This window comes from Zeus faber (genome assembly GCF_960531495.2).
Source record: "Zeus faber genome assembly, chromosome: 2".
Taxonomy (NCBI): domain Eukaryota; kingdom Metazoa; phylum Chordata; class Actinopteri; order Zeiformes; family Zeidae; genus Zeus; species Zeus faber.
Window position 1 is genome coordinate 39,043,877 of NC_137189.1, and position 62,740 is coordinate 39,106,616.

A 62,740-nucleotide genomic window follows, 5' to 3' on the forward strand; every position below is an offset into this window, starting at 1 on the left:
CAAGGATGGAGAGGATTAGAATGAGTACATTACGGGGACAGCTCAGGTTGAACAGTTTGGTGAAAAAGTGAGAGAGAGGCCAGATTGAGATGGTTTGGACATGTGTGTAGGAGAGATGAGAGTTACATTGGGAGAAGGATGCTGAGGATGGAGCTGTCAGGCAAGAGGAAGAGAGGAAGGCCAAAGAGAAGGTTTATGGATGTGGTGATGGAGGACGTGCAGGTGGTTGGTGTAAGGTAGGAAGATGTGCAGAACAGAAGGTATTGGAGGCAGATAATCCAATGTGGCGACCCCTAACGGGAGCAGCTGAAAGTAGAAGTCATATACCATGTTTACATCAAAATATTGAAGTTTGAATAAGAATTTTTTTTTTTTGGAAAGAAACGCTCTACTAACCAATTTTGTCTGTTGAGTTTAGTTCAAAACCATGCAAACCTTAGGAAGATGTAATGCTTCGCAACGTATCCATATATTTTTCTGCTCTAAAAGTTCTGCTCTAAAAACCGCTGGAACACCACACGTGCAGATCCTGTGCTCCAAGCTAAGGTCCTCTACAGTTTTGCAGTGTAGGATTTAAAGGAATATAGAACGAGGGAAAATAATTATAGGATTTGATACATTTTTGGCCAAGCTCAACCAGGACTGCAACAATCTGGCGACAAGAAATAAGGCAGACTAAGCTACCGATACTGATGATCTTATTGATCTAACTCCCAGGGCAGTAGAGGTTAGTGTATTGGATGATATTAACAAGAAGCTGGACATGCTCGGTCCACTCCTCCAAGACATTTACCAGATCAATGACAGCCTTTATTTCCTGCACCGCACGGTCTGCAAGATTCAAAAGAAACAACGCAGATCTTAAAACCTCCATGAAGCATCTCACAACAGAGGTGGAGGTTGTAAAATATAAAAGAAAATAAAGAAAGAGACTATCCTCGATATCCAATCCAGAAGAATGCGGGACAACCTCATATTTTCCGGGATCCCAGAGAACAACACCGACACCCCCGAAAACATGGTGAAAGACTTCCGCAACACCGCCCTGAAACTCCCCACATATCACCTTTCAGACCACCAGACACCGATCGGTTCACCAACTGAGACACCGAGTGGATAACCATCCATGCTCCGTTGTTGCTAAGTTTGAACACTTCAAGCACATATCCATCACCCCTCAACTAACCTGAATGAACCCATTTAGTTTGTTAGTTGGAATGTGAGAGGTTTGGGCTCACCAGCTAAACGTAGCAAAATCTTAAGTTACCTCACCAGGATGAACCCCAGCTTCTGTCGACTGCAAGAAACTCACCTCACTGCATCCGAGCACCTCAAACCCAAATTTAAATGGGTTAATCAGATGTTTTCCCACATGGTCAGTGTGGGTTTAAATTTCCTAGTTTTCTTCATAGTCATCGTCCAAGAACCCATGTTTTCTGTGAAAACCACTACATTAGCAGTTCCTTAAGTAGGATTTGGGGACCATCATTGGTCCTTAAAGTGAGTTCCTTTGGGTCCACAGCTAAATCTAACTGTTAAATCACTGACTAGATTTGACTAGCACTCTGCGATAATATTTGACCATTTTCCCATTATAGGGTTCACTCTCTCCACTTTTATATTGTGGGGATGGAGCAGTTGACTGGTTGGTAGGAGATCCAACAACTGCCAATGAATGCTTTGTAAAACTCAGTGAACAAGTATTTTGCACATTTTCACCAACCATTATATAAGTTGAACGCCACCAGGACAGCTGGATTGGCGATTATCACATTTACATTTGCTGGGCATACACCACAGAGTATTGCATGCCATTGCATCTTGGTCAGAGATAGTCTGCAAGTGGAGTTCAATTCTCAACCTGCAATGCAACTCTTAATTTATTCTTAAATCATCAATAACTGCTGCAATAACTCTGTCCCGTGGATGACCTATAGGATGGCGCCCTAGCACGCCCACCTCCCATACCTGGTGGCAGCGACCAGCCACGGGTGCAGAGCCGCCCTCCATGCACCCCTGCCATGCCGGGTAGCCCCGTGCCCCCATCAGGCCCCTGTTCACCACCCGGCCACTGAGCATGCGGACCAAAGAACAGAGGGCGGTCCCACCACCCACAATCTGACCCCCCAGCGCCAAGCACCCCGCGCACCGAGAGCGCCAGAGGACAGGTACCCTGGCAGCCCAGTGTGATGACAGGAGTCTGCCCCCCACCATAGGAGGCCACATGGTGATCCCTGTGCCGAGCACACCTGGCCAGGTACAAGGCCCCGGGTCACAACCAGCCCTGGCATGACGGGCCAACCCTCCCCCCACAGGACGCAGAAGCACACGCAAGCCCCCCCAACCTGGTCCGTGGGACGGGCGACCGCACCGACCCGCCGACCACAGGGCCAAGACCCGAACTGGCAACCCGCACCCCCGCCCCCAACCCAAGCCCCAAACCCGCAACCACGCCCCACCTGCAGGTACTCCCTAGGACCCCCACCCCCAGAGACAGGCCAGCACAACTCAGGAGCCCCCTTGGGGCTCCGGGAGGGCTCCCGCACAGTCCCCAAAACACCACAACATTGCCCTGACTTAGGAAGACTCAATAATTTAATGATGGAGTTATGTCAGTGATAAAAGCAGCCCATATTTCATTAAATGAATCAACTTTGTTTTTGGATATTGCCAATAGTTTTTCCATTGAGATGTATTCTATTAATAAATGTAACCATTGGAATGTGGTGAGATTATCTCTGTTTTTCCAATTGAGTAATATTATTTCTTGGCATTTGTTTGGGCGATCAAAATGGGTTGGTGGTGTTTAAGTGGTGGGTCAACTGAGAAGAGGTCACAGAGGAGACCTATAGGCGGAGAGACTGGAATGCTGCGACAAGGGTTGATAACTTCTTGATCATGTTGGTCCAGAATGCTAGTATAGATGGGCAGAGCCAGAAGGCATGAAAGTAGTCATCTTTGGTATTAAGGTAACAGTGAGGGCAAACATCTTTATCCACAAAACCCATTTTGAACATGTTGTGTTCTGTGATATGAGCTCTGTGCAGAATCTTATATTGGATGAGTTGCATTTTGGAGTTGCGGGTCATAGAAAAGGTGTTGCGAATAAGCTTCCACAGGTTGACATCGATGGGAACAGCAAGGTCTCTTTCCCATACCATTGTAATTAAAGATAAAGTGTCATCTGTTTGTATATTCTGGAAAAGGGATTTTTTTTCAATTACCGATGCGAATGAGATGTTCAATCATTGGAGGTGGTTATAGGATGTTGTACGTCAATTTGATTAAAATCTTTAGCGACTGCTGTAGTTGTAGGAATTGAAGGATGTCGTAGCCACCGATATTATACCTCTGGGTTAAGGTTGTGAAGGATATAAGCAAATTGTTTTTCAAAATGTGTTCTAGAAGAAATTAGTAATTCCTTGTCTTTTCCAAGACCTGAAGATCATTGGTCTGTTTTTAAACAGAAAATCTGAGTTGTGCCAAATTGGGGTCATTTGTTGGAAGATAGTGTGACTACTGAGTTTGAGGAATCTCCACCAGACTGACAGAGTTGTTGCGATTAATGGGCTTTTAAAGGAATTAGGTTTCCTTTTTGATTCAGTAAGAAATGGTAGATCAGATAATGATAACTCCTGACTTTCTATTTGTTCACTGTCTCACCATCCATTGCCCAGATGTTGCTGTGGTTGTATCCTTTTAATTATAAATAGAAGATGGTTCGCTAGATAGTAGTATGGTAGATCTGATGTTTGGGGCTGCGAGGCCTCCACAGTCTTTGTTTTTCTGTAGTGTTGCTAGTTTCATTCTCGGTTTCATATATTTCCAATAAAATGTATCGACTATTGAGTATTAAACCAATGTACTGTTGGTTGCACTGGGGTCATTGAAAATATATATTTTATTTTCGGTAGTATATTCATTTTCACTGCTGCTATTCTACCAATTTGGTAGATGGGTAGGTTGTTCAATCGAATTAGGTCCTCTTCAATGGATTTCAGCAATGGAGTAAAGTTGTCCACCAGTCTGTCAAAGACAGATTGCTTTTATTTAACAGTGAGAATATACATGTTTTATAAAGTGGAATTATTTCGGAATTTACAGTACAAGTACAACACAACAAAATGAAGAGTCCATCAATATTATGAGTCTCGGAAAATCTGAAATCAAGCTGTCACCAACCTCAAAGGATTTAATCACGTCATCTACTTCTTCCGTTGTAACAACGGAATCGTCGGTCTCCTCCAGTGGTTCTTGCAAATATTTTGTTTCATAGTCACATTAAGTTTGAAATCCGCTGTTTGAAATGTTCTCCAAAACCGGAGTAATATCACTTTCAGCAGCGCTGTCGTTCTCCGCGTCGCCATCGGAGAACTATCATCGCGGAAAATGAAGTCCAGAACGTGCTGCTAACACTGACTTGGATCTATCGCACTGGTCAGATTAAGGTCCGAAATATGATTCAGAGCTTCCGCCACCCGCTTCTTGTAATCCATAACGATAGAGGGAAGAGGGAAGAAAGTTTTCACGGACAAGTGAGATCGAAACACCCCCGTGCTGCGCTTTAACTGTCTGTTTATGGAAGTGACCTAGGTGCGTGACGCGAAGGGTTTTTGTTCTTCGCCGTTTCACAACCGTTGCTCCGTGTTTAATTTACAGGTTGAACTCTATTAAAATGGTTTCACATTGTGACTTCACATCACATGGAATATGGAGGAATGATCTTCACCTGGACTCCCTCTTTAAAGGAAACGATCGATCGGCGTTGTTCACTGCTGTTCCGCATCTTGGTTAGTGAACTGCGTTTCCCCATGTAATCTAACGAGAATATTTAACTCCACGGTTTAACATTTTTCTACTATTTATAAATCAAACTCGGTTTTGAAAATACGTTGAGAGATAAAAAAAAAAACAAAGGAACACAAATCTGGAAAAATCTAATTTTCCTTCAAGAAAGGTTTTTTCCAACTTATTCGGCTGATCCTGGCGATTTTAGAAAAATGACATCCTTGTCTTGTGCTGCATTGTAGAGTGAAATGCTGTGAAGTGTAACTATTTGTGATGACAGAAGCAGATAGGGAGTTGTAGAGGATTCTGATCCACGGAATGAGTGACTCTCCAAAGCCAAATTTGTTGAGGGTTGGAAAGAGATATGTCCAATAAACTCTACCAAATGCTTTTTTGGCATCTAAAGAAGCAATAACAGTATTTAAGTTGTTTCTTTGAGATATGCTGATCAGACTGAATAAACGGCACATATTGCTGGAGTGTCTGCCTTTGACAAGCCTGTTTGGTCTGGGTGAATTATAAATGGAATTACTTTTTCAATTCTGTTGGTTAGTGTTTAAGAAGTAATCTTTAGATAGCAATTAATAAGGCCTATGGGTCTATAACTGGAGGTTAGGGTCGGGTACTTATCAGGTTTTAGCAAAACCGAAATGAGGGCGGTGTGCGATGTGTGCGGAGGCATGGTGGAGGTTGACTTAATCTCTGTAACCATTCTGGTTTTTGGCCTCATTGGCCTGCAGTGTGAATGTAGCCTTAGTCATCCAAATCTCCTCTGCTGAGGCTGAAATAGGTTTCAGCGCTCTCAGGAGACTGAAAACACTGTTCAGAACAACAATGACACAAGTGAGACTGAACAATGCTGTATCTGCTGACCTCTTTTATGTCCCCACCACTGTCAAGATCAAACCTACTCCCTTGCTTTGGGTACACTTTTATGAACTTTAGTACAGATGTCTTTGTGTCATTTGTGTCAATCCGAGCTTCGCATTCTCGCCTGTAAGGTGGACTCTGCCACCAATGATGGAAACAGCATATAGAGGAGCACATATGTAACCAGAAATGCATTGAATGTCCTTTTTTTATACTGTAGTGCCAGTGAAATAAAGTTACATATTGTTGATCGCTTGAACAAAATACTTTTACGGATGACCACTTAAATTAAACAGCATTGCTGAATGTATTCTGCTGCCACTCATTTCTGTGAGCCACTTCTCCTGAAATCCTTTACATAGCCATTATATTGAAAACGCAAGTTTAAACTGCAATGTTTTTGTTTCACAGGATTGTTTAGAAAACGTACACCCTGTTATTCCAAACAAAGAAGCGTTGTTTGACCCCAGACTCCACTCTATTGGCGCTTATATCAAGATCTGCTCTGATTCAGCACCATGAAATCCACTTGCATCGCTTCATAACGATGTTTCCAGCCTTACTGTACACAGATTACTTTTTTCCTTTCCTTTTGTTTCCTCTCCTTTGTTTCCACCATTATCATCAGTGTGTCATCCAAAAAAAAGTGCAGTTTCTTCACCTTGAAATGTACTTCCACAGTGTCTGCAGCGATGCTGGCGCCTCCGATCCGGCAATAATTCCATTAACCGTACACACCACCATTCCTTCTGCCTCAAAAAGCATGCAGGCTCTCTTCCGGAGTGAGATGTTGCCTTGTTTTTTTGTTACTTTCTAGGTTGTTTTTCATCACTGACAACAAAAATCCCCTTTATTTTATTTGTATTTCCTCTGTTAAATGATATAAAGCAGGATAGAACGACAAAGGCAACAACCCAAAGCATCCCAAATTTCCAGCGGTGGCAAGTAACAAAGTGAAATTACTTTTCTTAGGTTACTGTACTTAGGTTAGTGTAGGTCCTGTACTTAGGTTAGTGTAAGTCTTGTACTTTGGTTAGTGGACGTCCTGTACTTAGGTTAGTGTAAGTCTTGTACTTTGGTTAGTGGAGGTCCTGTACTTAGGATAGTGTAGGTCCTGTACTTAGGTTATTGTAAGTCATGTGCTTAGATCCTGTACCTAGATTGGTGTAGGTCCTGTACATATTCAATTTTCCATCTTTTAATTAGTTTGACTCATTTGGTGTAACCAGAGTCAGAAGACTTGGTTGGCTATGACTCTGAGTCAGTTTGGTTAGTGTAGGTCCTGTACTTAGGTTAGTGTAGGGCCTGTACTTAGGTTAGTGTAGGTCCTGTATTTAGGTTAGTGTAGGTCTTGTACTTAGGTTAGTGTAGGTCCTGTACTTCAGTTAGTGTCGGTCCTGTACTTAGGTTAGTGTATGGCCTGTGCCTATGTAAGTGTGTGTCCTGTACTAAGGTCAGTGCAAGTCCTGTACTTAGGTTAGTGTAGGTCCTGTACTTCAGTTAGTGTAGGTCCTGTACTTAGGTTAGTGTAAGTCCTGTACTTAGGTTAGTGTAGGGCCTGAACTTAGGTTAGTGTAGGTCCTGTACCGGTTGGCTCTGGCTCTGAATCAGTTTGGCTCTGAGATTTGAATGGAATTCTCACAAGAATCATTTAATTTCATTCGAAAGGACAAACGAACAAATCCTTTGCGAGTTGTGCATCACTAATCATCAGATTTCTTGCACACAAACACCCAAGTATCATCAATAAGTGCTAAAAATATCACCAAATTATTGCAATCTAAGTAATTGTCCAAAGATATTGTGACATTTGGTCAGATACGCCAGATCTTATAAGGGTGTCACACGCTCTACACACGGAGGTATGTATCTTAACATATGCATGGAGACGATCTGGTGAAAGGGATGCCCCGGGAAGACAGCTTCTTTCAAGGTGTTGACATCAAATATTCACTGCCCTTCCTCAAGTATTCAGTTGACCCATAAAAATAAGGAGCCAAATGGCTGTTTGACTCAAACACCACCCCCACAATGTTAAAACGGCGCTGCAAAAAAGGCACACAGCCACGCTTTCAAATTGCAGTTCAGCCCTTTCGCCAAAATGATTATTTTTTAAAGGTCCCCCTTTTTTCAAAACACATTTCAGGATTTGAGGGGAGGGGGGTTGGATATTTAGTCCTCTTTTTTGTTTTATGTGTAACGCCTGGAGTTGAGGTGGAGGGAAATGGGGACTATGTTGGTTATATAAATCCGCACCTTGGGCAATGTCTCACGCCGGCGCTAAAAAGACATTTTTAAAAAATGAAGAGAAAAAAAAAAATTGTGGGTGTAAAGGAGGAAAAGCTCTTGCTAGCTGTTGCATGCTGGGACAGGGAAGTGATCCCAGACTCCTTGTTTGCATTGTCTTCTGTAGCTATTGTCTATGAATGCCATGCGGCAGCTTCCAGCGCTCATTGTGTCGGAGGGGGCTGAGGAGAGAAGCTTAGTACCATGGCAAGTGTCCACACTCGCACGCACACACACACACACACACACACACACACACACACACACACACACACACACACACACACACACACACACACACACACACACACACACACACACACACACACACACACAGCGCGATACACGTGCATGGTCATACACACGTGTGCATGCACACAAAGCACAACGATCCAGCTCCTTTAACATGTTGCAGAGGTTTAGAGAGCGGCTTAGACAGTTTGTTCCCCAAAGCTGCAGCGTGATGAACGGGGCTCCTTTGCGTTGTCTTTATTACCCTCTGCTGGCCAGCCACGCCAACTGCATCCATGTCAAGTTCTTCAGTAACGTTTTGGTTTCCAAAAATACATGTGCATCATACTCCATCCTTTCTGTCACCTCATCACACCTCATTGAATATTTCAAAAAGAAGAGCGATTTTGGAAGAAGACAGAAAACAGGAGAGATGTTGAATGAAATGAAATTCTGACATCACCATTGTGTTGAGAGATGCAGTGCAACCTCCTGGGACCGTGACGTTCGCGTTGTTGATATTGTTTTTTTTATCCTTTAAATTAATTGTATTAATTTTGATGCATTATTATATTTATTTATTATTGTTTTTAGTGCTTGTGCACATACACTTGGGTTTCCGATGGACCTATTAACACACAGACTGTGAAATAAGACAAGCCAGAACGTTTTTGTGAGCTGTCTATCTCATAAAACATGTCGCGAAACAACCCGTTCAGATTTGCAGCCCTTATCTACGTCATTCAAGGCTTCAACAGAATTAGAACCGCCCTCTATCGGAGTCCCCCCAGCACCGCCAGGAACGGCTCTGTTGGCTTCCAGACCAGCACAAATCTTCGTAAAGAAAGAGGAATTAAAAGCAGCTGTCCCTGAATAAACCGCAGATGAAGGAAATGTACGCATTTAAAATGTAATTCTGCTGTGTGTAACCGATTTGGAATACCAATTGTTGCTAGAGCTGTTCCCCTGCACTGAGAATTCCTTTTATTTAATAATGATCACATTCTTTATTTTATTCCATATTTAATTTGTTTAATTGAATTTATCGTTTCATTTTAACTCAGAGGTCTAGTTTTGCATCGGTAAGTGTTTTATCGGTTTAAAACAACCCCAAGGGAAGACGCCGTCTAGTGTGTGGGGGGAAAAAAAACGAAGTATAGCGAGAGCAGAAAAATAGAAGTTACAGAGTGATATTTTCTTGTACTTGACATATAGAAAAAATATGGGACCCTGAGAACTCTGATCTTCATTTTATTCCTTTCCTTTCCCGGTGAGTACTGAATATCAAAGCACCTGCCACGCGCTGCAGGAGCACATTGCTCTGTGAGTTAGCGTCGCATCCGTGGTGTTTTAGCCACTGAGTTGTAGCAGGAGGTTATGGTATTAGGTATTTCTCCAATGATAGAGACGAACAGGAATATTTGTGTAAAATATGAGTAGGTGTGTATGTTGTTTACATGGTTTGAACAGAGGTCTTTCAGAGTAATTATTTAGTTGTTTCCTGGGTTATTGAATTACCCTGGTTCTGTACATTATTGTGTGGTTGGTGTGTATAAATACAAGTGTCGGTATTATAACAAGGACATTTATTTTTGCATTCTTCAGTCTTACTTAATTTATGAAAAAGTAGTGAGTATTTAATGTTCAAACTGTGAATGGTTTTCTTCATCACCTGCAGCTCAAATGGTTCTATAATAATAGTGAAGTTGACATTTCATATGTCAACATTGCAATGCAACATTTATCCCACTGTGCATTCATGGGTTGAGCAGTGGAAGGCTGTGTTGTGCGTTAATATTGACTAAATTAAACTGTACAATTAGAAGAGTTTGGATCGATTTACATCTGCTATATAAGCCGTATTATGTTGGGCTGTTTTTGATCGATACCCTTGGATCCTGGATTGGATTCTCTCCCTGACGAGGGGGATGGCGAGCTGGCCATATTGAGCACCTGGATGGAGGAGTCCTTCCAAGTCTTCATCTGCCAACTATCAGCGTGGCAGGATGGTGGGGTAGGACCTCAATTGACAATTGAAACTGAACATTTCAATTGCTAGATATATATAACTTTATTTATTTATTTATTTATTTATTTATTTTAACAATATTTTTGGGTGCACTCCCTTCAAAAGACATTTCAAAGGGGAACAAGGTTGACTGCCGGCAGTGTTTGTAAAATAATTCTGAATGTGGAATAAATGCTTAATACAATTAATTAGCTTCAAACTTACGCCTGTGTTCCGTTTACTCATTGTGGTGTCTGGATAATTAACTCTCTCTACGAATCTAGATTATACTGGCCCGATGTGCACTTACCTCGCAGGTTATGTGTTTTTATTTCTAAAAAAAATGTTTTTTTTTAAGTATGCGGTCGATAGATTGTAAGCTGTGGCACAGAATCTGCTTCTCCAGCTTTCTCCAAATAAAACTGTTAAAAATAGTGTTTTTATTGTATATTAATTTATTTCACTTATTTTATATTATTTTCCTACGTTTGAAACAAAAAATCCCTGGTGTGGTGTTGGCAACGAAAGCCAGAACAAACTTTTGAATGAGGCCTTGTAGATCTAATATGAGTGGGTATTCAGCAACTGCATTGCTTATTTCTCACCTCAAATTTTCTCAGAAACCGATTTTAATGGACCGATGAGGTGAAGTTTATGAAACTTTATGGCTAAATGCAACGGAACCTGGAAGTAATAGTCAAACCCCATTGGCTCACAGAACTAGGGGCCTTAGGAGGGTGGCTCCACTCACAAAAAGCAACACCTCCTGGAACAGGATGGTTTAGAGGCATGTTAGAATGGCTAGAATGCAAACTGAGTGGAGCCAAGACAAATTTCAAAAACATCTTTTGGGGACCTTCAAGACCTAGACTTGATGAAAAGGAGCATAATAGGTCCACCTTAACAGATGTTAGCACCGTTAGTGTAATCTACAATAACTACTGTTTTTTACACTGATTTGACTGTTATTTCCTTAACTACAATTTATCTATCAATACAAATCTTCTCAGACCGGGGTCACAGGAACCAAATCTTACCAAATCGGGTCCGTGGACTAATATCAAATTGATGGAATCACTGCTTGAGGGACCCATATAATATAAGGATAAGTTGACAGGATAGTTGACAAAAAGCTTATTTAAGATTGTGTGTGTGTGTGTGTGTATGTGTGTATGTGTGTACGTGTGTGTGTGTGTGTGTGTGTGTGTGTGTGTGTGTGTGTGTGTGTGTGTGTGTGTGTGTGTGCTCACGCATACGTGCATGTGACTACAGGTGTGAAAATAAACAACCCGCCAGTGGCGTCGTTGACATTATGTCCGAGTGAATCAAACAAAAATGAGATAACATATCCCTTCAATCAGCACACACACACACACACACACACACACACACACACACACACACACTTTCACAGACACACTTACACACTCACACAGACACTCACACACACACACACACACACACACACACACACACACGTCCAAAAAATAAACTGAGGGGTCGGATATGGAGCCATTTTCAGGACTCACCTGGGTGTGCTAAGTGTCCCCAAGAAGACTCGCCCCAGGAAATCCATAAAAAATTTTCGGTGAAGACAACAGCGCTGTCATGATCGCTTTGCAACACACACACACACACACACACACGCACGCACACACACTCGTCAACAGTTACTTTTCCTGTCTTCTGCCACACACACACAAAAACACACACACACACACACACACACACACACACACACACACATATGGGTAGACAGGTATGCTTAAAGACAAACTGACAGCAACACACACAAATGTATGTCATGCAGTCACTTATCTTATGCCACCCACACATTCAAACAAACACACACACACACACACACACACACACACACACACACACACACACACTATCAGACTGAGATGCACACATACACTCACACACATTTATGTTGTCCGCAGCCACCTTTTGTCTTTGGCCACACACAAACATGCATACACGTGCACACAGAGAGACAGATTGAGATACACACATTTATCTCAGGCGCAGTCATTCTACCTGTCTCCTACCGCACACACACACACACACACACACACACACACACACACACACACAGCTTGTTTGTTCCCACCTTGCCAGGTCAGAGAGCCTCTCTGATCGCTTCCGTCTAAAAATGAGAGGCGATGTGTTGCTGATACAGGCAGTGCTCCCCTGCATGCCAAAACGCTGGAGATGAAACGAGCAACCAGTCCTTGGGTGGCCCGCGCTGTGAGCGGCCCCCACTGGGACTCGCTTCAAAAAAAGAAAAGGAAAGAAAGAACAAGTACAAAAAAATAGACGACTTTGGACTTAGTCAAGGGAAAAATGAGAAGAAACGGCGGCGAGTCACATGTCGCCAGCGCTCGACGCATTTTAATTTATGCTTTTATCGTTCCTGGACGCTTGGTTGCTCCCCGCTCTCCATTCTCCTCTATACATATATACCCCCCCCCCTTCCCGCCAATTACTCGCGCGCACAAAAGTCCTCACCCATTTGGAGTGCAATAAATTATCGGCGCTTAATTAGGCGGTGGGGCGGCGAAAAAGCACCGCCTGTCCAAGTTTGTTTCGAGCCGACTGAAGATTTTTATGATGGAGGAGCGCAAACTAATTGGATTCTTGACTGACTGTCGGCGGCGAACTGTGCGACTATCAAAGGAGGGGGACCGGTGGAGAGAGTGATGAAGGAGGGGAAGAGAGGGGGAGTGTTAAGGAAGAAAAACAAAAGAATAAAGCACGGCCGAGGTGAAAAGGTTGCCGGGAATTGTGGGTAAAAAAAAATACAAAAACAAGACGCTGAAGCGAAGAGCCTGCGAGAGTTTTGAGACAGTTTGAGACGGAGACGCCGTGCGACGTACATGTCCCATCTCTGCTATGACTCGATGTCATATGCCTCCATTTTGCTCTACCTCCCTCGACCCTACCTCTACTATATCTCTACTCTACCTCTTCTCTTCCTTTATTCTTTAACTCTACCCTAATCAACGCCCTCTACCTCTACTATACTGTATCTCTACTCTACCTCTACCCTTCCTGTACTCTGCTCTAAATCAACCCTAATCACTACCCCCTACTTCTACTATCACTACTCTATCTCTACCCTACCTGTACTCTGCTCTAACTCTACCCTAATCATCCCCCTCTACCTCTGCTATATCTCTGCTTTACCTGTACTCTGCTCTAACTCAACCCTAATCACTGCCCTCTCCCGCTACTATCTCTTTTCTACCTCTAACCTACCTGTACTCTGCTCTAACTCTACTCTAATCATCGCCCTCTACCCCTGCCATATCTCTACTCTACCTCTACCCTACCTGTACTCTGCTCTAAGTCTACCCTAATCACTGCCCTCTACCTCTACTGTCACTACTCTACCTCTACCCTACCTGTACTCTATTCTAACTCTACCGTAATCACCGCCTTCTACCTCTACTATACTGTATCTCTACTTTACCTCTACCCTACCTGTACTGTGCTCTAACTCTACTCTAATCATCGCCCTCTACCTCTACTTTACCTCTACCCTACCTGTACTCTGCTCTAACTCTACCCTAATCACAATCGTCAACCTCTAGTATAGCTCTACTTTACCTCTACCCTACCTGTACTGTGCTCTAACTCTACTCTAATCATCACCCTCTACCTCTAGTATATCTGTACTCTACCTGTACTCTGCTCTAACTCTACCTTAATCACAACCCTCTACCTCTAGTATATCTCTACTTTACCTCTACCCTACCTGTACTCTGCTCTAACTCTACCCTAATCACAACCCTCTACCTCTAGTATATCTCTACTTTACCTCTACCCTACCTGTACTGTGCTCTAACTCTACCCTAATCACCACCCTCTACCTCTACTATATCTCTGGTCTACCTCTACCCTACCTGTACTCTGCTCTGCTCTAACTCTACCCTAATCACTGCCCTCTACCTCTACTATATCTCTTCTCTACCTCTACCCTACCTTTACTCTGCTCTAACTCTACCTTAATCACCACCCTCTACCTCTACCATATCTCTACTCTACCTCTTCTAGCTACTCTATCTGCACACTGCCCGTACTCTTCTTTGACTCTATATCGACTATATTTTTCCTCCCCTTATATCTATCTACTCTACCTCCCTCTATTCTCCTCTGCGCTACCTCTGCTACTCCCTCTGCTCTACCTGTACTGTATCTCTACTCTACCTTTCCTCTATCTTCTCTACCTCCCTCTTTGTACTCTACTTTACCTCTGCTCTATCTATAATTTACCTCTACCATAATCTAACCCCTCTACTCTACGATAGCTCTACGATACGCTCTATTCTACCTCTACTCAATCTATATTCTATCCTACTCTACCATAACTCTACTCTACCTGTACTCTACTCTACATCTACTCTGCCTCTACCCTAATCACCTCCCTCTACTCTACCTCCACTATATACTGTATCTACTCTACCTCTATTCTACTATACATCTACAGTACTCTACCTGTATGATACATCTACTCTACTCTCCTCTACCTCAGCTGCACCTTTACTGCAACTTGACTCTACCTCTTCTCTACCTCTCTCTACTCTAACCATACTATATATCTAATCTACCTTTACTCTACCTATACTCAAATTCTATGCTTTCTCTACTCAGAGATAGAGGGAGTTAAGTAAGGGCATTTTAAGAGAGATAAACAACAGGAATAAATGCAGCTGAAGGTGAAAAGGTTGCCATGAATTGTGAATAATAAAATAATAAGCATTGAGGGTTAAAAGCAAGCAAGGCCAGCAAGAGTTTCCATCTACCAATTTGAGACGATAAAACTCAGACATAACATACATACAAAGATATATACACACACCAGTGTATACAAGAATATAAACACACATTTTTTATGTATCAGACTGAGAAACTAGGAGAGTTCCACAGAGCCATAACTAAACATAGATTCAGTATCCATTATTTTTTATTTATTTAATTTTGTGACCCCAAAACAGGGTCACGCACCACTTGTACTCGATGTTTGGAGTTTTTCTAATAGCTACAAGGATGGTGCATGAATTTCTTCTTTTCTTTTTTTGTCTTTAATTGCACCCCGGGCCTCGGCCGATCGATGCACTTTGAATTGTTCATCACAAGGGGCCTCGCTGCGTGTCTGGGGCAACAGATTAGATCGTGGCGCCGGAGGGCATAATAAATCTCCAATTTAAATTAAATGAAATAGCATATGTTCTAAAGGGTCTCGTTACCAAATGCAAGATGGGTCAACTTGAAAATAAAATAAAAATAAAGAAAGAGAGAAGGAGAAATAGAAAAAAAGCCAAAATCACTTGTTTGGCTTTTTGGGTTTGGAATGGGCCTTTCATGGGAGTTATTCCAGACAGTTGACAATTACTTGAAATGTTATCAGTTTGACTTGACTGCCAGTTTGTATTACACATCCATAACATAGTATGTCTGAAGTGTAAATTGCATGTTTAAAGTGGTAATCTGAAGATTATTTTATGAAATAAATCCCATATTTGATACTTTTTCAAGTTTATACTTTTTACGAAACAGAAATTCAATGCATGTGCTCTTTATACAGTATGGTTTTTCGATTGTTGCCGGCAGGGTCCGCCATCAAGATTGAGCAAGAAGTGAAGCCGTTTTGATTTTGATAAAGCAACCTAGCTTGTTGTGGCTGGTAAACTGTCAAGATGGATAAACAATCACAACAAAATAATACAATGCAAGATGCAAGATGGCGCCACTCTAGTGGCAGCCTGTTGTTATTTGTATTTTCTTGTGTTTATGTTGCATTTTCTTTTCTGTCAAAACACTGCATACAGTAGGATTTTTCACGCTAATTTGCATACTGTGCGGCTTAACTGATTTCTGCTGATACTCCTGGCACTTTCATCTTTTGTTGTGCCGGGTCAATATGCCAACGGGAGTGAGGGAATTGTTTACCTCCAGGACGAGCTGATTGCGCTCCCCAAGCTTACACCACAGCTTGAAGGGAGATCCCAAATCCCTGACGAGCTGAAGAGGAGATGTCGGGGATGCAGGGCTTTTCCCAAACGGGGAGCAAGGAGGTGGAGATACAAACCATTTCTTCCCTCGATTGTCTTGGGGAATGTGAGGTCCTGGCAAATAAGATGGACGATCTCGGAGCGCTGATGAGGACACAGCTTGGACGGGGACACACAGGAGTATCAGGAATGCAGTATTATGTGTTTCACCTAGACGTGGCTGCAGGCACATATTCCGGATGCTCAAGCCACCACCCCCGGTTTTCAGAGGGTACAGGCTAACAGAGATTGCAGACTGAGCGGTTAGAAGAAAGGAGGGGGGATCGCAGTGTATCTGAACAATGGATGGTGTAATCCCAGACATGTTCCTGTGAAGGAGCGTTTCTATAAGCCAGACGAGCTGTTTCCTGTGAGTTTTCATATGCAGCATCTTTATTGCTGTTTACACCCCACCATCATCTGTTGCTGACGCGGTGTGTGACGGCTCAGTCACTGCCAGACTACAAACAAAACAGCCGAATGCATTCATAGCAAATTCTGGAGACTTTAACCCCACTTCTCTCTCTGCTACACTTTCAACTTTTCAACAATTTGTCAACTGCCCCACCAGAGAATATAAAATGCTGGACTTTATGCAAATTTGAGGGATGCATACAGTTCCACCCCCCACCCCCGCCTTGACAGATCAGATCACAATCTGGCATTTCTCACCCCCACCTACACACCCATTGTTCAGCAGCAACCTGTGACCACAAGGATTGTGAGCTAGTCAAAGGAAGCAAATGAGACCCCTCAGGGGTGTTTTGAGGCCGGAGACTGCCACATACTCTGGGAGTCCCATGGAGATGACATCAACTCCATGACTGACTGTATAACAGAGTATATCAACTCTGCGTGGATAACACCATCCCCACCAGGACAGTGCAATGTTTCAGCAATAACAAGCCCTGAATCACCAGTGACCCGAAGGAGGTGCTGAATAAGAAGAAGAGAGCCTTCAGGGATGGGGACAGGGAATTACTGAGGAGAGTACAGAGGGAGCTGAAAGTGAGGCTGAGGGAAAGCAAGGAGGCATACAGACAAAAGCTGTAGAGCAAGCTCCAGCAAAACAACGTGCAGGATGTGTCGTCAGGAATGAAAAAGATCACAGGCTTTAAGGTGAAGGTGGATCAGGCTGAGGGAAGCCTGGACAGAGCCAATGAACATGTTCTTCAACAGGTTCAGCACAGGAGCCTTGGCTGCCTTCTCCCCTACCCCCAGCCACACAGACCCAACACCCTCCCTCCTCCCACAGCTGCTTCCCTCTCACACCTCCCTGGTGATCAAGACCACCAGAGAGGCAAATTTCAAAGTCAAAGGCAAAGGCAAATTTTCGTATGACTCTGCAGTTGTGGTGTGAATCACTGGTGGACTAATTACAGGGAACTGGCGGACCGCTTTGTGACATGGTGTGGAAACAACCACCCCCTCTTGAATGCAACCAAGATGAAGAATATGGTTGTGGATTTCAGGAGAACCAGGACTAAGCCGAACACTTTCCATCCTGGGAGAAGAGGTGGAGGTGGTAGAGGGTTACAGGTACCTGGGCGTTCACCTAGACAGCAGACTGGACTTGAAATGCAACACTCACACACAATTTTCTTTGCAGTCATTTATTGGGGCATCAGCGTTTGAGCTAGTGACTCCAAGAAACTGAACAAACTGATAAGGAAGGCTGGCTCTGTGCTGAGGACTGCTCTGGAGCCCCTAGAGCTGGTTGTGCAGAGAAGGATGTTGCACAAGCTGCTCAGCATATTGACAACACTGCACACCCCCTACACAACCTACTGGTCAGACAACAGAGTGTCTTCAGTGCATGTGTTGTAGTGTGGTGTGTTGTGTGACCAATAAAGATTCTTCTTCTTAAATTATGTGTGTTTTGTCATGTATGTCATTGATGCTGCAACACCGGAATTTCCCTTTGGGGATTAATAAAGTATTTTTCTCTTGTCTTGTAAAAAAAAAGCCCCACCTCTTGTCTTAGTAATCAGCCTAGTTACGGCTAAATAATTTTGGGAAAATAAAGTAAATTACTCTTAGATGAAGGCTAACAAAACCAAACTATTTATTTTACAATTCAACTGAAAAACTTCATAATGCATTTATAATGCTGCCCTAAATTTCCATCTGAAAATTCCAATAACTGTCCTTTCAGTGTCCTTTTATAAAAATCCCAAGTAACTTCAAATTAATCCAAAGGTCTGGCTTGCAAATCCCCCTTTCAAATTGCAAAAATATGACAAAACAGCAAAAAGAGAATACATTGCAGCTCCAAAAAATGAAGGCAAACTCCAAAGTGGGAAAATAAAGAAGAATGCCTCCGGCCTTCTGGGTGGTTAATCAGGTAAGTAGGTAACCCGGCTAACCAGGTACTCAGGCTAACCAGGCTAATCAGGTAACCAGGTAGCCAGCCTAATCAAGTAACCAGTCTAACCAGGTAACCACTCTAATGTTGTAAGCAGGTAACCAGGTAACCAGTGTAATCAGGTCACCAGGCCAAGCAGTTAAAACCAGTCTATTCAGGTAACCAGTCAAACCAGGTAACCAAGTAACCAGGATAACCAGGTATCCAGTCTAATCATGTACCCAGGTAGCCAGGCTAACCAGGCTCACCAGGTTTTCAGGTTTTCATCCGGTCTGCAGAGTTTGCTCCGACCGTGTGGTCTCCAGTACTAGCCAATGATTTAGCTATTAGCAGCTGAACGTCTCAAACAGGATCCTTTGCAATGTTGCATGGATTTTGTCAAAGCAGCTGGGATTCAATTCAATACAGCAAGTAATTGTTTATTTGTGCCAGCACTTAATATTTGTGTCCACATCAAGCGTGTTATGCCACGCCCATGCAGGCTCTAGGAGCCGTCACCGCACGAACACTCAACGTGAACTGCATGAAAGCCATTCACACAAATTTGTACCTCTACCTCTATTCTGCTCTACCTCCGTTTACACTACCTCTACTCTACTCTACCTCCATTCTACCTCCCTCTACTCTACCTCTAGTCTTCCTCTCTATACTCTACTTATATTGTACTTCTACTCTACCTCCCTCTACCCTACTGCTACCTCAACTCTACCTCGATTATACTTTGCTACTCTACGTCTAGGCTTTTTCACTCTACCTCAACTGTACTCTACCTCTGTTTACTCTACCTCTATTCTACTCTACCTATATTCTACCTCCCTCTACTTCTAGAGTATGTTATACCTCTACCTCTCAACCACCCTCTACCCTACCTCCCTCTACTCTACATCTAGAATAGTTGCCTCTACTCTACTCTACCTCTGTTTACTCTACATCCACTCTACCTCTACCACGGTTCAGGGTTGTTCATGGTGCCGTATTGCTGCGCCATACTGTTGTATACTGTGCTGTATTATCTCACAAACACTTCCTCACTTTATTCACGTGCCACTTTAAAGCACATATCTGTATGTACATAATTGCCTATTCCATATACAAAAGCATATTCCTTCTATCTAGTCCATTTGATCTCATTTTATTTTATTGTATTTTATTTTATTCTATATATTTTTACTTTATTCTATAAGTATTCAACTAACTGTATTACGTTTTAGGAGTCAGTTAGTTGGTCTATTAGAAAGAAATTTTTCCTAGGACATATTGTGTGTTATCACCGGGTGCGTTCCATTACATTTCACTGCATATATGTATGAAAGTATGTATATGTATGTGACGAATAAACCTCTTGAATCTTGGATCTTGAATCTTGAATCTCAATTCAACCTCCCTCTACTCTACCTACATCAATCACACAACATTAAAACCAGCACTTATAACCACTAACAGTGATACAATATAATGAGTAATGAATAAAAAGTGTTTAAATCAGCAATCTCTTATATAATTATAGAACGCAGAATCGCGATTGTGGCGCCTCCCCTTGCGGCTGCCTGCGCGAGCACCTTGTGTCGATTATGCACATTTTGGTATTTTTTACTATTTTTAGAGCTTTTAGAGCTTATTGTGCCTAATCACCGGGTGTCATGACATTTCACTGCATATATGTATGACCGTATGTATATGTATGTGACAAATAATCTCTTGAACTTGAACTTGAACTTGTACATATTGTGTAGCTCCCCCTAATGCCATCAAAACAGCTGTGACCCGTCATGGCATGGACTCCACAAGACCTCTGAAAGTGTCCTGTGGTATCTGGCACCAAGACGTTAGCAGCCGATCCTTTAAGTCCTGTAAGTTGTGAGGTGCTATTTGATCGGGCTTGTTGTTCCAGCACATCCCACAGATGCTTGATCGGATCGGACCCTAACCCCGGCCATCCACATGATGTAGAAGAAAATGTGATTCATCAGACCAAGCCACCTTCTTCCATTGCTCCATGGTCCAGTTCCAAGACTTACGCGCTCCCGACACAATTATCCCATGGGCGCCCATGACCCTATCGCCAGTTCACCGGTTGTCCTTCCTTGGAACACTTTTGGTAGGTACTAACCACAGCACCACAACCCACAATACCTGCCGATGCTCTGACAAAGTCCTCTTGTCATCCCAATTTTGCCCTCTTCAAAGTTGCTCAGATCTTTACGCTTATGCTTGCCCATTTTTCTGCTTCCAACACATCAACTTCAAGAACTGACTGTTCACTTGCTGACTAATATATCCCACCCCTTGACAGAAGAAGAATCTTTTATCATCACACATGCACACACGTGCTTTGAATGGTGGTTGGTGAAATGGGACCACTGCATGTGTGATTTGCTCCTAATTGGGAGCCCGCCGGAGCACGGTGCCAACAGCGCCTCAGGCAGGAATCAAACCCAGGACCTTCTTGCTGTGAGGCAGCAGTGCAGTGGTTTTAATGTTGTGGCTGATCAGTGTATATTCTACCTCTACTCTACCTCCCTCTACCCTACCCTACCTCTACCTCAACTATATCTCAATTATACCTTTATTTCCCTCTACCTTCACTATGCTCTACCTCTATTCTACCTCGCTCTAGTCTACCTCTACCTCCCTCTCCTCTATTGCAACCCTACCTATACTCTGCCTCTGCTCTACCTCCCTCTACTCTACCTCTCAGCTATTTCCCTCGACTCTACCGCTACTCCACCTCTATTTTTTTCACTCTACTCTACCTCTACTCTCCCTCTACCCTACCTGGATTATACCCCTACATCAACTCTACTGATAGATTTATGAATGTAAAGACATAATCCCTCAGAATGCTATCCATTATTTGACATTCATGGCTTTGTCTCCAAGGCTTTGATTGGGATATCAAAAATTAATCGACTATCAATTAATTACTAATAAGAATTTAATAGATTAAGATTTTGTCTTAATAAGAACTGAACAATCATCGGTCAATCAAACGGTCTTGTTGTAATTGTATTAATGGAACTTTTTGGGAAGTAGGACATTTAGAGAAAAAAAAAAACGCAGCCAGGAAGTAGAAACACTCACCGGAACGACAGGGGGCAGCTGAGAAAAAAAATGAATGGGAATGGGATAACAGCATTTTTTGAATGAAACAGGGGCAGGAAAAAATACCTTGAGCCATGGAGAGGTACAACGACAAAATGTAAAAAGCGATATGTTGCTAGGGTCATGACTCCAATAAAATATATTAAACTAAATTATTTTCTGTCTGTAATTATATATGAGAATTTCTGTAATGTTAAATGTTTTAATTAGCCTCTCGTTGTCCATATCTGCACCAGACTTGATCTGCTACGTAACATCCGGCGCATTCAGTCACGGCAGACGGCAAAAAGTTAAGTATTTAACTTGTGCAAAGACACATAGTAAATTTTCCTGAATAAGCGAACCAGCTCAACGAGTCTTGCCTCGAACTTCTCCATTTTGAAATGAAATTAAATGAGGAGAAACGGTCCTCGCGTCCTAGCACAAAATCTTGGAGGTGCGCGGCATCGCGTATGTCTCCACGTGCCGTTGCAACACCCTGTGGTGATGTCATTAGCTTTCATGTTATCAATTAATTGACAATTTTGTTTGTTAAGACGAACAACTATGATTAAGAAAATTCCTTTATATTTGCATCCCTAGCTTCAACATGTGACATTGACAACATGTAGAACTCCAGCGTTCCTGTGTAGCAGCTGGAGCACAAGACCATACACACAACAAATGTTTATTTATGAAGCCCATCATTACAGTTACAGTCTCAACAGCATCCCATACCCACATTAAACAGGGAATTAGATGACACTCCCTAATTCTCAAGCCTCAATCGGAGAAGAAAAACTCCGCTATGAAAACCTTGAAAGGGGAGAAAGAGAGGAAAACATTTCGAAGCGGTTTGAACGACGGATCCCCCTTCCCTACAACACGGCCAAACATGGAATCGGTGCAATGTACAATGGAGATTATGCACAAATACATCACAAACAATAGCATTAGCCCATAAAACGGGAAGCATATAAGATGGGAGCATATTATCCATTGCACCATTCTAATGATGGAACACAGAGAGCGCTCCGGGAGCTTGCCAACATCACCGACCAGGATTAGTCTGTGCTGAGGCGTTTTGCAGTCGGACAACAGGACCCATTGCTCTGGCCGCTGTCCACCTGGCTCCCCGCCGCTGCCCGCCTTGGAAGAGGACCGGGTCACCGTCCAGATAGCGGCGTCGAGAGGGTCCTGATTGATGGAAAAGACCTCAGGCTGTCTGTCAGCTGACTCCCTCCTCCCCAACCCTTTCCACCCCCACCCCTGCCCTTCTGAAGCTTCAACCTTTACACCCACTAGACACGCTAGTGGAAAAGTGTTGCTGAGATTTATTCTATTGAACATACAGTATGTGTTTCAATATCGCATATCACCTTTTGGATTTTGGTTATTTGTAGAAAGGTGTTATACATGTAATGTAGTCTTTCCCGACTTTATTTTCTACCTTCCCATACTTCTTATAATAAGCAATTCCTCAGCACACCATTATCTGCGAAGGAGAAGAACAACTGTGCTTATTCTCATTTCCTACTAATAGTAGGTGATGCAAGAGTGGCGAACAATTCATTCGCAACAAACTCATCTTTTGAACCAAGAGTCAGAAAATCGAAAACGAATCTTTTTATAGAGCGACTGTAAAAAGAAACGCATCTCAAAAGAGAGTCGAACCTTCCATCCCTGCTACGTTATCACCGTTTCCGAACGGTGGACTTTCATCGCTCCCCAGGATGCCAAACCCGCACCTGCTCCCCCCTCCAGTTGGATTTAAATTATTCACCACCTAATTAGTCATACCATACATGGAGTGAAGGTGATTGGAGGAAATGAAGAAGTTCCACTTTTGCCAGACCTGCGCTGTGAAGTTATGACACGCGAGGTCAAATCTCTAACCCAGGAGTTTCTAGCCACGAAGGTGATTCCGCGTCCTCCCACTTGACCATCACTTTACACACTTGATTGCCGTCCACACACGCATTGCATTTATGTTGACCACAAAACACACTAAAGAAGACATTTGCATTTTAGTAATAGCTTTAATTCGCAGCTCCATGACAATACAACAGATATACACTATAGTGAATAGGGCAAGAACCAGACAACCAAATGAACATACATTATTACCTTATTTGAAAAAATATACCCTTCATGATCACATGTGATCTCCACCTGTGAAATCATGTGACTTTCATGGAAGGATAGCCATTCTTGTGTCCTTAAATTTGTTTTATTTCGTTTTTATATATATATATATATATATATATATATATATATATATATATATATATATATATACGTGTGTGTCTGTATGTGTGCTTTTTTTCAGAAATAAGAGCATGTAAACATACACAAACTCATTACTATCCTTCCGGTGCACGTTCGGACAACCCTCGGCAGAAAAATAACACATAGGCAGCTAAATTGCCTATTGATCGCCCTGCAAACTTTAAAACCTTTCTACAGCACCCAATTTCAAAGTTTCATTTATTTATTTATCCGTCTATATATTTTTGGGACAACACATTGCCTCTAAGGTGCTTTGTTGGTGATGAAAGGGAACAGAAAATAGTGAGAATCAACGGACAGTTAAATAGACGGCGACCTTATTTTTCATGTATTAGTTATTGGAACTTTGATCTAAAAGTAGTTACTGTCGTGCGCTAAAAAAAAAAAAAGAAAAGATGCATATATGTCTATATGTGCATGCATATGTAATGAATATGGAATTTTCTATGTAAAGTATATACGTGTATTGTTGTTTTACATTATACAGTATTTAATTTTCACTTTAAAATCACACTGAATACATAGGTTTTTTTTTCCCCTTTATTAGACCTCTAGATAATGTTATTAATCCTTTTTTACAGTTTGGTTTTCAGATGAATACACTCTGAAGTGCTTTCCATCATTGCCGATGACAACGTTTACAATTTTGAACCAAAATTCTACTTATAGCATTACACTTAAGTCATACGTGTGATAAGTGATATATAAATTTAGGGTGCTGTCAATTTCCAGATGCAACAGACACACAGGAAGTGGGTGGTGAACAATGTGATTCTCGCTTGATTTGAACTTTGAACACGTTTTATCGACGTGCCCCAACACGAATGGAATCCGAGTGGAGGGTCGCTGCAGATTTTAGGGAATCGCTACAGTGACATCTGCTGGACGTTATAAAGACACCCCAAGGAAGAATGAAGTGGTCATTGAACTAGTTCATCTAGTTCTAAATCTAGTTTAATGGCATCAACAAATCATGATGCAATAACTTCAATTTGAATTTAATGTCATGTATATATATGTAATGTGTGTGTATATATATATATATATATATAAATGCTGTATATTAATATAACCTTTTATCCATATATCACATTAAAAAAATTGCAACAACATTTTTGTATACTGAAAATAATAATAGAAATACATATACAGTATATATATTTTTTTTTTTTTGTAATATTATTTTAATAATAATTTACATTTTTTTATATTTCCCATTTGTTTATATGAAATACATATCTTATTATTGTGTCTGTTATTTCACATTTCGCTGCATATTCAAATCTGTGAGTGCGCAAATTCATGTGTGTACAATATATCTGGTACAGGAATAGACGACGCCATTTTTCAGAATCCCATCTTTTTTTTTCCAGCTGTTCGGTGACTGACTTGGCTTGTTAAAGAAGGAAAGGGGAAAAAAAACGATGAAATTGCCCCCGGGACACACTTGCACTCGGCGGTTAAAGAAAAAAAAACACTAAAGGGGAAAAGAAAAGTGGGATTACCCAACGACCCTGTCCAGAAGCCGAGCACCGAGGGAGCTAAATGGTAGCTTAAGGGTGGGAAAGGAGGACACAGAATCGGATCCACCGGTACCTCTGGGAGGGGGGAAAGATCTGGGTCTTGGAGCCCAGATCCTCCCCATTAGTGATACAATTGGCGTTTTTGCACCGCAGGAACCTTTTCCTAGTTTTAAGAACTTTTTTCGGAGGAACCGTTCCTTTTTATGTATCCGCACTGCCGGAACGAGGGAGGATCAAAGTTCCTAGAACTCCGTTTTCATCAACTTTTTCCGCCTCCTACTCCAGGGCAGGGACTGAGCGGCACAAGAGGAACCTTCAGTGACGTAAGCGCAGCTTGATTGGTCCAGACGTCAGTCCACGGTCCCTCGCCCCCGGCGCACAGAGGAAAAGTCCGCCCGCTTCGAGTCGCATCGCTCGGAGTACGGAACAGCCCACATACACTCAACGGTAATGGAAAAAAAAAAATCAATAAAATGGTTTGCTTTGCTGGATTGCTTATTTCTCGCCTTAAATTTGTCGAGAAACAGATTTTAGTGGACTGATAAAGTGAAATAAGTTAAAGTTCGAGTGAATGCAACACAGAACTCGTGCTGAAACCCAGTTGGTTGACATCCCTTCAGAGTTCCAGTGCAGTGCGAATACAACCGGAAAAAAAATCCCTTGAAGGTATCTAGTTCTCATGGGACCTCCCTAGTTTCTAGTTTCCCTCAGGAAGTCCCCAGAACTGTTCGGGGTGAAAACACTTCATAGGAACCAGTTGAGGCCTTCGGCTGCAAATTGATTACATAAAAAATATTTTCGCATTTCAAACCAAGTTTAAGATTAAAAATATAAAAATAAAATCAGTCAGATATCAATATATCAATCAAACGACCCTGTCTACATATCAAGTGACCCCACTTGGTGTCGTGAACCCAAGGTTGAGAATGTCTGTATTACAGAATAGTATGAAAGTGAAGGCCAGCGTCAAACACGTCAAAGTGCGTTGCATTACATTTCACTGCATATATGTATGGAAGTATGTATATGTATGTGACAAATAAAAATCTTGAATCTTGAATCTTGAATCTTGAATCTTGAATCTTGAAACACAGAGAACTAAAGAACAAAGTGTGTTCAGTGAGATGGGAACGTCGTCGCTCTCAACCACAGTGTTCCCAGAGCTACAATTCAATTAAATCAGAGAAAAAAAAGAATTATTGATCTCCTTAAAATGTCTGGCGGCAAAAACACACAATGAGCAATTTGAACTGCTGATCCTGGTTTGAAAGACACTTCAAACTCTGAGCTCAAGGTCATATATTGCGGACATAAAAACATTTAAATATATTTATTGGAATTATTTGGCTCAAGCGCTGCCTTTCTCGGGCACTATACTGAAGATTGCTTCGTCAGCCCAGGCTGGAGATTTAGGGTAATATACTCATTTATTAAGTATAAACTTAAAACACACAACTTTATTTGGATACTTTAGAAATAGCTATATTTTTATCTGCGATACATACACAAAAAAACAACAAACATGTGAACTCGTGATTCAAAAAAGTTTGACGCTTTTTATGAAACTGGGTTCTTGACACTCTTGTCACTCGGTGAAAAGTTGTTCCATTTTCAGACTCTTCGCTCGTTTGATTCGGCTGGTGTACTTTAAGAGTGAGGGAGGACTTCCAGGGATCAATGAACTGCAGTCACAAGAGTCGGTTTGGCCCTTGAGCTGAGAATGGAATCGTTTGATTCAGGGCGGGAATCGTTTAATTCATTCGCAATAAGTTATTTAGGTGAAAGAATAGAAGCTATGGGTCCCAAAAATATGTATTTCAGCAGCGAAAAACCAAGTGTGAATCGCAAAAAAAAGATCAAATTCTGTGAGAATTATTTGTTTTGGTAGAAAAAATGTGTAAATTAGTCACATACAATAGGAATGACTCATATAACATTTACATTACATTTAGTCATTTATCAGACGCTTTTATCCAAAGCGACTTACAATTGTTCAAACACCGACGGACGCAGCCATCAGGAGCAATTAGGGGTTAAGTGTCTTGCTCAAGGACACTACAGCATGCTAGCAGGAGGAGCCTGGGATCAAACCGGCAACCTTTGGATCACTAGACCACCAGCTCTACCGCCTGAGCTACCATCCCCCATATAAAATAGTGTTCGCGTCCACCGAATCGTTCGCCAGTCAAGCATAACCTAGAGTCAGGCATCCTGTGATTTATCTTTTTTTTTTTGTCTGTTTAGGTTGCGGTTGGTTTGGGTGTGTACGGCTCTGTTTAAAGTCTTGTCGGAGTCCCTTTGACCCTGTGAGAGAAACATTACCCGAACCCCAGCGAACAAAAGACAATCCTTTCTTCTGGCGGAGCAGGAAAACCACTCGCGATTGACAGGAAGCCGTGGTTCTAAACCCAGGCGCTTCCTCCTCAAGAGGTATGTCCCGAGGTATTTTCAAACTCAATCAAACTCAACATCTTAATGCCCCAACTTGTTGAGAAGTGTCGAGAAGATGATGTCCAGGGTAACTGAGATTGGCAAGTTGATTAAGAGTCCAGCTTTTTACCGTAGTAGTCCAGACAGAGCTGATGCCTTGCACCAGCTCATCCTTTTCTGTATTTGTGGTACGTAGGCGTAGGACCCTGACTAGAAGTTAACTTGACTTAACTCTTGTGGTGTGGGGATGGTGTGGTTTTAGCAGCCGCACCTGACCAGCGGCTAGGTAATTGGGGACCCAGGATCAGAGTGGCTGCATACCTGTTTCTCGTTGGTTGGACTAGCGAGCAACAGGTAAAACCCCCATCCCCACACACACTCAGGAGAGGAGCCCCTGTCATTCCAACTAGCCCACTCTCTACAATTAACGGTGTGTCTGAAACCCCGTTGTCTGTGTCTCTGTGCCGGATGTCCCTGAAAACGCCACTTTGGTGGCTTGGTTAAACTGACACAACTCTCTTTCTCTCGTTTTGGAACACTGAAATACAATGGAATACACATGAAAACTATACCTGAATCAATCCACGTAGATATTTCTATGCAACATTATTTACTCATGGTATAAAACCTAAACAATCAATACAGCACATTTTCTCAACATGGCCACTGTTTTAACTTGAGTCTGTGTGCGTCAAAATTGTCTTTAATGTAGAGTCATGTCAACTCATACTCCTCACACAAAGATCTAAACATGTGATTATGCTGTAATCATCCCTTTTTTATGGGGTCATTTTTACACTAGTCCAGCCACCGAAGCCTAAAAGACTTGTATTTCCAGTGAGAAAGGAGAACGAAACTGGATCGGATGATCAATATGGTGGGATAAGTGAGGTTGGACTGTGTGTAGCTTGCTTTGGAGCATGGTGCATGACATCTCAAACTGCATCTTTCAGCGGATTACCGGCCCACGTCGTCAGTGATTAGAGGTTCATCGCTGTTCTGAGATTCTATTCTTGAGGACTCACATGGTAAAAAAAGATTTGGTCGATTTGGTCGACTCTTCGTTTGTTTGTTGGTGTAACGCATGGTGAGTGAGGGAGGACTTCCTGTGAATGATCACACAGGAATCATTTAATTCTTAATTCATTACTTACAGTGTCTTGGTGGACTGTGAACATGTAAATCAGTCACATTCACTATGAATTATGTCAAAATTGTCTTGGCCTTTTTTTGCCATAAAATTCACTTGCTCGCCAACTCATTTGCTGAAGTGACTCCTGACTACCTGACCTCCTGACAGGACAGTCATTTAATTGATCTGTTTGTTATGAACTAATCATTTGTGAGTCTTGCATCACTACACTTAATGAGGAAATCAGAGACCATGAAAGGGGCTTTTCCACAATAGGAACCATTTTCAGAACCAGAAATGTATTTCCCAGTACTTTAGGAATTTAGACCTATTTCCACAGGGGGAAATTGGACAATTCCTGATCCAAAACTGACCCTACAAACAAGGCAGTACATTTCAGGAGAATTAAATCAACCCAAGGACTCTCTGGAAATGCTAAGTGTCTGGGCCTCCATGGGTTCTAATTTACTTACTGTACCTTAGTGAACAAGCGGCTCAAGATTGTCAAGATCACATGGCTGAACAACATACACAAATATCTTTTTTATTTATTTAATTTTTCCTACCTCCCCACGCCCTCATCACAGACATACGTTACAGAAGAAATTGCACAACGATGCAAACACTTAATTTTTTGAAAATACCCGACACTTTGTGAAAAGCAGTCAAATATTTCAAATAAATTCCACAATGATCAATGAAATATGTACCGCATATTGGCAGGTGATACAACGAAATACTTTAAAATGTATTGCTCACGAAACATAGGATTTCAAATTTAATTTATTTATCATGTTCATAACCGACAAGTCAAGGAAAACATATCTATGTGTACCTGGTATTTGGGTGGGGGGAGGGCACAATAACTGTATTTACATCATAGAGTGCAGCTTGTGTCAATTGTTAATGTGAGTTATTAATCATTGCAAGAAGAAGTTTCCAATACTGCAGTCAAGCTTGTGGGGGTCAGACAAGGTGCATTCAGGCGACATCATTGTGCAACAAGGACAAAGGGTTAATTTCGGCCATTGCGGAAAATGTCGACTGACATCGTAAAGCAAAACAAGCTGTGCTTAGATTGAGCTGTCAAAAAGGAAAAAAACATTAATAATTGTTTGACACGATGCATGTGAAAAGCAATGCATGTAAAACCAGAAAAGATCATATTAATCAGATACGCATCTTTGAAAAGTGGTATACACTGACACTGTGAATAAAGGATTTGGGGGGTTTTGACAATGAACACAAACATGCTCTACTAAAAAGCAAACCTAAAACAACAATAAGCCTTATAGGGGGGAAAGAGGAAAATATGGAAATAATGGAAATAGAAATAATGATTAAAAACGTCTGAGCATGCGTTTCCCCCATTTGTTCCAGTCGAGGCCTGAGACCACAACCAAAAAGCAACGTAACTCGCTATTTTAAGTAAAAATGTAAAACAATAACAGGAGAACATGTCATGACCGGTGTCAAAAGGAAATTAACTCCATAACTCAAACAGAACACAATACTTTCCCCCTACTTTAATGTATGTTAAACGCACCGGGAAAAAAAGTGCACTCAATTTATTTTAAACTATCAATAAATATGAACAATGTGCAAACACGAGGAAGTCATCTATAAATTTTTTCTTCGGTAATTATACAGTCAATTTTATATTTTTCTCTTATTTTTCAATAATAATTAAACATCCACTAACATAAACGGTATGCAAAGACATATGAATGAATGAATGAATGAATGAATGAATGAATGAATAGTAATGGCTACTTTGGTTCCCTTTGGATCAATAACAAAAGGGTTGGGGGGTAAATTCTATCAATTTACAAAATATATATGTATGTCTTATTATTACCGTATATATACAACTCACTGATTGACTGTAGCAATGGTGACTGTATGTGTATCCAGCTTGTTGCTTCAAAGATCTACAACTGATGCAATTGGACGTAAAAAGAGTTTAAGAATGCAGCTTGTGGCTTTTTACCTAGTAGCCTTGATACTAGTACAGTATAAGTATCAGGACCCAAAGTGCATCTGAGCAGGGAAGTGTGGCCCTGGAACTTCCCACTTCATACAGAAGAGCTCAAGATTGACTTGGCATGGCCTTGGCCAAAGTAGACGCAAACATGAATATACTGTATATATTAGGCTTGATGAAACAAGACTTTCAGCTATCATTTCTTCATTTTGGTGGTTCTCAACAGTCCCTCCTAGTCGTGCTTGAACTGGCCTTTGTGGCAGTCATTTTGTTTTACTTTATCCCCTTCTTTAGTTGTGGGGTTCCAGGCCTTCGAGGTGGTCGGGGATGGGCAGACCGGTGAGCACCGTCAGACACTTGTTCCACACGTTGAACACGGGGCACACAGGCTGGGCGAAGGAGACGTGAAACGTGTGGAGGTGCTGCGAGCCCACGGCATCGTAGAAGGTCACGTAGCTGGCGTCGTAGTCCAAGAGGACCCCCACCCGCCGTAGGTGCGGCGAGGGCTCAATGGCCAGCTCCTTGCTGTTGTGGCGCACCACCCAGGAGTTGTTGCACCGGCAGAGCACCCAGGACGCCGAGTTCTTGCCGATCCACTCGTGCTTGGGGGCAGACTTGTAGGCGATGCCCACAGCGTACCTGTGGGGCAGGGCAGGGCAGGGTAGGAGAGAATGTACACATTCTTCAAAAATGTTCACAGGCAAAATACAAAACCCAAACATTCCAGCATTCCATTTCTTCCCCATTTTTCACCATTTGTGAGACACTTTTCCAAACCACATCCAAGAGGAAGACACACTGCCAAACCTTCTATGGTTTGATAGATCTCAAGGAGATCAAATAACATGATGTAACATTTATGTGGGTTCTCATTAATGTACAGTGGGCAAAGAGGTGTGAAATGTGAAAAAAATGCAGACCCTAGGACATTTTTCTGGACTACACTCACCGGAAAGAGGATACATGCATCTAATGCATCTAAAATATGAAGTAACTAAAAGCTTAAGGTTAGGTCTGGTGAACGGGTTGTGTCTTGTCAGCGTTCCCGTTGGGAAGAGTGGACTCGCTACAATTTACCGTCCCCTTCTATAAGGGATTAAAGGTTAAAAGTATTTATGCTCGATTTAATTGAATGAATCCCTTTGTTTCTACTTCTTACAGATGGACAAGCCCGGCATCGACGCTGGCGCTCTATGGGCCTTCTCTACTGAGGGTAAGTAGGATCTCAGGAACACAGGTAAGTATAAGGTTAGGTTTTAGGGTTAGGGTTAGGGTTAAGGTCAGGTGTTACACCCAAGGAAGACACCCCCACTAACCTTTGTATGGTATATGGTGGGCTAGATATTGAAAATATCTACAAGGTCATACACGCATACCATTCATGAGGAAAGAAGCGATATGGGACGTTGAATGTTGCGATAATTGTCATTTTCTCCCCATTGAGAAACTCTTTCTGTTGAAGACACATCTCAATATTCTCTGCACACCTACTCTATTACACGCTGCTCTTTGGGACTATACTTCCTGCTTGTTCAATAAACCCCCCAAATGAGGGTCAACAGGTGGACTCACCATGTGCTGCCCCCTATCAGGGCCTCCCAGTAGTGACGCCCGCTATCGATATAGACGTTGCCCACCACACCGTAGCTGCTCTGGCTGGTGAAGCGCTCCTGGTTATGGCCTTTCTTGGACGTGGTCTCGTCCCGCTCCACCGTGAGGTTGTCGTGGGAGATCTTCAGCTTCCGGTGGGCTGATTTGGGGTCCAGCTTGAAGGGCTGGCCTGGGTGGTGGACGGAGAGTTTGGAAAGAGGGATGCAATTATGAAAATCCTGAGCTACCACAAAAAGAATGGCTCGCTATTGGAGTGGGAGCGCAAAGCAGGCACTCGCAGATATGAAGGGCATATAAAAGGTGGAAATTAAAGCATATTAGAACTCTAACCTCAATGATATTAGAATTCATTTCATCCGACAGATTGGTATTCACGTAATGACAGAAATATACCAAATAGGCTACCCAATAGCTGCCTTATTTGGCAATTCTTACTAAATTCTCGGTCCACTGCAATATTCCAAAGACTGTAAACAATTCCACATTTACCCCATTTTTATTCAAATAAATAACATCAAAAACTGGATGGAAAAAAAAGAATGAGTTCTACGTAAACTATGAAGTCAGTTGTGTTCCAAACTCGTGACAGGACATGTTTTAAATTTAATTTCTGTTTCGAGCTTACAACTTTTTTCCCACATACAGCACACAACAGCTCAGAAGATTTGTACGAGTTACTGATTTATTTACCACAAATGAATCAAACTGCTCAGGTATTCACTGGTATTCAGATAAAGTTAGGAAGAACGGAAACCAGTGGGTGGATGGAGTTGCGATGGATTTTGATGTTCTGTCGCCTGTCTGTATCTATGGCCTTGGCACCACAATATGTTTCAGACCTGCTTACGATGTAAGAGCCAAGTTGGGTCTCTGGGGTCTTCAGGCAACGAGTTCGTTTCCAAAGCTAAATCATGTTGTGTGTGAAATATGAACTTCACAGATAGATAGACTATAGATCGGCAGACAGACGGACTGACCGCTTTGAGTGACTTTTGCAGTTTTGTCTTTTTTCCAAAACCCTCTTTTTTGTGTGTTTTCGGCTCGCTTTCCTTGCCCTTAACGTGCTGAAGTTTGAACTGAGCTCACTGTTAGTCTTCAGGGTCCCCGGTTCGCTGCTCCTGCTCCCGGCCTGGTTGATGGCCTTGACAACAAAGATGTACTTGGTGCCGCTCTGCAGGCCGTGCACCGTGTAGTGGTTCTGCTTGATGTTGGGCACGATCATCCAACTGTCCAGCGAGTTGCACAGGCCTGAGAGGAGCAGATGAGATTCATCAAGACTGTATTGAGTGGAAATAGAGATGCAAATAAAATGAAATACAAAATATGTACTCATATAAACAGATGTTAGCTGGGAGTGGCACTCGTGCAGCGGATGCCATACTAACTAGTGAGCCCGATATGGGCAGCTGGCAGTTCTCCAGCGCTGTCATGGTGAGAATTGGTACAATTTCTGCAATTAGCATGAAAAGCTTAACAGTCTGAAGAAATGACAATAAACAGAAATGCAGATGAATATGAAATGTATCTCCAAATAAAAATGAAAAATAAATATACAAAAAAAAGAATATAAATTCCATTTAATACTGAAAAATGAAAAATAAATAAATATAACGTATAAAAATAAATACATAGTAAGACTACATAGCAATAATATACAACAATAGTACCAGTAAATATCCTGGTTTCGTTAATATGTGGAGAGCCAAATTGTAGAAATATATCTAATTGTATAAGACATACATACAAGGAAGGAAGCACTGAAGGAGGGAAGGATGGACAGAAGCAGAGGAGGAAGGAGGGGAGGAATGACAGGAGAAAGGAAGGATGCGAGGAGTGATCAATAGAAGTAAAGGAAGCAAGTATGGGGAGGAAGGCACGAAGAAATGAAGGATAGAAGAAAAGACAGATGTAAGGAAGGGAGCGAAGGAAAGGAAGGAAGAGAGCAGTAGTAGAAGGAAGAAAGTACAAGCAAACCGCGGCTAAGTAGTAAAAAACAAATCAAAAAATGATAATTGAAAGATGAATCCCTTCTTCCTCTCCTCTCTCTTGCTTTTTGGGGACAGAAACGCAGACTCAGTGTTGGGCAGCGTTTGAGCCCGTGGCAGTGGGAGTGCACGTGCCACGGCGTGGCGGGGGTCCGTGCCTGCGTGGGAGCAAATGTGCGCAGCAGGAAACCATTCACACCTCGTTGGCTTCGCAGCGCCAGCAGGCTCTGGGAGCATAGGGCTTGTGTGTGTGTGTGTGTGTGTGTGTGTGTGTGTGTGTGTGTGTGTGTGTGTGTGTGTGTGTGTGTGTGTGTGTGTGTGTGTGTGTGTGTGTGTGTGTGTGTGTGTGTGTGTGTGTGTGTGTGTGTGTGTGTGTGTGTATGGAGACCATTCTGTGGCACATAACACTGCTGTGCCGCTAGCTGTTCTCAGGCTTCTCTCTCCCTCCCAATGACAGCATTTTTCACAACATGCACATTGAGCGTGTGTGTGTGTGTGTGTGTGTGTGTGTGTGTGTGTGTGTGTGTGTGTGTGTGTGTGTGTGTGTGTGTGTGTGTGTGTGTGTGTGTGTGCGTGAACGTGTGCCAATCTTTCTGGGTGTATTTTGCCTCCCCTCTAGCCCTCGGCTCTGTCCGGTAATTTGCCACTGTAGAACTGTAAATAGAAAAACCGAAATTTAAATGATGAATACAGGTCTAATAAACTAAAGCAATGTTTGCTAGTTCATCCACTGAATTGTTTGTTTCAGTACGTGAAGATAATGAAGTTTATAAATCTATCTATGTACATTTTCTATCTATCTATCTATCTATCTATCTACCTATCTACCTATCTATCTGTCTGTCTGTCTGTCTCTCTCTCTCTGTCTATCTATCCATCTATCTGTCAGTCTGCCTGCCTGCCTGTCTGTCTGTCTCTCTGTCTGTTTATCTATCTGTCTGTCTGTCTATTTATCTATCCATCTATCTATCTGTCTATCCATCTATCTATCTATCTGTCTGTCTGTCTGTCTGTCTGTCTGTCTGTCTATCTATCTATCTATCTATCTATCTATCTATCTATCTATCTATCTATCTATCTATCTGTCTGTCTGTCTGTCTGTCTGTCTGTCTGTCTGTCTGTCTGTCTGTCTATCTATCTATCTATCTATCTATCTATCTATCTATCTATCTATCTATCTATCTATCTGTCTGTCTGTCTGTCTGTCTGTCTGTCTGTCTGTCTGTCTGTCTGTCTGTCTGTCTGTCTATCTGTCTGTCTGTCTGTCTGTCTGTCTGTCTGTCTGTCTGTCTGTCTATCTATACATCTATCTATCCATCTATCCATCTGTCTATCCGTCTGTCTGTCTATCTATCTGTCTGTCTGTCTGTCTGTCTGTCTGTCTGTCTGTCTGTCTGCCTATCTATCTATCTATCCATCTATCCATCTGCCTGCCTGCCTGTCTGCCTGTCTGCCTGCCTGCCTGCCTATAATAACAGCGGCCACATGACGCCGTTCCCCCCTGAATGGGAAGCGAGGGAAGGGGGAATCACAGTCTCCGGGCGAAGGAGGGATAAGAAGGAGGGATGACAGCGACAGAGGGGAACCTCCAAAGAACCTCGGGAAGGAAATAAAAATGTCAGATTTGGTTGAGAGCCTCCCATGCGTCAGACGCACTCCCAACTTTAACTGGGGGGTAAAAAAAAAAAAAGGAAGAAAAGCACCGAATAGGAAATAGATGTGGCAGCAAATATAGAGAGAGAGAAGGCACTGAGCTAAATAATAAAGAGGAGTGCAGAGGAAGGGCAGAAGGAAGGGAGGGATAGACACAGAAATGGAGGAGAAAGGAAATAGAGAGGGAAGCGGGCAAGAAAGGGAAGGATGACATTGGGGAGGGAAGAAAGAATGATAGAGGAAAGACGAAAGCACAGAGGGAAGGAAGGAAGGAAGGGTGAAAACTGACAAGGGAGGGGGGACAGAGGGACGGGAGGAAGGAAGCAGAGAAGGGAGGACGGAAACCGACACAGGAGGAAGGGAGGAAAGAAGCAAAAAAGGGAGGAAGAATGAAAACTGGTAAGGAAGGAAGGAAGGAGGGGAGGAAGGATGAAAACTGACACGGAAGCGAGGATGGGAAAAAAGGGAGGGAGGAAGCACAGAAAAGAGAAAGGAGGTGAAGAGTGAGAATGACCTAAAAGCACTGTAGTGTGAGTTCCATCAGGGTGAATATTAGCGAGCGCAGAGTCCTGACCCCATTTCCCTCCTGCAGCTCCCGCTCACTCAACTGTCCACTTGATTCCCATAGAGCGTGTGTGTGTGTGTGTGTGTGTGTGTGTGTGTGTGTGTGTGTGTGTGTGTGTGTGTGTGTGTGTGCGTGTGCGTGTGTGTGTGTTCGTGTGTGTGTGTTTGTATGTGTGCGGGTTCAGGGCACTTTAACCAGCACACACGTCACCGTTTACATTAGTCTGGTTTGATATTTAAATTTCTTTCCATGTCGGTGTGAGTTTGTCCGCCTCATTTCTAGGTGCCTGGTTGGGGTTGAGGTGTCTGTCCCGGTTCCTCCATCATTGTCGCTTTGGGGAAAACTTAAACTCTGAACCAGCAGTGACTGGTTCAGAGTTATTTTTGAATGGTGACTACACACATGCACATCATGTCATATCTAAGTTAGGTTTGCTACATTGGGGTAGCTACTATTGTTGTGTCACATTTCTTTCTTAGCTAAAGCTCTTAAACTAGGCGTACGGGTTATGAAATCGTTTCAAATGCATAATCTTTGTCAATGTACTCATTTATTTAGTAAATTGACACTTTGCATCAGGGTCCTGATCGCCATTTTGGGAGATATTTTGTGATAATGTCTGGCTCACTGCACATAGTTATCACTTATCATTACTATCACTACTACCGACTTGCACTCTGCCTCTTTGGATGTTGCTTGCACTGTCACACTCCTTTGCAAATGCTGTATATTATAGATTCTCACTTAGTGTATATATATTCCTTTCTTAATCTTGACTTTACTTTCTCATCCCTTTTTTCCCTGTCGACTGTCGTTTCTTTGGCCAATTTGAGAAATGTGAGGTTTTGAGAAAAGCTGCTGCACAATCAAGCCTTTTCGGTCTCAACAATCACGAAAAAAAAAATCCATGAAATGTCGGAGGGACGTAAAAAAAATGTCGATGCCTCCCTCTAAAATTCTTTGCTCAAGATACTTACTAGCGATGTTAGCTTGTCCAGTGAAGATGGCGTACTGGAGCTCGTAGGACACCACCGAGAACTCATCATCCGACGTCCAGTGGACGGTGATGGTATCGTAGGACGCCGTGCACAGCTCCTCCCTCATGTTGGGAGCACTCGGAGCTGAGGAGTCGGACAAAGTGTTCATAGTGCATGATATCTTAGGGCTGAGAGTTACATCATTTTAATATCGATATCGAAAAGGAAGGAAGGAATGACAGAAGGGAGGAAGGAAAGAAGGAAGCAGAGATGGTGTGCAAGGAAAGAAGTAAGCCAAGGTGGAAAGGAGGGGGGGGAGGAAGAGAAGCCAACAAGGAGGGCAGAAATTAAGGCTAGGACAAAGAAGGGAAGCGGGGGACGAAAGGATGCAGAGAGGGAACAAAGGGAGGAAGGATGGAACGAAGCAGAGGAGGAGGGAAGGAAAGAAAGAAGGATGGGGGAAAGAGAGAAGCTGAGGTGGAAGGAAGGGGGGAAGCAGAGTAGCAAACAAGGAAGGAAGAAATTCAAGCTGGAGCCAAAGCCAAAGGATGGAAGGAGGGAGGGAAGGAAGCGGAGAAGGAAGGTAGGGACAAAGGCAGGGAGGGAGGAAGGATGGACGGAAGCAGAGGGGGAGGCAGGGTAATGAATCAAGGAAGGAAGGATGTGAGGCAGGGAGGGAGGAAGAAATGTTTCAATCAATTCCTCCAACTGCTTGGTCATAATATGCAAGTTTCCTAAAAACAGGTGTAAATATCTTACGAAAGCCCTGATAATCACAACCCAAAATATCGGCCAAGTATCCATATTGAGGCATGACATCAAAAAGATATCTCTGGAAAATGCGTTGTGATGATATACGCTGGCAAGCACAGAGGGTAGCAGCAGGAGTTGGCGTCTTGAGTCTCCCATAACTCTGAACGGTCGAATGTAATTGCGCAGCTTTAAGGAAGAAGAACGAGCGGCGGGAAGATGCAGAGCCGCCATCAACATTGATCGCAGGGTCGCTTATGCCTCTTGGCCTCTTGTGTCGTTCCCCCTCTCCTCCTTCTCTCTCACGAGTGGCTGCGCATCGTGGAGTGATTCAGAGTGATTCACTTAGCACAAAGGCCCTGGAGCAGAGCCCTCTCGCCTCAAAGAGAATAAACAAGACGCAGCCATTTGCGCAGGCTTTCAACGTCAGCTCTGTGGGAAGACCCCATTTTGGTCTCCGGCGCACTCCTTCGCTCTCCCTGGCCTTCATTTCTCAAGGTTTCCAATACGAATCGCTCACGTTGGAGAAGGTTCTTTAGACTTGGTCCACAAATGTAACAATTTCACCCCTTGCCCAACACTAAGACTATTGTTCCCGAATAACACACAGTAATACTTTCAGAGTTGGGGTTGAATGCGTACTTTGTACATATTTGAATGATCAAGTGGTCTCATCTGGACTGAGGCCTGACGGTTTCATGCTATCTTTCTCAATCTAATGCTAATCATGCATGCTAACCAGGAGACTCTAACCCTCACCCCATTAAGATATCGAGTCCAACAATGTGAACGTAATGATATTGTCGTCTCCCAAATTGTGCGAAACAGTAAAACCTGTGGAGGGGTCTTGAATGGCGAGTGGCGGGAGGTTACCTGTGAGGTAATCCAGGTTCTCCAGCAACTTCTTCTCTCGGGTAAAGTCCAGCGCAAAGGTGTCGAAGGTGTCCGTCAAGTGTATCTCCGGAATGAGCACCTGGGTGGATGCCGTCGCCATGGAAACCCTTGAACGATCGCCAATTACAGGAAATTCATTTTTAGCCTTGGTTGAATTCCAAACAGTGTCTATCTACTCACTTATCTACTTTCAATGCCGAGTTGCTTTATCTATCTATCTTTCTCTCAGCTACAGATACTGATACATTGCTACATGTACACATTTACATTTTGAGGCAAATGGGATTTTCACTATTCCCGAAGTAGTACATCTTTGACGCCCCTCTCCTTGAGGAAAGAGAAGTTTGGCAAGAGGCGACACATTTTCGAACAATATCCCAACATCTGTTCAGGGGTGTGAGGTAGTCGTGCATGCGCTTAGGTGTGGGAAATTTGGACAGCCTTGCTAAAGCAAAGGTGAACAGTACGTGTGTATGTGTGTAGACTGTTCTAACCTCTCGTTGATCCCCTTGGCAGTCTGTAGGAAGCGAGCGTGGTCCGTCTCCTTCAGCGTCTGGTCAGCCTGAGTGATGAGGGAGGAGGACCTCTCGATGCATTGCTGACAGTTGGAGATCTGCTGGGCGAGTTTCCTCAGCCGCTGGGACTGGGACGAGGAAGGGAGGGGCGGACGTGCAGTATGGAGCTTTAAGTCTATTGCATTTGTAAAGCCGCCACTATCATAGAGCTCCCAAAGAGCTTAGCAGGCCCACATTCAAAGGGCAGCTTGACAGCAGCCCCTAAGCCTAAGCGCCTCAGATGGTGAAGTAAATGCTCCCAAAACAAAACTTCCAGAAAGGAACAGTGGAAACCTAGAGAAATTACACATATGGGGGTTCCCCATTTCTCAATGGTTTGGTGAGCCATGGCGTAAGCAAGCTAGCTGACACTGTATAGATGTGATATATGGAACTGCATAATAGAGGACAGAAACCTTCCAAATGGTCCGCTAGAGTTCATACGGGTAACGGCTGGGTATTGTTTAAAAAATGACGATGCTAGTACCAATACCAGTACCCTTAAAGTGATACCGATACCAATAGAGTTCTTAATTTCGATACCTTTGATTTTCTACTATACCCATCATGTAAATGGAAACATTCAGTTGCGTAAAGTGCAAACACTCCTCCCCATCCAAATGATTTTTACACAAATACAATTTAGAATTTTTTCAAATAATTCAAATACTTATTAAATAACTGTACAAACTGTGTTATTTTAAAGAAAGGAGGAAAAAAAAGAAGAGGAAAACCTCTTTCACTATTTATATTGAAACCTGACTGTTGTTTTAAGACAGACTTGAAAAACGGAAAAGTATCCTATAACAGATTACTATTGCTGCTGCGCTAGTGAGACAATCACACGTCGCATTAAGTCGTGGAACGCTGCAAGCAAAACCATACAAAGTCATTTTTTTCTAGATCTGCACGGGTACAAAGAGGATTGAAGCAGGTATTGTTTGACAGGAGAAATTTCGATACTACTTGGTATTGGGTTATTTTGGTCGATACCTTAAAGGTATTGACTACCAATACCCAGCCCTAGTATGGGTAGTCAGGTTAAATTAGTTCCAAACAAGAAGGTAGAGTGAGATAAGAGCTTTTCCCCGGGGAGAAACATTGTTTTGGAAAAAATTGTGCACAGAATCAAAGTTATTTGTGTGGAATCACGGTAGCATGTAAAATTAAATCAAAATTACAGTTTCCACCGCACAGCAGCTGTTTCACTGAAGCTTGTAGTATTATGCAAAAAGCAATGAAAAACGCCAGCAACGCGTAAGGCTGTCAGAGGGATGCGGACAACGTGGGCAGAGTGGTACCAGATCGGTGCCACTAGTGGAGCGTCCCGGGTGGATCTACGATTGGCGGTCCTGGGGCTAGCTTAGATTTCCTTTGCTCCCTTCTTTCCATCCCGGCTCTCGAGGAGATTTAAAGAGGCAGATTGAGGACGGCTGAGCAGATTAAAGTCAAGGGGAAATTTCATCGCCGGTCTTGCCAAAAAATGAGGAACCAACATGGCAACCTTGATTGAAACAGACAGTTTTCTAGGGTACCAGATCGTACCAGAGAAGTTTACTTCACGGCTTTGCAGGATCGCTTTTACTTCAGGAAGGAGGATGTAAAACCGTCGTTGTGCTGATTGATGACAGGAACCCTGCGACGGAGGACTCCCAGTGACATTTCTGTGATTAGCGAGACTTCCTGGTGGCACTTTTTTCCCCTGTACTCATTTGTTTCCCATTCATCACACGGCTCTCAAGACTTTTTATAATGTTGTCTCTCTCAAAAACCAATGAAATATAGGGGTTGATGAAGACAGGAGTGGGAAGCATACCGAGTACTTGCACTAATGTGCAGGACTTTTGGGGTTATTTTGGGGTACTTGCACTTCAGAAATTTCATTTTAGGGAACTTTCTACCTTTCTAAATCTCCAATACATTTCAAAGCAAATATCTCACCTTGTACTCAATGATATCTTTCTGGAACACCAACTACTAGTTAATGTTATTTCAAATGAAAGGGTTAACTTTTGAGCTTGAGCCTGCCAACAATAACTGGAAACCATTCAGGGAACTTAAACTGGACCACCAGCAGCTTTGGCTTTTTAAAAGTTTAGTTTAAAGCAAATATGGGTGGAATTTGTCTACAGAATGGAAAATAGATTGCCATTACTTTTACCGGGGTACTGTTTTCTTGGCATAATATCTTTCCCCCTTAAGTGTTGGATATGATTTTTTATTTTTAATGGCCCAAATGGATTTCCACTCCCATATGTTCTGAGATTTCCACTTGGAGTGGTCAGACCTTTTGCCCTTGTCTATTTAAAATGTGTTGACCATGGGGCATTTCAGACGGGCCAAGTGTTCGCTCTCTGTTCACAATATGTTGAAAACTATGAGGCAAAACACTCTTCAACCTCATTTGTCAAGAAACGTCTCTTTTCTTTGGCATTCATTGATTTATGCTATTATTATATTTGATCATCTATTTTTGCTATTCTTGCCACACTGTACTACACTATTTTACTGATATTAAATGTAATATTTCTCATGTGAAGTGCTTTGTAAAGCATTTTGGAAGTATTATAGGAATTCATTTGAATATTATTTGTCCCATTATGATGATTGAAGTGAATAATGATTAGCCTGAATTAGTGACTGATTTGCAGTTGTCACTTCACTTGAAAACAATCTATCTATTGAAAAATAATAACCCCAATTATACCCCAAATGCTGTTTCAGCCATCCATGCTTCTTCTATAATTAGGGAATGCAAATTTGAATGTCCCGAGCTCAAACAATATGTCTACATTTTTAGATAGTGTTTATGGGGCCAGCCATCAAGCCACGTCGGCAGCCTTTAAAGCTCTTTTTAATTGAACTTTTAGCGTAATGTGTGCGATGACTTGAAAAAGTGGTTAATTGGCCAATATTAACAAGGACCTCAAGGTTAAATTCATTTGTGAGTGCTAATAGCCATCAAAGGCACCCAAGAAAGTTAGGATGAGCAGAGCTGCCGAAGAGTAAGCTGACGATTGGTGTCAAGAGAAAAACCCTCTCGACCCTCCCTCCATATGTTCCCCCTTACCTTCCCCTCCTTGATCTTGGAGCCAATGATCTGCCTCCTCTGCTGGATGATCTCTATGAGAAGATCGCACTCCTCCATCAGCTTTCCCTCCTGGTGGGACGCGTTCACCTGCCAAAAAAGATGGACGTTTAGATGGGTGTAGGGTTGATTGATGGCGGGATCTGTGGTGGAATGGCTATGAATGGAATGGCGTCAGGACGTAGATTTCATCCATCAGACTTCACACTTGCTGGAAGCCGTTGAAATATCAGTCATTCAGACATTTTATCTGCAATACAGATCCATCCGAATTTTGCCGAATTTAGTGTGGTATGTTCAGTCACCATATCTCTGAATAAGAACTGTGTGTGTATATTTGTTGTTTAAATCCAAACTTCTTCTACCTAGTACGTGTACTTGTACTAGGTAAGTGCACAATATTCCATTATGCAAGTATCACCATGTTATTACACATTGTTATTCAAAATAATATTCATATTTTGATTAAATGTTAAATTTTACTGTATTTCTGAACCATAAGTACCCATACGCTTATGACAGGGATGACATACCCATAATACCCCCAAAAATATTTCTTAGGAATAGGTGTAACCATTGCAGTACTCTGTTCGCTTCTACGCTGTGTTTTGTGCGGTAACCAGATCGACTTTGCAGTTGGAACTTTTTTTTTACAGGCAGCAAGGCTGGGAGTCATGCTTTAAAATGTGCTTTTTAAGACCACAGGTGCAGAGATTATGTGGAATTCATGCATATAATAATTTCCCAGAAGTACTTTTTTTAAAGGTCTTGTAAAGCGTTTTCCTGGCGAGGTAAAAACTCCAGGATTTAGACAGAACAAAGAGACGTTTCAAATCCTCACACACTCCACCGAGAGCATGGGCACATGCATACACACGGACATTTTGTGCCCACATGTGTTTTAAGCACTTCATGGACATAGTTTGCACATGTATACTGCAACCAAATACAGTTAAAGGCCTTCCTCTATCGCCGTATTACTCCGTTTTCCCAAATATGCTATGTGATTACTTAATTATACGAGCTATGGGATTCTTTTTGGCATCGCTCTCCCAGTAGAGACAATCTGGATAAGATGTTTAAAGTAATAAATAGTGCTTAACTGCAACAGAGTGGCCCTGCCGGCGACATCTTGGCTATGTCGTAGGAAGGAGCTACGCTGGTATTAATTATTTTTAGTGCTTTTTACTACCCAGTGTATGTACATCTTAGCCCACTGTGTTGTCAACTCGAATTCTGCCCGTGGTGCAGTAGCAGTGGTAATATTCTAGATACAAACCATTAAGCTGTCATCGGGCCTTCAATGCGGCGATAAAACATTTGCTCAACTCTGTTTGGAAGTTTGGTAACGGACTGATTTGCGTCTTTCAATTCTGTTTTCTACATCTCCCATCACTCACCATAGAAAGTGTGATTGCTGATTATTGTACAAATTAGCATCCAGATTTCTATATTAGTGGTTCACTGTAGCGAACGCTGTAGTGTGATAGACTTGTAAACAATATGTTTGGAGAGAAAAAATATATATTTTTCATGACTCAGGCGTCAGGAGTCACTACTCCTGCAAAAGAGTCGTTCTTTTGCGACTCTGTAACAGCAGTCAGACACAGAGGCTGAACTGAGACCCAACTCTCCAAGGAGAAGATGCCTGTGCAGCATGTGAGTGAAAAATTATTCTACTCGCCAGCAGAAAATATTAGAGGATTAAATTATTATGAAAATAGGTGAAGGCCTTTGGCACGATTTATGCTGAACGTCACCGATGTCGCACTTTCCACCAAAGTAAATGTTTTGACAGAATTATACGTTCACAACTCAGAGGCGACTTGGTCTTCAAGTCGTTACACGACTGAATCAAGCATGTTAGCTGCATGCGGTGCATTTAATGTGCAATGGTAATAACTGTTGTTATTATTATTATTATTATTATTATTATTATTATTATTATTATTGTTATTATTATTATTATTATTATTACATGGATATATGTTCAAATCGTTCGTAAGATAAACACATTCCGCATTCAATCAGTCGACACACAAGCTATTTCCTTTGATTATCATAATAGTTGATGTGTGAATTTGAGCGTATTACTTCATTAAATATTGTGATGTGCAAAACATTATACAGCAGGCCCTCACACGCTCACACGCTGTTAACACAGAAACATATACACACACATACACACACACAGATTGCAGTCATGTCTAATGTATGGATGTGAAGCACAAAGCGGCTCAAGGCAAAACCCTCGGTGTGTGTGATTAGCACGACAAATCACCCTCAGCAGGGGCGTTAAGCGATTCATTTCAGACACTGCAAAATAGTCATACACACACATACACACACACACACACACACACACACAGACACACACACACACACACACACACACACACACACACACACACACACACACACACAAGGAAGATCATCCAGGCTAATTCATTAAGAGTGTGCGCTCAACCCCTGAAGGTAACTTCAAACTTTTGGAAAGGCACATCAACAAAATGTTCCGCAGGAGAAGTAGGGTACAGACGCATCTCACTTCAAATATTCAGAGGCGTTTGCAAAGCACAGGCCGCCAGATGTCCTAGATGTGAGAGTCTTTTTTGGAACGTCACGCTAACAAGCCTCTCCTGAGCCCTCCTCACTCATGCACTGATAACCACTTATACCTGAATAACCTTATACACTTTATACAACCTTATATATAACCTAACCTCTATATATATATGCCTTAAATACAGAGATAATGTTATGAGATCATGAGTTATGTGTTTGCTGATTATGCATACTATACCTATTCCCTAATGCCTGAACCAACCAGGCCAAAAATGCAAAGGCCTTGGGTTTAAGGGGTTTTAATCAAACCCAAATTCAGTCTTGATTTTATTGGCCCACACACAAACACAGGCTGTGCTGTCTAAGTGCACAGCGCCATGCAGACAACTGCACACCATTCAAGTGTGCCAAAAAGATCTCAAAGCGAATGTCTCCGGCAGGCGATGGCCAGGCCTGCGACTGGTACATGGTTATCGTTATGAACATCTGCGTTCATGGAAGTTAGACTCATTGACATAGTGACGCATGAAATGAGTCTGGATATAATTATAAAACTTTTTTCAATACTTGAAAAACACAAATACCTAATGTAGTTGTAAAATCTTTCTACATTGGCCAAATAAAAATATCCACAAACATGCGGCAAAATAGGGTTAACTATTTTTATATTAAATATGTATTATTATTTGAAGTTGTAATACTATTTGCTTAGTTAATAAAATATAATGTAGCCCTTAAAAAAATCTTAGCTACATGCTAAGCTGCTGGCGGTTGAGGTCCGTCATTTTCCATCTTGCGGACACAGAATGATGCAACTAGTTTCGCTCAGCAATCCTATCATTCATTCAGGCGCTTCAAGGGAACTCTGCAATTCATGAAACATAACATTTCAAGCTTTAATTTTCATCATCGGGGTCCACCCATTTTTTTTTTCCCAATAAATAAGTCACGTAGGACCCCCTCGTACCAACATGTTTACGTCATGAACATCTTCGTTCATACAAGTGAACATGGGCGTTAATTCCTGCCCGGCGATAATCACTCCAAACAGAGCACCACTTTGTTCGAGTCAAATCCTCGAGCGCAAACGCACACAAGCTCACAGACCAAAGCCCTGACTCGCGCCACAGCTACACTATGACTTAAGGCTGCGCAAAATGATATGCATTCGTTGACCTTAATGGATTTCGGTAAATAGTGGGTCGGATTTATGTATTTATTTATTTTCATTTATGAGTTATTAACATGGAGTTCCGGAGGGAAAGTGATGACTGTGAGTGATGACCAATAGGATTGAAGGGGGAGATTTTTTTAAAGTGTTGCATTGCAATGAATTCCCTGTATTCATATTTCCGGCTCCATCAGAATGGCTCTGCGGCGAGAGAGCATTTCGGTATTTTCATGATGTGCAACCCGCAAAACGCGGCGTGTGCATATTTCCCCAGATGCACCTCTGTAAAACACCTGCCCACACAGCCAGACGTTTTGGACGGAAATTCCGGAGACGTCTGAAACGCGCCAGCATCCTCTCTTCCCTTTCACTTCTACTTGTAAAGGCTTCACCGAGTCCTTTCCCTCACCTACTCAGGCTTCAATGCACTTTTTGCCTTGTGGCGGTTGCTTTATTTAAAAGCTTCTTAGTAGGCCAACATATTATGGACTGGAAGTGCTTCTAAATGCGACATGTGAAATTAAATGAACATGTTGAATGCAGCCATAGGAGTCTAAGCCTCCTGTTCATTTCAACACAGATATTTTCGCAAATTGATACACAAATGGGGTGCGGATGAAATAATTAATTCTCTCTCTCAGTCATTAAGTGTGTGTATGAATTATTTTTTACATTACATTGCATTTAGCAGACGCTTTTGTCCAAAGCGACTTACAATTATTCAAACACCGACGGACGCAGCCATCAGGAGCAACTAGGGGTTAAGTGTCTTGCTCAAGGACACTACAGCATGCTACACCAGCAACCTTTAGATTACTATACGACCAGCTCTACCTCCTGAGCTACCATCCCCATTGTGTATGTAGTTGCATAATTTTTCAACATCGGCTACAAAAAGCCCTTAAAATACAATATATTTAAACAAATAAATAAATGAATCTTAAATAAATCATGTTTATTTTATATTATTATGATTTGCACTCATAATACCATTTGAAGTTGAAATGCAAATTTACCTAATAAATTATTTACCCATAATTTAGCCATTAAAATGCATATTTGCTACATGCTAGGCTAAAGGCTGCAGTCCCAAAATTATGCTACTAGTTTATATCAGTAATGCCCAGAATTGATACAAGGGATTCAAGGGAACTTTGCAATTTATCAACCTCGGGGGACTTACCTCCACGTGTTGGCAGGTCTGGATCAGTTTCCCCATCAGGGACTCCAGCTCGTTGTTCCTCTTGATCAGGTTGCTCAGGTTGGAGTCCAGGGCTTGCTGCACCAAATCAAAAAACAAAAAAAACAAAAAAAAACGGTTCATATTAACCTAAAGGAATGGGATATTGAACCATCTGATGATTTCCTGAAACAAATAAAAATGGTACAAATAAGAAAAAGAAAAAATGCATGTTAAGATACGCAACAGTTGCCTCCATCAGGTGTGAGGGTGTTGGCTAGAGTCAAACAAGTTGCAGATCTGCTTGCAGGCTCTGCATCCCAATCCCTACTTCAAGTCCAAACAATGAAATAAATGACACAAAGATGACAATACAAAGCATGGACATTGCCAATGTGTATTCAGCAAAGATGCATTTCAAATTTTTTTTTGGGGGGGGGAGAGGTGGACCTTTGGGAGGGTGTAGAAGTGAGGGTTTGGTTTAGGGATCGGGGCTAGCTTTGGTTTGGTTCGGAGAGGGGTGGGGAAGGAGAGGGGGTTGCCCTCGCATACCTCTGGACGCCGGTGGTGGCCCTCGTCCCTGTACTGCCGCCGCATCCTGTCCCCCCCCTGTATTCCCTCCCTTTCCCTTCCGAGCACCGGCCGACCAAGTCAGCCCCGAGAAGACGCTGCACTCGACTCTGCGACTCGCGCGACTGCCAGAGCCGCTCGGCTGTGCACCGAGCCGTGCGCAGAAAAACCCAGCCGACCGGCAAATTGGGCATCCAAAGCCTCCCGCCTCCTACTACTTCCCGCCCTCCCTCCCTCCCTTCCTCCCTCCCTCCCGTGGAGCGTTCGGGGCTAACGAAGCGGCAAGCAGGTGACAGCGTGTCAGCTCTGTCCCGGCCCGCTCCTCCCTTTCTTATCCTCCCCTTGTGTTTCTTTCGTTTTGCTCGCTTCTATCTGCCCGGGCGCAATCTGTCTACTTTACTTCCCTAAAAGCGCGGCGTCGACGGCAAACGGAGCGTGCTAAGCCCTTCCGCTGCGGCGTCTCCGCCTGTCCCGTTGTGACATTAGGGGTTTTTCCTTCCACCTTCGACGTCATCCGGATGATTCAGGAGCTCAGCTTTGGGCGCAGAATATGGTGCAAAATCGCTGGGATGTGAAGGGGCAGCAAGTCAAGTCAACGTCCCAAAAGCCATTGAGTGGTAACTGCTATTGAGCTGCCTTTTGCGCAAAGGCTGAACGTTCCCCGTGGGGATGTTGATGCTGACATTGGCATTGGAAGGTCGTGCGCAAAAGACAATGCGAGGCGACGCAAGGCGGCAGGATTTAGCTCAAAATTTGATACACATCCGTGTTTCCAGGCTTTAGCGTGGTTGTGGTTAGGGGGGGGGTAGGGGTGGGGGGGCTTAACGGGGAGATGGCCTTAATACGGCAATGGCGCACGAAAAACGCAACATAATGGTTCACAGCGGATTGGCACTGTTGAAGGGGAATGATGATGGGATGCATGGATGGATGGGAGCGGCAACAACAACAACAACGACAGCGGACCGACAGCTGTGTCACGTGGAGCTGCCGTGGCCTGGAAAACCACCACCGTAGCTGTAGGTAGGCGGCGGAAATGCACAAAGGTGGTAAAAAGACCCTGATTTTCACATTGCGCCATAATACACCGTGTCAATTTCATTTAGCAATTTTAGTATGTGAAGTCAAAATGTGCATGTCCCAGAATTAGAGCAGACCCCACCCCGAGACATTGTGACCTTTAGGGATATGAGATGTGTCTAGAACACACACACACACACATACACACACACACACGCACACACACGCACACACACACACTAGCACACACACACACACACACACACACACACACACACACACACACACACACACACACACACACACACACACACACACACACACAAATAAGCATGCACACTCATAGGCACACTAAATGTACAAACTACACATACACAGAAGTTGAAAGCTGCTTTCATCCTGTGTTCTCCTCTGGTGCGTTTTCGTGTGTGTGTGTGTGTGTGTGTGTGTGTGGGTGTGTGTGTGTGTGTGTGTGTGTGTGTGTGTGTGTGTGTGTGCGTGCGTGCGTGCGTGCGTGCGTGCGTGCGTCGTGTTTTGTTTTTTTGGAAGCCGATCATGATGTCCACTGGTATTAAGGTCACCAAAATTAAACTGGAATGCCTCTGAGCTCGCTGTCTTTGCCTCAGCTTGGCTGTCTCTCTCGCTATCAATCCGCCTGTCTGTCTGGCTGTCTGTCTGTCTGTCTGTCTGTCTGTCTATCTATCTATTGGTCTGTCCGTCTGTCCGTCTGTCTGTCTGTCTGTCTGTCTGTCTGTCTGTCTGTCTGTTTATCTATCTATCTATCTATCTATCTATCTATCTATCTATCTATCTATCTATCTATCTATCTATCTATCTATCTATCTGTCTGTCTGTCTGTCTGTCTGTCTGTCTGTCTGTCTGTCTGTCTGTCTGTCGGTCTGTCCGTCTGTCTGTCTCTGTCTGGTTATGTTATTGTATTGTTAATGAACATCATTTTAACCCTTTGGTTACAGTGTTATTTCAACATCTCGACAGAGAAAACCATCAGAATTCTTCCTCCCCCTGTGCGGAGGTTTGGATATTACGTTTTCTCCAACAATGTCCACGTGTGCGCAGCATCCCTCGAGGCGTTGTGCGGGGGTGGGGCGGCGCGCCGAACTGACAGCAATTGTAAATACACCCCTAAAAATAGTCTCACCCTTCCTTTGCGGAAGCTGACATGCACGCAACTTTGACCCGTAGGAAAACGTTTTGTTTCCACAGCATCTGCTATTCAGGATTTTTTGGTATATTAATCTGAGCACAGTACAATTTGGGGCAGCGGTTCTCAATGTGGGGGGGGGGTCATACGAGAAATGATTCAGTCCTTCAAAGATGATTCATATTGCAACTTCAACATTATTTAATTTACTTGATCTCATTATTAAAGACATTTGCAACCTTGAATGACTCTTTTGATCATATCTCACGATAAAAAACCTTCCCTAATCGGGGTTCCAGGGACAAAACCTCACAGTCCTCGATGTGAAAAGGGTTGGGAAAGAGACCAAATGAATGCATTTAAAGTGGCCTTTGAAGTGTACCCCCTGAGGCGCGGCGAAGCTTTTGTACCTCGAAAGGTGTAAAAAGGTGCAATGCCATTTCTCCGTCTCAAACAGTCTCTTGCGCAACGACACGGGAGGAGGTGTTTTGCGTGGATGACACAATGTCCCAAAATCCGTGTTCCGCCGTTGTCAAAAGACGCCGCTCCACTCTCACTTACTGCCAACGCGACTGAGGAAAGAGCCAACAGAGTCAGTAAAGTTTGTACGGTACTGACGTGGACTTATTAGGACCGGCGCAGCCACGGCGCACCCTGCTCTGACACGACGGTGCGAGCGACGACACGCGGCTCTGTCTTATCTTTGCGGCCCACGTGAGGGCCAAGCGACCTGGGAGGACGGCGCACAGAGTGAGTGGGAAAGTAGTGCACAACATCAACCACACCCAGCGGTACAGGGTTACAGGGTCTGTAGGATACGGAGACCAGACGATGCACAGTTGCAGACTTCGAGAGGGAGAGATAGAGAGAGGGAGGAAGAGAGAGGGAAAGAGAGGGAGAGAGGGAGAGAGAGCGAGGAAACGTTTGACCGAAGCTCAGAAAATAGACTTCATTCCCCAAACAGCAAAGACAAAAGAAGATAGAGAAACCAAAGCGAGTGAGACAGACAGACAGACAGACAAATAGAAAGATAGATAGATAGACAGATAGATAGATAGATAGACAGACAGACAGACAGACAGATAAATAGATAGATAGATACTGTAGATAGACAGACAGATAGATAGACAGACAGACAGACAGAAGGATAGATAGACAGACAGATGGATGGATGCTGGCAGTCAGACAGGTGAGGTGCAGTGGCGGATTCCTTGTTGTCTTTGTTTACCGCGCTACCTTTCACCGTGTCTTCTTCACCCAGCCCGCGCCATCCGTCTTGAGACGGAAGGCTGGACGTGCACGGAGCTCGCAGGGTGTTTGTTATTTACTCTGCTCTTCAGCTGTCTGCCTGTTTCACTGTTCTGCCTGATGGGTACAAATGCAGCTGAGCGAGGAGAGGAGGCGAGGAAGGAGGGCTCTCCTCTGGGTGTTTGAGCACTTTTCCATGTACGGCGTGCGTGTGTGTGTGTGTGTGTGTGTGTGTGTGTGTGTGTGTGTGTGTGTGTGCTTGCGTGCGTGTGTGTGCGCCTTGCATAACTGAATAGTGAATCACTGCGATGGGTCGACAAGATGTCCCAAATTGGAGCCCTGGCGCAGGGAAGGAAGGAAGGTAGGAAGGAAGGAGGGGAGGAGAAAAGGGTGGCAGGTGGGAGAGGAGGAAAGGAATATGTGAATAATGCATGAAAGAACCAAGGGAGGGAACAAGGGAAGGGAGTGAAGAAAGCAAGGGCGTAAATTAGGAAGGATGGAGGAAAGAACGAAGGTAGGAATGAGTGAAGAAAGAAAGGAAGGAACTAAGGGGGGAAAGAGGTGAGGAGGAAAGAAGGACCGTAGCAATATGTGAAGGAAGGAACCAAGGAAGGAAAGGGGGACAGAAGGAAGGAAGGAAGGAAAGAAGGAAGGAAGGTAGAAATAACTGAAGAAAGCAAGGAAGGAACTAAGGGGGGAAAGAGGTGAGGAGGAAAGGACTGTCAGCATATGTGAAGAAGGGAACTAAGGAAGGAAGGAAGAAGGAAGGTCGGAATATGTAAAGAAAGGAACTAAGGCAGGAAAGAGGTAGAGAAGGATGAACTTAGGAATAAGTTAAGAAAGGAACTCAGGAAGGAAGGAAGGAAGGAGGAAAGTAGGAAAGCCGGAAGAAGTGAAGAAAGCAAGGAAGGAAGGAGCAAAGAAGGAAGGTGGGAACAAGTGAAGACGGGAACTCCAGAAGAAAAGAGGGAAGGAAAGACTGGACCAAGGTTGATCCTTTTCACCGCACAAGACGACAGCATGTGGTGACGCGTCAGCGTCATAAATCCAGTCATCACATGACACTTACCAATCAAACGATGACATCGTTACTCGCTACCTGCGTTCGTCTACAAAGTTCTGCATCCAACTAAGGAAGGAAGGAGTCTTTCTGTTGTGGAGATCGGTGAAGCAAGGCAGTTTGCGTCAACGGGGTCTTTATTGGCTCGGCAAGTACTTACTCGTACTTTATCCCCCAAAACACTTACAGCATGAACAAAAATGATTACGAACAGTTCAGCAACGCAAATAAAAACTCAATAACGTAACTCTCTGCGTCTGAACCCAGTGCATGCTGGGAAACAGGAAGGCACCGTGCCGACTGTGTGGCAATGACGGGACAGCGCATCTCAGGAAACGTTGCAGAGTGACGCAAAAGTAACGTAACGAGTAGTGTAACAAAAAACTTTTTCCAGGGAGTAATGAGCAAAGTAAGGCATTACTTTTTTTAAATAACAAGTAATGTGTAATACATTATTTTTTCAAAGTAACGAGTAAAGTGAAATACATAACTTTTTTTAATGTGACGAATAATGTGTAATACTTTACTTTTTTTAAAGTAACGAGTAATGTGTAATGCATTACTTTTTTTAAAATAACAAGTAATAGTAATACATAACTTTTTTTTCAAAGTAAGGACCCCATCACTGCTACGAGTCGCTCACTCGAACGAACGACTCTTTCCTCGCTGGAGTGACTCACGACTCCCGAGTCGTTCAAAAGATTTGCTCGCCAATGGCTGCGTAGTAAATTGTTCGACTCTGAAGCTCGAGTTTCACCACGGTCAAACCATCAAAGCCAAGTGGCTGAAAAAGATCAGAAAAACAAGTAATGAGTAATGTGTAATACACTTGTTTTTTAAATAACAAGCAATGTGTTATACATTGCATTTTTTTTTAAATAATGAGTAATGACTCATATGTGACTTTTTTAATTAACAAGTAATGTGTCATACATAACGTTTTTGAAAGTAACAAGTAATGTGTCATTAATTACTATTTCTTTAAATATAGAGTACTGACTAATACAGTACTTTTTTTAAGGTAACGAGTAATGTGTAATACATAAAAAAAAAATTATAACGAGTAATGACTAATACATTACTTTTTTTTAAATAACAAGTAATGTGTAATACATGACTTTTTTCAAAGTAACCAGTATTGTGTAATACATTACTTTTTTTAAAATAACAAGTAATGTGCAATGCATCACAAACTCGTGGCTCCGAAGCACAAGTTTCACCACAGTCAAACCATCAGAGCCAAGTGGCTGAAAAAGATCAGAAAAACAAGCCGGTATCGGCAGCGGCGAAGTCTGTTGCGGGGTAAGTACTGTACTGTCACAAAAGCCATTTCTCGACCCGCAGCTCAAAAAGCGTCCGAGACGAAGATATTTCAGAAAGCCTTTCCGACAGCCCCGTCGAGGCCCCTGCGACCGGGAGGGAAAAACATGTTATCTCTAGAGAAAAAATGGGGACGGGTGTTCCCACAATACCCCTCGCCAGGCTTCTTATCAGAACCGCTACCCTCCGAGCCACTGGGCGACAAAAAAAAAAAAAAAAAGGAAAGAACAAGAAAAGTGAGACGCATGAAAAAAGGGATCCGGAGGGAAATTTTAACTTGTCAGAGCCTTGGACGAAGAAAGCCGAGAAAGAAGAACAGCAAAAAAAACACACACAAAAAAAAAACTCCCCCTTTAAAGGGGAAGCATAATTGCCTAAAGTGCTTTAAATAATTCAGGCCGCGTGCGAAAAAGCGGATTTCGCTTCTTATCCGAATTATCCCATCTTTTTGTTTCCACTCGGGGGAGACTCCCTGCGTCTTTTTCAATGAATTAAAAATCAAGCGCATCTCCCGCTCGTCAATATTTAACGGCCGCTGGGGGGGGGTAAAAAACGAAACGGATGGGGGTCCGGACCCTTCCGACCCCAACGCTTTGTCACGCTCTTGCCTCGGTCGCCGGTTTCCACATCGCCGCGCCGCTGAATCTTCCCCGAAGTTCGCCTGAGCCGGCGATGTCCGTTCCCGGGCGGCGCGAGGTTTTCGACTCCCGACATTCCCCGACGAGGCGCTCGTCAAAGAGCCGTTCGATTTCGCGACTCTTTTCATGATGGCGTTGGCGTTTAGTGCGCGATGAGCGCGGGAGGACTTCCTGCGAACGATGAACGAGTCGGAAGAGTCGGCTCATTCTGACAAGAGTCGTGGAATACAACGTGTAAGTCAGTCGGATTTAACATGAATGATTCCAATCATTATATCATTATATCATTATATCATTATATCATTATATCATGATGCCAAATGACTCTGACTTTTTTTTTTTGCATTCGACTTTAATTCGGTCCTCAGTAATAATTTTCAGTTTGTGAATGGATTATCCAGTCGTTTGATGGAGTGACTCCAGACTCAACCCTAACCCTGAAAGAGCGGTTCGGCGCGAATGAATCATTCGCAAGTCGTGCATCACTAACTTTGATTCGGCCGTAAGCACCGCTGTACATGTTCGTGACGTGTCACAAACGGGAACAAAAAGCTTGAGAGACGCTGATCTTATGTACTAACGTAGGTCGGCGGACTTGGATTTGGGCTGTGATATGTGCAGTACAGCCAGACCCCTCAGGCCGAGGTCCACGTTTGTCAAAACCCTGTGAATGGAACCTCTGCCGTTTGTGCTTTGTACATTCGTGTTGCAACATTTGACAAAGTATTCGGGAATCGATTCGGAGAATATGCAAAAAATTCAGCCGAAGACTTCGCCCTCTTCGCCGCTTAGTGATCCACAGAACCGCTGATGGGACACGGATCTGTTACACATTGATTCACCAATTTTTTCATTCGTGTTTTTTTCTCATCTGGGGCAATTTTCGAAAGAACTCCATCCACAAGACCCCCCCCCCCCCCCCCAAAAAAAAGAAACTACAGGTGGAGTCAGCGTGTCCCACTTGATATTCGGTAAAAACATGCATGCGTACGCTTCCCGGGCGGTGGGAGCCCGGACGGTAATACATCTCAGCGGTGACGCACGAGGGGATTTTTTGATGGACGCTTACCGCAGAATTAATTTTTGAGAGCCATTTGCGACGCCCCCCTCTTGCGAGCGCAAGTGGGCTGTAAGTTACACTTTAGTGTCGCGGTTGCAAATTAGCCGGCCAAATAATTACCGGGTGCGTTGACCCGTGCCGTCCGCATTATCTGCATGAGAGAGAGAGAGAGGGAGAGAGAGAGAGAGAGAGAGGGAGAGCGAGAGAGAGAGACATGACTCAAGCGGGATGCAGAGACCTGTACTTTCTGCTAATTATTCCTCCCAGATGGTAATTTCTCAACCTGAGCTCGCAGCATGTGAACACATGAGACGCCGTCTCTGCCCTGGCTTGAGCGCCTCCCGTCCTTCTTCCTGCCACGTCACACCTTTAAAAATGGAATAACCCCACGGCTCACCACTGTGCTGGTAACCGCAGAAAAAAAAACCCCACAAAACGTCACAAACTTGTATAACTGTGCTTATTATTGTGGCCCACTAATAGATTTTGATGCAAGACTCGTGAACGATTCGTTCGTAATGAACAGCTCTTTCCAGTGACTCGGGAGTCCGGACTCATCATTACTGGCGACTAATTAAAGTCCAAGGCCATAAAAAGCATTTGGCATAATTCATTCCATTTCATTCCCAACTCAGAGCCGAACCGGCACCTCTGACTCTCGTTCGCCGTTCACAGGAAGTCCTCCCTCGCTCGCCGTGCATTACACCGACTGAATCGGAGGGAGTTTATTGAGTGAGTCGTCCAGAACCAAATCCCCCCCAAAAAAAGAGTCAAACCTTTCGTCGCTACGAACAGTCACGCCTTCTGGCAATTTTGATCTTGCGACACAAGAGCTGGTTTTCGTCATTTATGTATTTTAAGTGGAATTTGCAACATTTACACGGCGCACCGGATGGAAAACACTTCTCTACAAGACAGTCTGAGAGACAAAAGTGAGAGTTTAGATACGAAAGATTTACGGCCTCTTTAATTTACCTTTACGCAAGTTGTGTCAGAGCAAACATGCGTTTTAAAACAATTGGAAACATAGACACAAAACAAAATGTGTGGCCCTCTCGTACGGCTTACTGATTTGATCGGTTCATTCCTGTATATAATATATAAAAAACACAAGAAACAAAGATAAATGAATAAGTGAATTAATATACATTCACTTATTTTCTGCTATCCCCTTTTTCTTTATCCTCTTAATTAAAAGTAATTTCAAATAAATTAATTGTAAACTCTAGCTCTATATCATTATTATTAGTAGACTCCGTCACTCTGTACTTGTTTGACCTTACCAAACTATCGATTGAGGTGTATATTTATATAGCTTCTTACCTGGTAGATTCACATTTTATTTTTTCATTTTTCATATATTCATATTTTATATGGGTCCACATCACTTTGCTGATTAATGAAAAATGCAATGACACGTAGTCCTTAAAAACTCCGTCCATTTGAAACCACTGCAATGTGCGACTGAGTGACGCGTTCAAGATCGCCTGAGCCGCCGGAAAACTAGAAGCCGTGCACTGGTAATTACTCATAGAATTACCACAACGTTTTTCGTATTTCGTGGAAACCTAACTTACTAATGACAAATTCATGTTAGAGTTCCATAAATATTGTGTTTATTACAATACAGACAAGTCATCTATAAAGCTGAATTTTCCAATTGTACATTATTTAGAGAAAAAATGCAATGAAGTAGTATTTACAATTAACATGTATTTATTATATTTATGAAGTTAAACATATTTATTGTTATTGTTATTTAAAAATTCAGCCCTAAATTGTGATGTGTTTCACAGAAATTAAAAAACTGTAACACGTACCTAAAACAAATAAACTGGACCCAGTGTATTGCTTATACTTATTATTATTATTATTATTATTATTATTATTATTATTATTATTATTATTATTATTATTATTCATGTACAGAAAAAATATTTAAATTTATATTTTATATATGTATCTACTGTATATAGACTGTTAAGCAACTGTTTTACTGTTATTATCACAATTTTATTATAATGTTTTCATACTTCTTGTCTGTCTGCATCATATATGGAAAGGCAATTGGCCCGATAAGCAAATTCAGATTGTGCTCTAAAAAGAGAAGGGAAATACCCCAACAGTGACTTTGACAAAGACGTGTGTGCACACACACAAGGCTCAAGCACGTACAGGAAAATGCAGCAGGTGTGGTTTTTGGGCGAGACGGACCCCTCCGGGCGTCCGACAGCCTCACTCAATTAACCACACCTACACCCAGCGGGCAATTGGCACTCATTAACCTGCAACCTCATTGAAGACGCCATGTCCCGTCACTAATTACACTCCATATTCACACCGCTATGCGTGTGTATGTGTGTGTGTGTGTGAGCTTCTAAATACCTTCCCGGCGCTCCGGGGTGGTGTAGCGATTATGCTAATTGTTTAATTATTCTGCAGAGATAATGAATCAGTGAGTGACGATAAAGTCTCGCTTAACAACGGAGTGAGATAACTCGGTGGAGATAGTTGGGAAATGTCACGCTGGCGCTTTGGCACTTTCCCAAAAAAACTATCTTTATTCAAAAAATTGGAAACACCAGCGAGCGGAAACCTGGTGTTGAAGCCAAGTGTGGCAGTCCTTTAAACTACTGTTCTGCTAATGGCCGCTAAGTGGCCGCAGACCTGAAAACCCCAGACTGAACGGAAGTCAATGGAACAGGAAAGAAAGTTCTCGCTAAAAAGTCAGGTCAATATTTTGTTTTACTTACTCAACAGCTAAGTTTAATTCTCTCATGGGTGTCTGGGTTGTTTAGAATTTTAGAAAAAGGATTGCTCCATAAAGAGCATATTCAGGCTTATTGCTAGGTATATTTGAGGGTTTAGTTGCCTCTTGTTCGTGTTTGAGCAAGGTGGCCATGTTTTTATCCTTCCCTCTCACCGTCCGGTGGTTTCAGTCGCCCCGCCCCCTACCACTCCGCCCAACTGTTGAAATGCGTGACGCTCTCTTACCCTGAGCTTCTCGTAGCGGTCACTCAGCGCTGCCACCTGGTGGTCCCTGTGCCTGCCGACCAGCTTGCACAGCGAGCAGATGAGCTGGTCGTCGATGACGCAGTACATGTTCACCTTCTCCTCCTCGTGCTCCAGACACTGGAGGCCGCGGATGTGGGAGTCGGGCATGGGCTCGATGAGCCGGTGGCCCGTGAAGGGCTTCTTGTTGGGGTGCGTGGCGCGCAGGCACTCCTCGCAGTAGGACACCTCGCACGTCACGCACGTCTTGACGGCGTCCTGCGGTGGGTCCTGCTCGCAGAATTGGCACTGGATGGGCTCCGGCGGCGTGCCGGGGCTGGACATGGTGGCGCTGACGGGCACCAGCGCCAGCCGGTCCCCGCTACCTTCCTCAATTGGGGAGTCGGGCCCGCCGTTGGGCGCGGGCAGCGGCAGGGGCGGCCCGGTGGCAGTGGACGAGGCGCGCTGGACGCGGTCGATGATGTTCTGCAGGGTGACGTTTCGCTTGAGTCCCTCGAGTCCGCGCTGGGGACTCAGGGAGATGACATAGCGGCAGGTGGGGCACTGGAAGGCGCCGATGCTCTGGACGGATTCGTTGGCGGCACAGTTGGAGACGAGGATGCGGTGGGCACAGCCGAAGCAAAGGCTGTGGGCGCAGGGCAGCAGCAGAGGGTCCTCGAAGAGCTCCAGGCAGATTGGGCAGGTCAGCTCCGACTCCAGAGTGTCCATCCTGCTCAGAAAGGGCCGGGCGGGACCAGGCGCACACTCAGCGAAATGCAGGAGAGCCGCTCAGCCGTCTGCGGGGGAGAAAGAGAGGGAGAGGGAGAGAGAGAGAGAGAGAGAGAGAGAGAGAGAGAGAGGAGGGGTAATGGGATGAAGGCAGGGCCGTGAAAAGAAAAGAGAGAAAGCAGAGGGATTGGTGATTAAGTGGAGTGAAACGTCTTTTATCTCTACGGACCAGACTTTGGGTTAGGGTTAGCACGAGGGGATAAGTGCGAGAAGTGAAACTGAGGGAACATTTAGACAACAACACGCCGAGGACTTGGAAAGTTATGTCCGTCAAGCAGTCACCGCTGTTTGAGTTTTTGCGTCACAGACATTTTGGTGGAGAGAGTAGAGCAAGAGTAGAACAGAAAACGCATTAATCGACAGTAGGAGAGAGGAATAGCAGAGAATTGAAGGCCCATGTCACCTGCATGCAGCCAAAGTCCCCATTTCAAGCCTCACCACCATTTCTTAAGGAAATTCAGGAATTTACTAAGAAGTACTAAAACATTACTAAACAAATACAAAAAAATATAATAATATGGCTAGGGATGAGTGAGTTAATGATTTTGTGTGAGTTAATGTTTGTAAACAGAAAACAGGATTTGGAAATTATGGGATAAAATGGTGTTAAAATACTGCAAAGATCAAATAAATACAATGTGTATAGTGTATATTTCACATTGGTTGAATAGGCATCAGTGTATCTATTTTTCACAATCATGGAGTGTGAAAAAAACAACTAATACAGCTATAGTTTGAGAAAATAAAATTATTACAGGAGTTGTACTTGTTGGACACCAGGGATTTCAACCTGGAATGCTAAGTTAAACTGAGTTTTTCCACTTCATCACTAAATTTTCCGTTTGCCTTTTTGACATGGCACATTTTTTACTGGCACCATTAAAAACTGTTTAAATATACATCATAAGGGGTAAGTCCCTCCACTCAACTGCCCTGATATCTGCATGTGCCCACTCCATTTGTCACCACAACTCATTCTGAGATAACGGGGTTTTGATTGACACAAACTTTATCCCTCGAAATGATGAGATGGATTAAAAAATTTTTTTTTAATTAATAGTATGCGTCATGAGTCAGTGACAGACTGATGGAACCCAGCTACAGACCGTTTGACTTTTGTTACAGAAAGTTCGGCCCGTTTGGAGATTCGGCTCTTTCCGAGCGACTTGGTAAAAAGATCTGTTCGCATTTCATGACTCTTCGTTCTCTTGATTCAGTTGACGTGAATCGGTGGCTGGCGCATCACGGCCCATTTCGTTCTTAAATTTAGAGTCGAGCGTCTGACTCAGTGAACGTCGTGTGCATTGTCGTGACTCATGAATGGAGCGGACAAACTACTTTTTTCTGCTAGACTCCTGAGTCATTTTCTGTAAAATATTTGTTCAATATCGTGGATAAGTTCTCTTAACTGAGATCGACATACACATGGTGCTTCACCCTGTAAGGGACAGTGGAAATACAACATTAAATCCACTGACAGGTGAAGTGAATCAAATTGATCATCAAATTCCAATGGCACCTGTCAGTGTGTGGGATATATAAGGCAGCAAGCGAACAGTCAGTTCTTGAAGTTGATGTGTTGGAAAAATGGGCAGGCAACTGTGACTATGAGCGACTTTGACAGAAGTGAGGTGCGTGTCCATGCGTCACAACGTTGGTCCTTCCGGTCCTTCTGGTCTGACAAATAATCTCTTGAACTCGAGCTTGAACTTGAACAAGGGCCAGATGGCTAGACGACTGGGTCAGAGCGTCTCCAAAACAGCAGGTCTTGTGTGGTGTTCCCGGTATGCTGCGGTTAGCACCTACCAAAAGTGGTGCAAGGAAGGACAACCGGTGAACCGGCGACACGGTCATGGCCGCCCATAGGCTCAGGGAAGCGCGTGAGGAGCGAAGTCTAGCCCGTCTGGTCTGATCCCACAGAAGAGCTACTGTAGCACCAATTGCTGGAAAGGTTAATGCTGCTGTGATAGAAAGGTGTCAGAACACACAGTGCATCACAGCTTGCTGTGTATGGGGCTGCGTAGCCACAGACCGGTCAAAGTGTCCATGCTGACCCCTGTCCACCACTGAAAGCACCTACAATGGGCACATGAGCATCAGAACTGGACCATGGAGCAATGGAAGAAGGTGACCTGCTTTGATGAATCACGTTTTTTTTTTTACATCATGTAGTTTACCTGGGGAAGAGACGGCACCAGGACGCACTATGGGTAGAAGGCAAGCTGGCCGAGGCAGTGTCATTAATGTGGATGTTACATTGACACGTACCACCTACCTAAACATGGTTGCAAACCAAGTACACGCTGCATAGCAAGGGTATTCTCTGATGGCAGTGGCCTCTTTCAGCAGGATAATGTGTCCTGCTACACTGCAAAGAATGTTCAGGAATGGTTTGAGGAACATGACAAAGAGTTCAAGGTGTTGTCTCAGCCTCCAAATTCCCCAGATCTCATTCCAGTCCAGCATCTGTGGGATGTGCTGTGACAAGAAGCCCAATCCATGGACCCAGATACCACATGACACCTTCAGAGGTCTTGTGGAGTCCATGGGTCAGAGCTGTTTTGGTGGCACCTACACATTATTAGGCAGGTGGTTTTAATGTTGTGGTTGATCAGTGTATATTCAAGGGGTTAAATTGAGGGTGGACAGAGGTGGAGGCCGTCCACCCACCTCCCAAATCCCAAATTAACCCTCAGATATACAGTATCCAAACCATGGAAACAGTCTAGGACCTCATCATGTCCAACACTGTAAATAATTGTTTAATTCTCATGAAAATAAGGTGATGCCTTACCAATTTAAGTCTTGATAATTAAAAGTGGAAATCCATAAATGGGGCTGTGTTT

General features: G+C 43.2%; 1 protein-coding gene across 1 annotated transcript; it reads right to left on the minus strand.

Moving 5' to 3' along the window:
• Positions 1–29,599: 29,599 nt before the first annotated feature.
• On the minus strand, positions 29,600–59,834 carry LOC307248291 (E3 ubiquitin-protein ligase Midline-1-like; the record flags this gene model as incomplete). The annotated part of the gene is made up of 9 exons (XM_080024641.1): positions 29,600–31,682; positions 32,616–32,823; positions 33,741–33,902; positions 37,835–37,978; positions 39,458–39,585; positions 39,973–40,121; positions 43,103–43,210; positions 48,040–48,135; positions 59,109–59,834. The coding sequence occupies 9 exons, from the start codon at positions 59,832–59,834 to the stop codon at positions 31,334–31,336; spliced, it is 2,070 nt and encodes a 689-aa protein (XP_079880767.1). The 3' UTR covers positions 29,600–31,333.
• Between the last annotated feature and the right edge of the window lie 2,906 nt (positions 59,835–62,740).